The following is a 72,089-nucleotide window of genomic DNA, read 5'->3' as shown; positions in this document are numbered from 1 at the left end:
TATGTGGCTTAAATCAAAATTAAGATATGAGTTGAGAAAAAGAGCAAGAATAAGAGTTAAATGTGCAAAGTCATGACAATCATGAAGAGATTAAGACTTTATTACATCCTACTGTACTAGAATTGAAGGGCAAACTTGGAACTTGAAATAGGCTTTAACTGGGGTAGTGGGTGGGAATGATGATCTGATAAGGTTTTAATGACTAAATACAGTGCCAGGCAGTTGGAGGCTAGAACTAGGCCAAGGGAGATTTGCCACACTGGTCTGACAGACTGGTTGGGTTCACAGTCACGAATTTGAAAGTAGATGGAAAAGTGGAGCTGGGGTATGGCAGGAGCATCTGCCCTAATGAAATCAGCACTGTCATCAGAGCCCAAAGTGTCTAAGTAAAGTCTAAGCAAAGGGCTGGGAGTGAAAGGCACTGAAAGGAGGTAGCAAATGCTATTTGTGGAGTAGGAATTATCCTCAGAGCTAGTGTTATGAGCATTGTGTTTCTACCTGCCCCAAATCCATTCCCCCTACTTTTGATACTCATCTAGTTTCTCTTTAGAGAGCTCCCTTTTCCTACTCAGTCCACTGCTATGTGTGAAGTGTAGGACCTAGACCTCCCAAATCATGTCACATCACATCACATCACATCACATCACATCACTGCATTTCTCTGGGATAGTGAGTGACCCAGAGATAAATATATAATCTATTCAGAATCAAGGACTCTATGGGACTCTGAGAGAAAAACAGCCACTATTTGCCAGCCACTAGTCTTGAACTTGGGAGGATATGAAAAAATGCCTATTGTGGCCATCAGAGAGATTCTGTCCAAAGACAATGATAAGAAGCTGATGGACATAGACAGAGAAACCAGGTCCTGAGACTTTACTTGCAGAGTTGAGTCCAGCTGTGCCTGGAGCCAATGCTACCTTTAGAATTTTGTTATTGTCAGGGTGCCAGAGTGGCTCAGTTGGTTAAGCATTTGACTTTGGCTCAGGTCATGATCTTGTGGTTTGTGAGTTTGAGCCCCATGTGGGGCTCTGTGCTGACAGCTCTAAGCCTGGTGCCTGCTTAAGATTCTGTGTCTCCTTTCTCTCTGCCCCTCCCCCACTTGTGCTCTGTCTCACAAAAATAAATAAATGTAAAATAAAAAGAATTTTGTTATTTTCTGTCACAAGCTGATACATATTATTTTTGTTAAAGTCATAATAGATAAGGTTTTCTCTCACTTTCAACAGAAAAATAGTTAATACTGTTTGACACTAAATATATTATATCATTTAATTTCACAACACTTGCAGCTCATTAGTATTATTATTATCATTTTGAGTGAGGCAACTAAAACTTAGAAAAATTTAGTAGCTTGTACAAGACGTACAGCTCATTGAACCACATTTCAAATTCATAACTAGTTCCAAGCTACCACAATACAGTAGAAGCCCTCTTACTCATGTACTCTGCATGTAATTTATTAATTAACCCAGAGTCAAGATGGAGAATTACTTAAAAATAATACACACATCGTTCAAATTTTTTTTTTAATTTTTTTTTAATGCTTATTTATTTTTGAGAAAAAGACAGAGTGTGAGTGGGGGAAGGGGCAGAGAGGGAGACACAGAATCTGAAGCAGTCTCCAGGCTCTGAGCTATGAGCACAGAGCCCTATGTGGGGCTCAAACTCACAAACCGTGAGATCATGACCTGAGCCAAAGTCGGACACTTAACCGACTGAGCCACCCAGGTGCCCCACATTTCTCAAATATTTTAACTTAAAACACATAAATGTGTATTTGTTTGTCAATCTTTTTTGTAGGTTCAAGGCATTTGTTTGGATTAGCATTTTTCTTGCACGAATGACACCAAGCATCATGAAAGAGGTCCAGTTTTTATTTCTTTAAAGGAGAAATACTTTCAAAGTAATCTGAGTGCTGAACCTCACATAGGCTCACTTCTTGGTTTTTTGTTTTTGTTTTTTTAAAATTAAATAGTCTCCACACCCAAAGTGGAACTTAAACGCACGTCTCCAAGATCAAGAGTTGCATGCTTTACCTTACCAACTGAGCCAGCCAGGTGCCCCTCACATTGACTCACTCCTATCCAGTCTTTCCAAAGCATTCAACTTAAATCTTAGAAACAATAGCTTCTTTTTACATTAATTCTTTGATATATATTTCAAATATATATTTGGACATATATATTTGAAATATATATAAATATAAATATATATATTTCAAATATATTTGAATTATATCAAATATATATTTGAATTCAAATATATATATTTACTTAAATAACATATGTTTATATATATTTACTTAAATATATTTATATATATTTACTTAAGTAACATTATTATGATAATTAATATAACTGGAATTGACATACACAGACTGCATTAGCTTTGTATGGCTGAGATAACAAACTACCACAAACCGGGATCACTTAGTACAAAGTTACTGTCTCACAACTCTTAAGGCTAGAAGTCTGAATTCAAGGTATCAGTAGGCCATGTTTTCTATGAAGCCTGTAGAAGGTATATTTTTTTCTTGTCTCTTCCTAGCTTTACATAGTTTGCTGGAAATCTTTGGTATTCCTTGGCTTGTAGAGGCATCACTCCAATTCTTTGTCTTTACATGTCTTCTCTCTGTGTATGTCTATCTCTGTATCCAAATTCCTCTGTTTCATAAGAACACCAGGGATAATGGATTAGAGCCTGCCCTAATGACCTCATTTTAACTTGAATAGCTCTGAAGACTTTACCTCCAAATAAGGTCTCATTCTGAGGTCCTGGGAGTTAGGACTTGAACGGATCTTTTTTTATTTTTATGGGATGTCATTCAACCTATAACAGTCCATTTACTACTTGGTGAGTATTGCCCCGGGGGTTGGTATAAAAGTGGGTACCACACTAGAACTGTGAGTATTTAGCATTAGTTAGTATATTTTGCAGAGAGAAAAGAAAATATGGGGCCAATACAAGGAGCCAATAAAGACAGCCCAATGTCAATTGTGGAAGAACCTTAAGGGAAAGAAAGGGGTAGTAGAGAGGTAAATGATGAGGCAGGTAGTTGAGAGCCATTTCTCTGGGTAGACAATTTAAATAGCATAAAATGGAGACAGTTTTCTTAAGCAGTATTTCCAGGAAAGGAGGAATCCCTCCAAATCTTAAAGGGGATTCAGATGTAACTCTTTTAAGAGCACAAGTTTTTGTTTTTGTTTTTGTTTTTGTTTTTTCTCAGGAAGGAGGTGGAGCTTGGGGCTAATGTGTTTTGATCTGCTCTAAAATGAAGTTATCAAAGGCAGGGCTAAGTCTACAGGAAGTTTTATATTGGGAAAGTCAAAGGCAGATGTACTGTGACTCCTTCCTCAGCCTCTACAAATCTGACATTCACATTATAATGGATAATATGGTAATCCCTTCCCAACTATGTGTTGCCAACATTCAAAATTTAAAAAAAAAATTTTTTTTTTAATTTTTTTTTTCAACGTTTATTTATTTTTGGGACAGAGAGAGACAGAGCATGAACGGGGGAGGGGCAGAGAGAGAGGGAGACACAGAATCAGAAACAGGCTCCAGGCTCCGAGCCATCAGCCCAGAGCCTGACGCGGGGCTCGAACTCACGGACCGCGAAATCGTGACCTGGCTGAAGTCGGACGCTTAACCGACTGCGCCACCCAGGCGCCCCCCAAATTTTTTTTTTTTAACATTTATTTATTTTTGAGACAGAGAGAGACAGAGCATGAAGGGGGGAGGGGCAGAGAGAGAAGGAGACACAGAAACGGAAGCAGGCTCCAGGCTCTGAGCCATCAGCCCAGAGCCTGACGCGGGGCTCACACTAACCGACCGCGAGATCGTGACCTGAGCTGAAGTCGGACGCTTAACCCACTGCGCCACCCAGGCGCCCCGCCAAAGTTCAAAATTTTAGAATATGTAGATATATTTCCAATGTCCTCAAATTTCCCCCACCTGTTTCTATAAATAAGGTCACATTTGCATTTATTTTCCTTTTTTTTTCATGATCATTCTTACCTACATATGCAGGACCTTATGCAACACCCCCTCCTCAGGCAGTATCTTAGAAGTGTTCATAAACAGGCCATAAACAGTATCCAGTACACTGGATACTGCACTCTCCTGACTTTGCCTGACATACTTCCAAAGCTACAACACCCTCAAAACTCTGTTGTATAGAACTATTTCTTTAACATGTTTTCCCAGTGCCTTGTACCAGTTCTCATAGTATATGCCCAATAAATATTTGTAGAATGCTGGATGACATTATGGCCTTAGATAGCAGAGAGAGTATGACCTACTAAATATTCCATTGGTCCCCTATATTCTCCAGTCTGTCTAGCAGTTAGATGAAGCCGTGGGCTAGTTCTAACCAATGGGCTGCAGAGGCTTAAAATTGCATTCAGAGGTCTTTGGAGGAGGGAGCTGGAGCTTGTAGCTAATGTGTTTTGATCTACTCTAAAATGAAGTTATCAAAGGTGGGCTAAGTCTACAGGAAGTTTTGTATTGGGAAAGTCAAAGGCAGATGTACTGTGACTCCTTCCCTGGCCTCTACAAATCTGACATTCACCTCCAGCTTCTTGCTGAGGGGATCTTTTTCTCCTTTCAGCCAGCTTTACTGGACTGGACCCAAGAGGACTCTCCCTCCTGCATCACCCATACCAACAGGAAACTCAAATTTGTCCTATGAACTGACCCTCTGTGTATGCTGACCAACTCCACAGCAGCACACAGCTGGCTTGCCCACCTCAGTGTCTGCATCCTGTCTCTCCCAGATGGGAGACAGATGACAGTCCAGAAAGTTCCCCAAGTGCACTGACATACTTACCAAGTTCCCCAGCTGAACTCTGGTAGCCTGTAGGTGTGATAGTAGGGAAATAGCCTGGCTGCAGCTTCCCTCAAACGGGAAGAAGGGAAAGTCACAGCACAACAAGAACTCATTGGAGATTTCTTGGCCAAATCATCTCTTCACTTTGATTCCTTCTATCTTGGAGATCTGATCCTAGAATTTTACATGTAGTGTATCCTTTTGTTTTAACCAAAACCGATACAAAATCTGTTACTCATATGGGGGGGGGTATGCAAAGAGAATGTTAGAGAAATGGAACTGGAGCCCTAAAAAAGGTTCTTATATGTTTAATGCTGTTTGAGTAGGGTTTTCTGTTACTTGTGGCCTAAGGAAGTCTGTTACTGTCCCCAAAACCTACCACCTCCAGACTCTTTAGGCTGGAGAATTCTTCAGGCTGTACTACCTTGTACCTTGAGAAGTTCCTATTCAAAAATGGCATAGAAACTGAAAGTAAAATCAGACTTCATAAGGATTAAAATAAGTAAGCCAACACATTTGTAACACATCATTACCAGAAAGTTAGGATGTTAGTGGTTCCATCTTTCACTTTATATGTGAGGACACATATGGCCCCTCTTGCAGGCTTTTTCAAAATTCGTCTGGGTATGCTAGTCTGACTCAGCAAATGAACATCTGTGAGTTTTGCTTAGCCAGCATCTCTCATCCTAGTAACAGAATTCAGCATTCCATTTTTGGGGAACCACTTCTCCATACAGATTATTTAAAGTGACCTTGCATTCAGATCCCAGAGTTTAGTGACCTAAGCTTTGCCAGTGAAAATATGGCATCCTTTTGTGCAGTTATTTATTTTTAAGAAAAGTTATATATCATGGCACAAGAGGAAAGAATTAAGGTGGATAGAAGAGACAGGCAGTAAATAATAAACATAATAAATAAATAATAGAATACATTAGAAGGTGAAAGTGCTATGGGAAGAGATATAGTAAACTAAGGAAGTCAGGAGCAGAGCAGGTAATTAATTTGAATGGAGCTGTCAGAGTAGTTCTCACTGAGGTGCAATTTGAGCAAAGATCAGGAAGAGTGGGAATCAGTCAAGCATTACAGAGGGATCAGCAAGTGCAAAGACGCTACAGCAGAATCCTGTCTGTCTTGCTCAAGGAGGAGCATGAAGTTCAGAATGACTGGATCAGAGCAATCCAAGGGGAAGGTCATAGTAGATGAGGTTGCAGGAGTAACAGAGAAGTAGATCATATAGGGCTTTGTAGGGTCTTTTAAGTGTTTGGCTTCTACTCTGATTTAAATGGGAGACCACTGGAGGGTTTGAACAGAGAAGGGACATGATATTTCATTTTTTTTAAGGTCCCTCTTGTGCTGCAGGAGGGATAAACTGCAGGAAGAACAGAGAGGAGACTTCAGTGATTCAGGTGGGTGATGATGTAATGTAATGTAAGAAGTAATCAGATTCTAGATATGCTAGGAAGATCCGGCCAACTGAATTTCCTGACCCATAGATGTGGGATAGAAAAGAAAGGTGAGGGGCACCTGGGTGGCTCAGTTGGCTGAGTGGCAGACTTCGGCTCAGGTCATGATCTCAGGGTTTATGGGTTTGAGCCCTGCATCGGGCTCTGTGCTGACAGCTTGTAGCCTGGAGCCTGCTTCGGATTCTGTCTCCCCTCTCTCTCTCTGCCCGCCCCTCACTCATGCTCTCTGTCTCTCAAAACTGAATAAAAATTTTTTAAAAAATCAAAAAGAAAAGAAAGATGAGTCAGGATAAGACGGAAAGGTTTTGGCCTGAACAACTGGAAGGATGGAGTTGCCAATGATATGGTGATAATACGGGAAGGATAAATTTTGGAGAAAAGTTCAGGGGCACGGATTAGAACATGTTAAGATTGACATATATTTGATATACCCAAGAGTTGATACTAAATAGAGAGCTGGGGGCGCCTGGGTGGCGCAGTCGGTTAAGCGTCCGACTTCAGCCAGGTCACGATCTCGCGGTCCGTGAGTTCGAGCCCCGCGTCAGGCTCTGGGCTGATGGCTCGGAGCCTGGAGCCTGTTTCTGATTCTGTGTCTCCCTCTCTCTCTGCCCCTCCCCCGTTCATGCTCTGTCTCTCTCTGTCCCAAAAATAAATAAAAACGTTGAAAAAAAAGAAAAAAAATTTTTAAATAGAGAGCTGGATAGAGGAATATGGAGTTCAGGAGACAGGTATGGGCTGGGGATAAAAATTTAAAACCAAGATAAAAACGGTTTGCCTTCTCTCTCCACACACAATGAAAACCTCATTTAGTTAAGCAAGATTGTTAGGTCATAGGATAAAGGATAAGAACTCTTTGTTGAGGGAAAAAAAACTAGTCAGCTTAAAGGCCAGAGTCCTGATTCTGGGAAGATGGTAGATTCAGAAGCATCAGAAATCAGTCTCCCCAATTTAGACAATAATTGCACTGGCAGAATCTGTCTAAGGTAACTATTTTGGAATTTTTGAGTCCTAAGAAGGCTTGCAACTTAGAAGGAAAGATGTGGATGGTAAATTGTGGTGAATTTCAGTTAATTTCAGCTCTTAGCACAGTAGTAGCTGTGCATCTCCTATCCCCAGCCATGTGGCAGACAGGTGGGCATGTGTTCTTGTAGCAGCTTATTTGGAGCTTGCAGAAGCCAGAAGCTTGTCCTCAAAATATCTGTACTCTGGTCACTGATTGCCAATTATAATCACAGAAGTTCTGGCAAAGAGGTGGGTAGCCGTTATTGTTGCAATTCCTTTCACTGTTACAAATCTCAACTGAAGTGACTTCTGGCAGATTTAAAGGGCCACTGCCATTTCCCCCCATTCTTTTTTCGTTTCATCCCCTTTGGGGAGCCAGATATTAAAGACTAGGACATAAAAAAAGCAACTGCGTATATGGGGAAAATTCGAAAGTGATTGTACATGCCCACAGAAAGGCTCTAAAAACACCTGAGGAGACCTTAAATTTACACCTCAGGCTGATCTTCACCATAGAGGCAACCTATTAAAATTTTAAAAATAATAAACAAAAACAATAAAAATAACAAAAATCAGCCTGCCCTCGGGAAGGGGGAGGCTCTAATTTCCAGTATTACCACACTATTACGTTCAAATGATCAGTGTTCCACAAAAAAATCAAATGATTTACAAAGAAATCGGAAAATATGGCCCATTCAACCGAAAAAAGTTAATAGAAATTGTCCTTGAAAAAGGTAGCCTCGGTGGCTCAGTTGGTTAAGCATCTAAGTACTCATTTTGGCTCAGGTCGTGATCTCACAGTCATGAGATCAAGTCCCATGTCCAGCTCTGCACTGACAATGTGGATTCTCCTTGGGATTCTCTTTCTCCCTCTCTCTGCCACCCCATCAAAATAAATAAATAAACATTTTTTTAAAAAGATAGATATACTGGAAATATCTTCAAAACAATTGTCTTAAATACGTCCAGAGAACTTGTGGTAGGGTCCTCCTAAGGAAAAAAAAAAAAAAAAACCTCAAGGCAACCTGGCTATCCCAGTAGGTGACAACATCCCTCACGACCTTGTAACATGAGACCACTTAATCAGACTGCATGTTTGTGTGTTATGGGAGACAAAGAAGTAAAAAATATATTAAAAACTCGCCACGTGGCGTTTGGGGCTCAGTTCTCTGGGTATAAACCCAACTGAGTGGTGCCTGCAAGAATAAAATTGCTTCCTGAAAAGAAAAGCCTTAGTGTCACGACTCTCTGTGTGAGAATCCTCCTACAAACTAAAGGAAGATGTAAAGTAAATAAAATGATACATGAACAAAAGGGAAACACCAACAAAGAGATAGAAACTTAAAAAGAAAACAAGAAAAGATTCTAGAACTGAAAACTGCAATAACTGAAATTGAAAATTCACTAGAGGGCTTCAGAGAGAGACTTCAGTAAACAGAATAAAGAATTAGCAAATTTGAAGATGGGACAATGAAAATTATGGGTATGAGGACGAGAAAAAAAAATAACTGAAGAAATGTGAGCAAAACCTAAAGGACCTGCAGGATATTATCACACAGAAAAATATATGCATTGTGGTAGTCCTAGAAGGAGAATAGAGAAAGGGGCAATGGGAATATTTGAATAAATGCTGGCTGTAAACTTCCCAAATTTGATGAAAAACATAAATATAAATGTCCCAAAAGCTCAATGAATTCTAAGTATAAGCTCAAAGAAACCCACACCAACCCACATGGTAGTCAAACTTTCAGAAGGCAAAGACAATAAAAGAATCTTGAAAGAAGCAAGATAGAAGTGAATCTTCATATATAAGGGATCCCCAATAAAATTATCAGCAGATTTCTCATCAAAAACTTTGGAAGCCAAAAGGCAGTGGGTGGATATGTTTAAAATGCTAAATGAAAAAAAAAATCCACCAAGAATACTATATCTGAAACAATTGTCCTTCAGAAGTGAGAAAGAAAAGAAAAAGGGAGACAGAAATTAATACATTTCCATATAAACAAAAGCTGAGGGAATTTGTGACCACCAGACATACTTGTCAAGAAATGGTTAACAGAGTCCTGCAGAGTGAAATGAAAGGACAGTAGACAGTAACTCAAAGCCATACAGAAAAATAAAGATCTCAACAAAGGTAAACACATGCAAGATTATAAAAGTTACTATTATTATAACAATGGTTTGTAATTGCACTTTTTGTTTTCCATATGATTTAAGAAACCAATATATTTAAAGAAAATTTGTTATTAATGTAAAAGTTAGTATTACTTTAACATTGGTTTGTAAGTCTAAATCATATTGTCTATATCATTTAAAAGACTAATATATTTTGGGGCACCTGGGTGGCTCAGCTGGTCAAGCACGTGACTTGGGCTCAGCTCATGATCTCCCAGTTCATGGGTTCAAGCCCTGCATCAGGCTCTGTGCTGACAGCTTAGAGCCTGGAGCCTGCTTCAGATTCTGTGTGTCCCTCTCTCTCTGCCCTTCCCCCACTCGCACTCTGTGTGTGTCTCTCTCTCAAAAATAGATAAACATTAAACACGTTTAAAAAAACGATTTTTAAAAATCATTAGTTTATGTTTTAGGGCACACAAAGTATAAAGAAATAATTTTGTGACATCAACAACCAAAAGGAAGAGGGAACAGAACTGCAAAGGAGAATAGTTTTTGTATGTTATTGAAGTTAAGCTGATATAAATTCAAATTATAGTGTTATAATTTTTGGATGTTAAATGTAATCTCCAGCGTACCCACAGTGAAAATAGTTATAGAATATACACAAAAGAAATGAGGAAGGAATGTAAACATTTCACTACAAAAAGTCAACTAAAAAAAGAAAACAGTTATGTAGGAAATGAGGAACGAAAATAAGCTACTGGGTATGTAGAAATCAAATAGCAAGTGACAGAAGTATGTCCCTCCTCATCAGTAATTACTTTAAATGTAAATGGATAAACTCTCCAATCGAAAGACAGAGATTGGCAGAATGGATAAAAACACATGCAAGAGACTCATATGAGGTCCAAAGACACAAAGAGGTTGAAAGTGCAGGGATGGAAAAAGATATTCCATGCAAATAGTAATCAAAAGAGAGCAAAAGTAGCTTTAATAATATCAGACAAAACAGACTTTAATCAAAAAAGTTTATAAGAGACAAAGGAGGACAATATATATTAATTAAACTTTCAATACAGCAAGAATATATAATTATAAACATTCATGTACCTAGTGACAGACCATTAAAATATATGAAGCAAAAATAGACAGAATGGGAGGGCAAAATAGACAGTTCCACAATAATAGTTGCAGACATCAATACCCCACTCACAATGTGGATAAAGCAATCAGAATACAGGTAATGAAATAGAGGATTTAAAGAACACAATAAGCCAACTAGATCTAATAGACATACACAGAATGGTTAACTTAACAATAACAGAATACACATTCTTCACAAGTACACATTGGACGTTTTCCAGATGATGCTAGGCCACAAATGGAGTCTCAATAGATTTAAAAGATGATGATATTCTGTAGCATTAAAAAGAATAAAATACTTAGAAATTAACCAAAGAGGTGAAAAACTTGCACAATGAAAAGTATAAAACCTTACTGAAAGAAATTAAAGAAGACATAAATAAATGGAAATTAAAGTGTCAATACTACCCAAAGTAATCTACAGATTCAATTCAGTCCCAAAAAATTCCAATGATTTCTTTTTCATACATAGCAAAGCTCATCAAAACAGTGTAGTACTGGCATTAAGACAGATATATTGACTAAACAGAATAAAATAGGGACTGCAGAAATAAACCCTCACATATATGTTCAAATAATTTTTGACAAGAATGCCAAGTCCATTCAATGGGGAAGGGACAGTCTGTTCAATAAATGGTGCTGGGAAAACTGAATATCCACATTAATTCAAAAATGGGTCAAGGACCAAAATAAGACCTAAAACAATAAAATTTCTAGAAGAAAATAGGACAAAAGTTTCATGACATCGGATTTGGCAATGATTTCTGATATGATATCAAAGGCACAGTGACAAAAGGAAAATTGAAGAAATTGGACTTCATGAAAATTTAAAAATATTCTGTATCAAAAGACACTATCGTCAGAGTAAGAAGGTAACTCATAGGGGCACCTGGGTGGATTAGTTGGTTAAGCATCTGACTATGGCTCAGGTCATGATCTTGAGGTTCATGAGTTTGAGACCTGCTTTGGGCTCTGCTCTGGTGGTGCAGAGCCTGCTTGGGACTCTCTCCCCACCCCTCCACCCCCTGCCCATCCCCCACTTTCACTCTCTTGTCTCAAAATAAATAAACTTAAAAAAAACCCTCAATGACTTTCCATCTCTTAAAAAAAAAAGGAACTCACAGAATGGGAGAAAATATTTGCTAATCGTATCTCTGATAAAGGATTAATATCCAGAATATATAGAGAACTCCTAAAACCAACAACAACAAAAAAACCTGATTCAAAATGACTTGAATAGGTATTTCTCCAAAGAAGAGATAAAATATGCTCACAAAAAGGGGTTCAACATCACCAGTTATTAGGGAAGTGCAAATCAAATCCACAGTGAGACACAACTTCATACCCGTTAGGATGGTTACCATCAAGAAAACAGAAAAATGTGTGTTTGCAAGGATGTGGAGAAATTGGAACCCTTGTGCGTTATTGGTGGGAATGTAAAAATGTTTAGTCATTATGGAAACCGGTATGGTGGTTCCTCAAATAATTTAAAATAGGATTACCATATGATCTGATAGTTCCACTTCTGGGTATGTACTTTATATAAAAGAACCGAAAGCAGGGTCTCAGGTATTTGTACACCACTTTCCATAGCAAGATTATTCACAACAACTAAACTGTAGAAGCAGCTCAAGTGGCCATCAATGGATGAATGGATAAGACTTAAATGTTTAGTGGTAAAAGGGGAAGACATTCTGCAGTATGCTACAGTACGGATGAACTTTGAGGACATTATGCTAAATCAAATTAGCCAGTTACTGAAAGACATATACTGCACGATTCCACTTATTGGAGGAACATAAGAGTAGTCAAATAATAAAGACAAAAAGTATAATATACTTTTGTTCTTTTGGCAGGGGGTAAGGGAGAGTTACTGTTTAATGGGTATAGAGTTTGCGTTTCACAAGATCAACACAGGGGATGGATGGTGGTGATCATCGCACAATGTTACCGTACTTGACACCGCTTAACTGTGCACTTAAAATCATTAAGATGGTAATGGAAGAAACACCAAAAGAAAAAAGAAAAAAAAAGTTTTGCTGCCTCTTTGGTCTGGGCCCAAAAAGAACCGAGCAGGTTTCACGTGGTTGCGGTGCGGCCAAGGAGAGGGACAGAGCACTCGGTGAGGCCCCCACCCTTTTCCCCCTCAGGCCTCGCAGGTCCCGAGCACGGCCTAAGGTCATCTCCTCCTGTTCGCAAGCTCCCAATGGCCCCGCAGCGGAGCAAGGCAGAAGTCCGAGGGGGCAGGCTAGAGGTCGCTCAGGTTCACAGCCAGCCCTGCGGCCCTCTGGCGGAGTGGAACGCTAGAGCCGGGCTCTCCCAGAAGCGGGCGGGAGACAGGGCCCCTCCCCTCCCAGCCCCATTTGCTCTCCCCCCACCCCCTCGCCCCCGCGCGCCCTCGCGTCCTCCGGCGCCGCGGCCAATCCGAGCCCGGCTCCCGCCTCCTACAGCAGGGCGGTCAGGTGGCAGCAAGGCGGCTGCGCGCAGAATCCGAGCTTTGTGCCCCGCGGCAGGTAAGGCTCCCGTCGCGGAGTGGGGGTCGCGGGCAGCTTTGATAATGCCTTCGGGTTAGGAGCTTGGAGAGCGCGGCCCCCCGGAGGCCGGCGCCGGCCCTGCGGTCTCGGGCCCAAGCCCCAAACCGCAGGCGCAGCCTCAGCGCCTCCTATCTCGCTCCGCTGGGCCCAGAGGGAAGCTAGCAGTCCGGAGGCTTGGTGATCGCGACGAGCTCCATCGGGAAGGGGCTTCCTCCAAAATGCAAGAGTGTTTAAAAAATCTGTATTTTATCTAAGAAGAGTTTATGGTTTCGGTTTTTACGTAGACTGGTGCTGCGTACATCTACGGTGTAGCCTAGGGGACTGAGGCTGAGCCAGTGGTTCTGTCGAGGCAGCTCCAACGTGGGGGAGACAGCTCGGCCCACAGGAGATGTGCGGGGCCGGGTTCTGCTCCTCGGGTACGAATCCTGCGCAAGCCCCGTAGCTTCTCCTCGCCACACTTTCCTCTTGGGAAACTGGGAAGTATTAGGTATTTCACAGACCCCTGTGAGGGTTACGTGAATTAAGTGCGCTCTAAAAAACTAAGGCTGAGCTCTCAGCAGCAACAGGGTTAAATATATACACAGATATTTCGAAGTACTGATACCCTGAATTGTTTGACAAATAAATTAACGTAGTTTACGACAACATCACGTAGAATAGTAACACATAAATATAAAAAATAAATGACTAAGATACTGGGGACAGAGACGATGTAAGAACAAAGTAAGTCTGGGTGAAAAAGAAAGTAGGTCAGTGCTGTCCAATAGAACTTTCTGTGGTAATGGAAATGGCCTATTTTTAACATTTACATAGCTGTACGTGTCAAGTGGCTACCTTATAGAACAGGCAGGTCTATATTGTTTTGCGGGCTGAGTATCCTAGGACGGTTAACTTCAGTTACACAGTTCTAGTTATTTGGTAGTTAAGCATGCTAGAGACTTCTTCCCACCTTCCCTCTGGCAACCACCGCTTTGTTTTGTGTATGTAAGGACTTTTTAAAATGTTAAAAACAAAAAGTTACTCCTACACGTTTTGCCTGTGTGGAAGCTCTGTGTTCCTTTGCCCACCCCCACTCCTCAGTTGTGCTGTGGTCAGCTCTTCAGTAGTTCATGGTTTCCTCCTACAGAAAGAACTAGTCTTTCAGTAAGAGGGAGTCAAGGTTCAGATCTTGCTGGGGGATCAGTGCCTAACAACATGTATCGGCCCAGAATGTCCTGATCTCAACCCGATTTTGAAACTGAGTTGCACATTGCTTGTAATTTGAATTAATAAGTCACTTAAAAAAAAAAAACCAACATGGATGTATCCTTACAAGTTTCAATACAGTAGACGTTTATTCCTTAAAAGTATTTTGACTTCTGCTATCTCCTTTCTCTCTTATTATATCAAGATCACTTTAAAGAAAAGGTAGAAAGTTTTGAAATGGTGATGAGGAATAGGAGGAACATTGAGCAGGAGGGGGAAGAAGGTGGGATGGGAAAGAGAGTGGCTTAGGTGTAGAGGGAGTGTTCAAGAAAGCTTCCCTGGTTCTGATAACCCAAGCCTTGTCCCAGTTTACTTGTGTACAGTTCTGCCCATGAGAGAACCAGGAGAGAAGCTAATAACCTCCAGTTAACCAAGACAAACACTGAGGAAGCTAAGGCCAGAGGAGAAGAAAAAATAGAAGTGAAGTGGGTTAGAATTATAGCATGTCAGCACTGAAAGAGAGCGTAGAGATCATCTAAGTTTGTGTAAAGTTCATCTGCCCCCTTTCCTTTCTTGTGGTGCAGAAACCAAGGCAGTAAGAGGCCATGTACGTTGGCCTTGGTCAGAGTGGTAGTGGGTGCCCATGCCAGGTGTAGAATTCTGGGCTCTTGAGTCACAGGCAGGCTCTTATCCCTGTGTGTACCTCAGTGCCTCATATTTTGGGGTCAAAGCTCAAACTCCACCTCTGTTTAGTTAGTAGACCTGCCACAGTAGGGGAAAGGAGAAACCTACTTTAAATTGGTTTAAGAAGGTCTTTTATGCAAAAGTGTTGCCTTTTTTCTTTATCTTTCTAGTGAACCACTGCAGCCTGAACTATCATTTGTTATTATGTGGTAATTCAGGAACTAACTCAAGATTCTTCTGTTTTGTAATTTTTCTTAAAGTGCCTGCTCCTAGACAGGCATACCATATATTTCTCGATGAGAAAACCTATTAATTCACATTAATTTAATTTATACGTTTGATGCAATGATAGGCACAATCCCAGTGAAATTGTTTTTTGTTTTTTTGTTTTTTTAACTTGACAAAGATATTCTAAAATTAATCTGGAAGTCCAAACAGGCAAGACTAGATAGGAATACTCTACAAGTTAATGAGAGAACTTGAACTGCCAGATAGCAAAACATTGTTAAGCCACAGTTATGTAAACAATATATTATAGGCATGGGAATAAAGGTCAGTGACACAGTAGAGGAAGTGAAAAAAAGAATAACTGTGTTCATAAAAAGTTATGTATGAGTCATTGGGGGAAAGGATGAAATATTCAATTAATGATTTGGGAACAACTCAACTATTTGGGGGAAAAGTATAGTTAGAGTCTTATGCCATCACCACAATACTATTTAGATTGATTAAAATATAAAAGTATAAAAGAATTAAAAATCAAGGAAATAAGAATGTCTATAAGTATTTCTAAATATAATACTAAAAGTCAAAAACTTAAGTTTTTTTGGCCCAACTTAAGTTGGACCATTTAAATATTAAACCCTTGAAATAAACTAGCAAACAAACCTAAATCTTCTTGTTATAGGATTAGGTCTTAGATATTTAAGAATATATTAAAATATAGAATAAAATTCTCCCTGGGTTCTTTTCAAACCTTAACTAGTCTTGGCAAGACAGTGGGGAGGAAGAGAGAGCTGTGTGATGAGCAGGGAAGATGTGGAAAGGCAGAGCCAGATCTCAACCTGGCCAGGGTTCTGCCTCCTGATAGTGCCATCTTAAGGGGAGTTGAAAGATGGATGGAAAAGAGCATGGGAAGGATCCCTCAGTTGAATGTGCTTTATACATGACAGTGCTATTCATCCTAGGTGGTAGATTGCTAATGCCTAATGCAGTAGATTTGTAAGTGGGATTGTTTCACACATGTGCATTTCTCCAAATCATTTTTTGTTTGTTTGTTTTCTTTTGTTTTGCTTTCCCAGATTCTTTGGGAAAGCAGTCAAGTTTATTAACAATGTTTTGTAGACATTTTTTATAGGAAAACTTTCCTGGAAGTTCTCATGTGAGGAGCAAGTAGTAGCAATGTTTCTATGAAGACAAAGGACTTAGGGCAGTTTAATTTCTCTTGAATATGATTTGGGGATTGGACACAAATTGGAAGCAGTGGAATGGCTATGTCAGAGGTTGCCTGAATTTAGATTTGTAATAGACATTGCTAAGCTGCCCACTATGGAGATGATACCCATCTGTAGTCCCCCTGATATTGTCAGAGAGTCTATTCCCCACACTTTGACCACTGCACTGTGGCAAACATTTTGATCTCTGACAGTCTGATAGAGCATCAGAAATAATTGTGAAATAATAATTTGTATTCTGTGATCATGGCTGACTGAGGTTGAGCATTGTTCCACCTATTTTAAGGGTTATCTGAATTTCCTTTTGTGGAAATCAGAACATTTTAGAGCTGGAACAGACCTTAGAGATGAAGTCCAGCCACACAGCCTACGATGAATCTGTTTGGACATGGCTGCTTGGCTAGCCCATGACTGAAGCAGGGCAAACACTCATTCTCCTGTTTGTCATAATAGCTGTCTGACAGGATCTGTAAAGTTCTCCGGAGCACTCTGGAATTTGGCTCTAGAACCAGAAAGTCTGAAAATTACAGTGCAGTGCTACAGTGCCTTGACTGTGAAAGACCAAACGCTTTTACCCACCCTGCACTTCAGGTATCTCATCTGTAAAATGGAGTTAGTGTTGGCCTTTTTGTCAAGGGTTTTATGGGTTAGTGTGAATATAAAGTAATTGACACAAGTAAGCTCACAACTGTTATTATCCTCATATTTTTGCATTTTGTTATCTGACTTTTCCACTCACATGTAAGCTCTAAGCAGGCTTAGACTAAAGTTGTTAAGAACATAAGTAAAGCACAATAGAGTTTAGGATAGGGCATCTATGCAGGGGAGGGCAACCAAGTGTGTTCTCTGGGGAGTCCCTGTGGTCAAGACTGTTGCTTAACACACATCCTTGCCTTAGTTTTGGCTTTTTTCCCTGACTTTGCTATCAGTGTGTTAGTCATACCTCTGAGATATTTTATGCACAAGATATCACACCTATACTGACTCCTCGAGATCTGAGAAGAAAGCTTACCCACTTTGTCACTTCCTGCTTTTTAGGTTTTGTCTTCTAGCAGTTCCCTTTTTCATATTTTTTCAGGAAACATGAAACCTCCAGATTATTAAAGGAAAGATTGCATGTGTGCAGGCTAGGTTGGGTCATGAGACCCGATCTCAAAACAGGAGGAATGAGAAGAGAGAAGGGAGGGGAATTACTGAAAATGGGTTATTTTCAACACACAGCCTAGGTGACCTCCCAGGTGTTCATAGGATTGTCAGGAGTCAAGTGTTTTTGTTTTTGTTTTTTTAATTTTTTTAATGTTTATTTTTGAGAGAGAACGTGCTCGAGCTAGTGGGGGGAGGGCAGAGAGAGAGGGAGACATAGAATTGAAGCAGGCTCCAGGCTCCAAGCTGTCAGCACAGAGCCCGATGCGGGGCTTGAACTCCAACCGAGAGATCATGACCTGAGCAGAAGTCAGACACTTAACCAACTGAGCCACCTGTTTTTGTTTTTTTCAAATAATTGATGTTATTATTTCATTGTTCTTATTCATGGTTATCATCACTGTGCTCAACTCTTTCTATATTTTGAAAGAGGACAAGATCAAATTCAGGGATGGGTCCAAGGATTGAGGCTACCATGGCCTTTTCTTCCCAGAGGACTTGGAGAGCCCTCCTTCTCCTCCAGCTCTGAGCAGTTATCTGCATTGGCGTCCTGGACATCCCACGCAGGTAGAGGGGCTAGAGAGGCTTTAGCTCTTTGTCATTTCTGGTTACCCAGTCACCCTGCCATTGCCTGCCCAAGTCTTAGTTGAAATAAAGTGGCAATTCTAACAGCTCTGAAAAACAAATGAAAAAGTTAAGTTTTATAGGCCTCTCTGTTCTAGTGTTTCTCCAAGTGTGGCTGTCTGACCATGTGTGCATGATCTCTTGGATGACTGTTGAAAATACCCGATTTTTAGCCTCCCTTCCCCTGTAGACTTCCTGAGTCAGACACTGGGGGTAGAACCCAGAAATAGCATTTTCAACAAGCAGTCCTTGGAGTACATTAAAGTTTGGAGCCACTATTATTCTGTACTAGTTTTTTATTTCTTTTCCTTCTCTCTCCTGTTTCTCCTTCCCTTCCCTTTTTCCTTCCCCATTTCTTCTGACTCCTGATGACTTGTTTGTTCCTTCCTTCCTCCTCCTTAATGCTGCAGGTTCAGATTAGCCTATCAAACTGTTCGTAATAAATTTAATCCTTTAGAAAGTCAGCTGGGAGGAAAAAAAAAGAAGTGTGTATTTCCTGCTGCCCTGCTTGTCTCCATAAAAGAAAGGCAGACCTGAAGCTATCCTCTCCAAGCACTAGCTTTGGGACAAGCATTATTCTTTTAAGTACACATGGCATTGTGTTTACAGTCCCTCATCTAGTATAGGAGGTGTGCCTGGGGGTTGGAAATGTCCTTCTTCAGAGAAACATCACGGGCATGACATCCCAGGGGAGTCCACCACCAGCAGCCTCAGAATCAGACACTGGCCTGGGTTCCCTTACTGGAGGGCTCAAGGTGGTGGAGGCATTTGGGGAAGATAGGGCCAGTGGACAGTAAGTAGTGTGGGAGAGAGTGGGGTAGCAGCGGGGAGTGTCTGCCTGGAGTGTGGGGCAGGTATCATCTGAGTCCTGACCTCTGCTTTTGTCTTCACAGCCACTGAAGGAAGGGACCAAGATGAATGCAGAGGTAAGTTCTTTAAAAGGACCAGTTTAAGGAATGCTTTTCTTGCGGTATTCCTCATTTCTCTTTCACAGAGTGTCTTGTCTCCCTAGAGAGCTTTCAGAAACATCTGCACAAACTTGAAAACATTTCTCCTCCAACCTGCCCACGTGCACATGGCTCTGGGTGATATAGGAGGAATTAGGCTCTTCTGAGTTCTTATCTGTGTCTGTCCAGCCTCAGTTAGATTAGAATTTATCTATTGCAGTTAATCCTGAAACAACAGTCAAGAGCTAGGCATGGAGTGGACAGCGGGGCGGCGTTGGGGTGCTGGGCCTAGAGCCCTGCTTTGTGTTATTCTGGGGACACTTACTCTCTGCATTGTCTCCTGGGGGTTCTCCATTCCGCTGTCCCTGTTCTTTGATCTGGTGAGATGTCTAGTCACTTGGCTGTTTTGTTCTTTTTCCTGACTAACCAGCTTCTTCCTGTCTTTACTCCTTTCCAAGCCACTGAATTGTGGGGTCCATCTCTTCAACCACTCTTGGTCTGATGTCCCTAACTTTTCTTTTCCTCTTGTCCTGTTGATCCACCAATCCAAACCCAGGACAGTGGTCTGAGGTGAGTGGTATAGCTTCATGCTGTTTACAGCTTGCAGCTATCTCTAAACCCTCAAGTGGGTACTCAGCACTGCCAGCCTGGCCCCCATGTAGCTGCAGGAGGCCCCCTTTCCCATTGCCCTGGATGGCCAGGTCCAGTCTTCTCACCCTTCCCTGCTCTCTCCTTACTGTTAGCATCTGGACCACCTTTTACCTTACAGAGAAAAATTAGAACCATCAGACATCATCTCTCTCAATTCCTACCTTCCCATTTGTCTTACTGCTCTTCTCACAGTGGAAGGGATGTCTGTCAGTGAGAGAGCTCCAGGCTGTGAGCATAGGAAAATCCAACTTCACGTGTTTTTTTTATCTTGGAAGTCCAAATGGAGGGCAGGCTTCAGGGCTGGTTGATCTGGTGACTCGGCAATCTTGAGGATCCAGGATCATTTCACCGCTCTGCTTTTTATCCAAGTGTTAGCTTTATCCTAGAGATGGTTCCCCTTATGGTTATGGGATGGCTGCCAGTTAACCCGTTGGGGCTACATGCTTCCTCATTCACTTTGAGCAGGAGAAAGAGATAACTTCCTGTGGCTCTCCCAGAAAAGTAGGAACTTCTTTTTTTTTTTTTTTTTTTTTTGAAGTCCTACCAAATGCCTCCTTAGGTTTTATTAAGAATTATGTCACATGCCCACTCCTGGACTAATTATTGGGTTAGAGGAGCCAAGATTTTGCCAATTAGCTTAGACTAGTCAGGCCTGCCCTCAAGCAGTTCCCCACCCCATGCTTTGGCTGGATATAGAAAGAAAAAAGGGAACCTGTAGCATCTAGTCCAAGACATTTCTATTGTCCCATGAGACCCCTGTCCATACTCTGAATTGCAAATTCTGCTGCCTCTTCAGACCTCTATGGCTTCCCTAGTTATCTCCCTTACCACCTGCATTATTAACCTCATTTCTACTAATTCGTTCTCATTAATATTTCAAAATGCCTTAGTTTTTACTTTCTTCAGAATAAAATAACACATGACATCTTGTCAAGCTACTGTAATCTTACTGTTCTCAATCTCTTTCAAAGGGAGGCTTGAAAGAGATGTCCATGGGTAATTTCTCCATTTTATTCCTCTCTCCCAAGTCATTCTCAACCTGCTGCAGTCGGGCTTCTTTCTTACCATTATACAGAAATTCATCGTAAATAATAATTTTTAAAAATTATTTTTGTAGTAACGTCAATACAAACACCTAGTACAAAACTCAAAAGCTACAAAATGATAAAAGTCAAAAGTAAGTCTCCCACTGCCTGATCCCCTGGCCTTCCTCACTTCAGGGCTGACTTCTCTTAACCACTTTCTGGTGCCTCTGACCCTTTATTGTGAAATCCCCTGTGACCCACTTAAATTCTTATGGTCTTAGGAGTCCTGAAGAAAAAGTAGGAACTTTGCATTAATATTAAGCCTAAAATGCCTGGCCCAGCAACAGTGGCCTTTTCCTGTCAACCTTTGAAAACATTCCTAGACCTTTTTGGATTCCCTTTAACTATCTTCCCTTCTCTTCTGCCTTAAACACTCATGGTTCAGCGTCTGTGACCACTTCCTCGCTTTCCTTTTATGTCAGTCTCATTGCAGTCTGACATGGTTCTCACTGTTCCACCAGAACTTTACAGCTGAAAGTCACCAGTAGCTCATATTGCCAAATTTTGTGGAAACTTTCTTCTTGAGGCATTTGACACTATCGGCCATGTTCTTGCAATGTTCCCATGATATCTCAGGATTTCTTCCCATCTCTCTGCTCACTTCTTCTCATACTTTTTCTTAGGCTTCTCTTCTGCCTGCTTCTTAAAACTTTGCGTTTCCCAGGATACTTCTCACCCTACCATTGTTCTGGGCTGCTCATCCAGTCCCACAGATTTTATTGATCAGATTTAGGAATGCCCCAGATGGATCTGTTCAACCAGATCCTACTCCTCAACATCAAATCCATCTATCTGGAAGCCTGGATTGCTCATCTTCATTGAGAGGTGCCACAGGCACTCCCAGCTCAGTATCACCCAAGCTGGACCTGCTGTTTTTCACCTGACCCACGTAAGCTTCTCTTAATGGGGCCCTGTACGGAAGGGCACTAGTGCTGTCCATTTCCATGGCCTAGAAGCCTGACATCCTCCTAACTCCTTTCCCACACTCCATCCTGTAAAGCCTGCTCTTTTCTTTATTTTGATCTAAAATTTATGAAACAGTACATTGTACCAGACTCTACACTTGGCTTTTTATGCCTATAATGGTAAAAAATACAGATGTGGTACTTGTACTCATGGAATTTGCTGAGAAGTGAGACCATAATATCTTTCACATCTGCCCTTTTCTTGCTTGACTTTCTGCCTCCTTATCACTTCCTCACTTCTGTGCTTATTCTCCTTTCCATTTTTTTAAATGTTTACTTATTTTTGAAAGAGAGTGAGCACATGCACACAGGTGGGGGAGGGTCAGAGAGAAGGGGACAGATGATCCGAAGTGGGCTCTATGTTAACAGCAGAGAGCTCAAGGCGGGGCTCAAACTCACAAACCCTGAGGTCATGACCTGAGCTGAGGTTGGACACTTGACTGACTGAGCCACCCAGGTGCCCCACTGTCCCCTCCTTTTCTTACCCTCTTCTAGGTCTTTTGAGGGGCAGAGGAGGAGACCTTAGGCATAGAACAGACTTCTCAGCCTCTGTTTGTGACATGTTGTCTTTGTTGGTCTGTGCAAGGCTCCTCTCTTGTATGTATCTTCTCATTCCTTTTGGTCTTCATCCCCATTCTCACCCTCAAAGATAGCTGTTCTAATGTATTCAATGATTGTCTTCTTGTTTTCATGTATTTAGGAAACTATATGTCACTGTCTTTGTATAAATACCCTTCACATTTACATTTGGTGAGATTAGCTTTTTAATTTTTTTTGGTGTACAGTTCTGTGAATTACCACAATCAAGATTTAGACCCTTACTCCAAAATATTCCTTTCTGTTGTTTCTCCTTTGTTTGTCACAGCCTTCCCACCCCTAACCCCTGGCAACCACTGTGTAATACACTTTTAATTTTAGTAATTGTATTATGTTACAGTTTATATCTAGTTCTCTTTCTTTTTTTTCTACTCAGCACTACATTTTCTTTTTTTTTTTTTTTTTAAATTTTTTTTTTTTCGACGTTTATTTATTTTTGGGACAGAGAGAGACAGAGCATGAACGGGGGAGGGGCAGAGAGAGAGGGAGACACAGAATCGGAAACAGGCTCCAGGCTCCGAGCCATCAGCCCAGAGCCTGACGCGGGGCTCGAACTCCCGGACCGCGAGATCGTGACCTGGCTGAAGTCGGACGCTTAACCGACTGCGCCACCCAGGCGCCCCGTCAGCACTACATTTTCAAGATAAAACATATAGTTAATCTGTTGCACAGTATCCCATGATGTGCATCTGTTTAATCCTAACAAGACACCTAGGAGCAAGATGCTATTATTGTCTCAGTTTTGTAGATGAGGAAAATGAGGGTTAAGTAAATTGCTCAAGTCACAGGGTATTGGGGGCCGAATGGTGATGCAAGCCCAGATGTCTCTGACTCCATGAATGTCTTTCTTCTTGTGTATATTCAGCTAATCCTGTCCATCCAGTTCAAATGTTGTTACTGTTGCATGAAAAGTTTCTCAGGGCTTTCTCTCTAGAAGTGGTATCTCCCTTTCCTTGATTCTCATTGATCTTTACTTTTTGGTTACTTTCCATTCTCTGACCTCAAATATAGCTGTCTGTGTATCTTGTTCACCTTAGTATACCCACAGCATCTGGCATGATGCCTCATGCTTAGTTTGTCCTCACCAAGTGTCAGTCATCATTTAGTCAAATGATCAGATGGTTCAGAAACTGTTCAGTAATCCTGTAATGCAATCCAGAACTTGGGTGGGTTAGAGAAAATGTAGAGGAAGGAAATCATATGACAGAAAATTTCAAGGAAAATTTGCTGTGATTCAGAGTCTGGCTGGAGTAGAAGGGCGGAGAAAGATTGTCAGCCTCAGCGAGCCCTTGGATCTCAGAGGAACTTTGCTGAGTACATGAATGACTCCCAGGATTTTGAGCATTTCAAGCTGGGTGCCTGATAGAATTCGTAGAGCCATTGGCATTTGCCCAGAATTTCAGAGCATAGCCAGTCAGGTAGAGTGGATGGCTGGCATCTAGCACAGAGCGGGATGATCCAGGTCAGAATGAGATGGTCAGGTGGAAATTGGAAATGCCCAGTTGGCATTTCTTCTTATGATTGGAACTTGGAGGAAAGCATGGCTCACAGCTCAGGATGTTGGAGTCTTCAGCATAAAAGTGGTTATGGTGAAGGGACTCCCCCCTCCCCCAACCTCTGGGAATATGGGGAAGAGAGGAAAACAGAGGGACAAGGATTGAGTGCTGGGAATTATGCACTTCCAGGGGGCAGGGTGAAGAAGGAAAGTGAAGTATGAAAAGAAAACCTCAGTATGAGGTGAGAAAAACCAAGAAAGGAGGGAAGGTCCATTTGAATTTTAAATAGGTCTGAGGTCTAGGGGAATTCAGTAGAGAAAAAGCCCTTGAATTTAGCAATGAGAAGGTCTCAGATCTGTGATGAAGCAGAGAAGCATTGAAAACCAGATTACAACTGGGCCAGAAAGTATGGGTGGAAACAGATGAGGAGTCAGATGATTGGGGACATTGGACAGGACACCGTCAGGGGCAGAAAGTCCCCAACATGGGACAGCAGAAGATTCTGGGCCTTATAGAGGGAACTCCAGGAAGGGAGATGGGAGTAAGCCAAAGAGTCCATAAGCTGTCAAGTTCTTATCTACTTGGAGCATCCCTTAGATATTTGTATGTATTTTAAGTGTTTTTATTTTAGGTAACTAATATATTCAGTTGATTCAAAATTTTAAAGGCTGTAGAAAAAAATTCTCTTCCCTCCCAGCTGTTCTGTTTCTCATGCTCCCAGGTAACTTTGTGTTCCTGGAATCTTTCTTTCAGAGAGATTCTAAACATATACAACAAATATTTTTTTTCTCTCCATATGGCTCCTTCTTTTTTGTACAAACTATAGCACACAACTTAACACTGATCTGTTTTTTGCTATTTTCACCTAGCAATCTATCTTGGAGATCAATCCCTTTAAATACAAAAAGAACTTCCTTGTTCTTTTCTATAGCAGTGTAATATTTCATTAAGTTTTTTTTAATGTATGTTTATTTTTGAGAGCAAGAGAGACAGAGCATGAGTGGGAGAGGGGCAGAGAGACAGGAAGACACAGAATCCGAAGCAGGTTCCAGGCTCTGAGCTGTCAGCAAAGGCCCGATGCGGGGCTCGAACTCATGGACTGCGAAGTCATGACCTGAGCCAAAGTTGGCTGCTTAACCAACTGAGTCACCCAGATGCCCCTGTAATATTCCATTTTAAGAGCATACCAAATGTACATAACCAGCCTGCTATTATAATATATAATATAATATATAATGCAGTACACATGTTATTTTCGATCTTTTGCTATTACAAATAAGGCTGCAATAAACCTAAATCATCTCATTGTGTATCTCTATAGGATGCATTTTTAGAAATGGATTTATTGGAGCACAGAGAATTTGCATAAGTATTTCCAAGTTGCTCTCCACAAATTTGCCCATTTTTCTCTCCCACTTGCAGTGTATGACTATTACCTCTTTTTCCACACCCACCAATGTGCTGTCAAACTTTTTGATCCTTGTGAACAGTGGATGAAAAACATTAGATTGTTGTTCCTGATTATTTGGAATCTCCTTCCCCCCCTCCCAGAGTGGTAGTTCAGCACGTGTCCCCATGTCTCACCTCTCAAGGTTCCTCTAAAATTATTTTACATTTTCTCTTACCTTTTTCATCTGAAAACAAGTTTTTTCTAAGTTAGCAGAGCATGTTCTCTTAATCCTAACTTCCTTCAAATGCTGTGATCAGATCTGGAGCTCCAGACCCCAGTCTGACTCCAAAAGAGGGAGCAAGTTCATTCCATGACTATGATTTGGCTCTGAATTTTTGAGTCACTTTGCTGTCCTGTATGTGTGTCCTTTTTCTGCTGTCTTGAATCTGCTCCTTTTCCTCTACTGTAGTGGCATTTACCCAAAGGTTCAAGATAAAGTAAAGCAAACAACTGAAAATGGAATTTTAGATATCCTGGTTGCTAGAAATCCATTGCCCACCCTTACTGGCTCCTTTCTGTTACCTTCAACCTCCTCATAACCTGTGTGCATCTTCTCTTTCTGCTCCTCTCTATTGCCCTTTCCTCTGTCTTCTGCTAGTTCCCACCCTCTAATTTCTTACAACTTTATGCTAAGAACACTTAGAATGATTTCTTTTTTTTAAGATCTGTTCCTAACTGATACCTTGTGGAGTTTAATCAAAAGTTGGGGCGCCTGGGTGGCGCAGTCGGTTAAGCGTCCGACTTCAGCCAGGTCACGATCTCGCGGCCCGTGAGTTCGAGCCCCGCGTCAGGCTCTGGGCTGATGGCTCAGAGCCTGGAGCCTGTTTCCGATTCTGTGTCTCCCTCTCTCTCTGCCCCTCCCCCGTTCATGCTCTGTCTCTCTCTGTCCCAAAAATAAATAAACGTTGAAAAAAAAAAAAAAAAGTAGAAGTACATTGGGGCACTCACTCTGTGTCTCTTTCTCTCAAAAATAAAAACATTAAGAAAATAAAAAATTAGAAGTACTATGTATAATATAAAAGCCTTTAAATAACCACTAAAGAGAAGTTGCAGCTATAGCCAATAAATGAGGTAAAATGGAATCATAAGAAATACCGTATTAATCTAAAAGAAGGCAGAAAAAGAGGGACAGAATAGATTGGACAAATAGAAGACAAACAATAAAGTGTTGGTTTAAACCTAACCATCTCAATGATTATAATGTAAATTGTCTAAACACTTCACTGAAAGGCAGAAACTGTTAGATTGAACAAGACCTGACTATATGCTGCTTAAAGAAACTCACTTTAGATATAAAAACACACAAAGGTTAAAGATAAAAGATTGGGGGAAAAAAGTACTATGCTAACACTAATCAGTGGAAACCAGAAGTGGATTGTTAGTATCAGACAAAATAAATTTAAGGGCAGAAGTATTAACTGGAAAAAAATGGTCATTTCAGAATGATGAAGGAGTCCATTAATCAAAAAGACATAACCAACCTAAACATTTATATATCTAATAACAGAAGGTATTATGGAAAAGTCCACCCAACAACTGTAGAATATACATTCTTTTCAAATGTGCCTAAAACATTTACCAGGATAGGCCGTATTCTAGATCATAAAGCGTGTTTCAAAATTTTTTTGATGATTCAGATCATTTAAATAATTTTTTTCTTTTTTCTTTCTTTCTTTCTTTCTTTCTTTTCTTTTCTTTTCTTTTCTTTTCTTTTCTTTTCTTTTCTTTTCTTTTCTTTCTTTCTTTCTTTCTTTCTTTCTTTCTTTCTTTCTTTCTTTCTCACTTGAAGGATGTTTTGTGACTGCAATGCAACCGAATGAGAGATCCATAATAGAAAAATATCTGGAAAATCTGTAAACATTTGTAATCCAAATAACACATTTCCAAATAATCCATGGCCAAAGAATTAATCAAAAAGGAGATTAAACAATAAACTGAATAAAAATGAAAGTGTGGCATTTTACAATTTGTGGGATGCAGCTAAAGCATTGTCATCCCAGAGAAATTTATAGGACTAAATGCTTATTTTTGGGGGGAAAAAAAAGAAAAAAAGGGGTTTCAAATCAGGGGCCTAAACTCTTATCCTCAAACTAAAAAGAAGAAAGCATGTTAAATTCAAAATAAGCAGAAAATTTGAAGTAACAAAAATAACAAGAGAATCTATGTAATAGGAAACAAACAAACAAAAACAATTGGGAAAATCAGGGAAAGCAAAAACTTTTTGAGGTGATTAGAATTTATAAACCTTTAACGTGGCTTTGGAAAAAGAAAAGCCAGAAGTTAACAAATATCAGAAGTGAGATTCACCCTGTCTGTTTCCAAGCTGTCCACCTGCCAGGTGGTGCCTCCCTCCAGTTTTATCTCAGTTGCCACTGTGTTTCAAAAACCCCACACTGCGGAGACACCTGTGGCTCATGTCCACGTTGATCCTCTGGGGGAGGTTCTTGCCATGCTCTGGCCAGCACTTGCTTGTTCCAGAAAATGTTAATGTGACCGTGCAGTGGCAACAGCTCAGAGTTTATGGTAAAATCACAACACACAGCCTGTACCAGGGTTTGCTGCCTTCAGCCTGTGTCTTTGTTCCTATACCAGTGAACAGGCAGTTCTATGACACCCACCGGGTCTTTTGCTCATGGAGAGGCTGTATCACCTCTACTGAATGCACTCCTAGCAGTGGAGCCACTTCTCCCTATGAAACCTAGGGGATCCTCAGACTGTGCTGCCTGCTCCCGGGGCTCTGCCCTGCTTCCTTATTGGAGCATGAGTTCCAAAATTTCAGCCTGAGCTCCACTGTTTGCAAATAATTGGCAGTATTGAAACCCTCTCTTTTTTCCCCATCAATGGTTTTGGGAAACAGTTTTCTTGTGTAGTCCCCTGCTCGTGTTTTCATTTTTTCTGTCTTTCTTTCTCTCTACCTACTTGCAGGGGGAGTACTTTTCTTGCATGATCCCAATGCAGTGCCTTATCTCCCCCTCTCTCTTTCTCTTCTCCATAAAATAGCTCCATGAAAACAGCTCCTGCCCCTCCACGACAGCATGGCTCTTCTCTCCCCCAGTTCACCTCTCCACACCACATACCTGCCACATTCTTTCCCTCAAATTATGCAGAATGTTCTGTTAATCCTTAGATCCGTTTCCTAGGTGTTCCAGATGTTTCGATGTTGTAGCTGTGTTTGAGGGACAAGACATGCCCAGTGTCTACTACTCCACTGTCTTCTGGAAAAAGTTTTTTTTTTTTTTTTTAAGTTTATTTATTTTGAGAGAGAGCTGATAGGGAAGGGCAGTGAGAGAGGGGGAGGGAGAATCTCAAGCAGGCTCTGCACTGTTAGTACAGAGCCTGACATGGGGCTCGATCTCACAAACCATGAGATGATGACCTGAGCTGAGATCAAAAGTCAGATGCTTAACCAAGTGAGCCACCCAGACACTCTTGGAAAAAGTCTTAATAGTAATAATAATAATAATTAATAATCAATAATTGAGCGTGTTTTCCAAAATGAAGATTCATAATAAACTGAGTTTATCAAGTGTCTTAATCTAAAAGAAAAACAATGGGCAACTTTAATGTATGTATATTCCAACTATACCTATTAAATAAGTTGAATCGTTTTTAACTAAAAAATGTTTCTACTGAGAGAAATTCTGCTGGATTGAAGACACAGGTTGCTATGATGGGCACGCCTATGGAGAGGGACATTTGTCAGGGAACTGACGGTGGCTTCTAGGACTTAAGGGACTCTGTCCTACAACTGTACGGAACTGAATTCTCTTGGCAGTCATAGGAGCTTGGAAGAGAACCCTGAGCTGTTATGGATGAGAACATAACGTGGTCAACTCCTAACTGCAGCCTTGAGACTCTGAGCAGAGGACCTACCCCATGGTAATTGTGAGATAATAAATTTGACAAAGGGTCAGAGATTGGTGTGCTTGGGCAGACTCCTTTCTGGTCATTTGCAGCTGAAAGACATCTGAAAACAAAATGAGTGTCATATAGTTTATCATTTGTGTACTTAGTGAACTCCTGTCAGTTTCCAAAACACAGTACCAATAGAGAAAATCATGAAGTGTTGGCATCAGCAACAATTCCAGTTCAAACAACTCAAGATCAACCTCTCCATCATCCAGTTAGAAACCTATGTTTAGAGCTGCCTATTTTTCCTCAGATGGATTAAGACAGTGTAGGCAAGCTATGGTCAACCTGACCATGGTCGAACTTGCTTAGATGAGTTCAACTCTGTACCATTCCAAAAAGTAATTTTCAACTATTTATTTATTCTAGAGTAAGTGACATATGTATTTATTTGAAACCACTTATCTAGGGTTGCCTAGGTGGCTCAGTTGAGCATCTTACTCTTTATTTCGGCTCAGGTCATGATCTCATGGTTTGTGAAATCTGTGCTGGCTTGCTTCAGATTCTCTCTCTTACTATCTCTCTGCCCCTCCTCTGCTGGTGCTCTCTCTCTCTCCATCTCTCTCAAAATAAAAATAAAACCACCTACCTATAAAGCATCATAAAATTACAAATAGTTCATCATGAAAAGGCAAACTCAAGTAATCAGAATCATGTGTTGCATGTTCAATAAATACTCAAGAGACCATAGCAGATAGATGAGTCTATAGGCCTGGAAGATTTGTTCAGGGCATTGCAATGCAGATTTTCTCCACCTTTCTCAAAAGCCATGGGACTATATAATAAAACCTGAAGTTCGTAATTATCCTAAGGCATTGTCTAATCCAGTGGAAAGTAAACCAAAAAAAAACAAAAAACAAAAACAAGGTTTTCTGGAATATCTAGAATATTCAGTTCAGAAACAAAAATGCCCCCTTCCTGGATAAATGAAAAGTCTAATGTATTTTTTCCTTTCAAATTGATTAAATGACAAATATTTTGAATTCTTAAGTGTTACTTCCTTAAAAGAGGAAAGTGGTATCTAATACTGGCAAACGTTTTATTGCCCCAGTTTTGCAATAATTATAAGTGAAAAAAAAGAGGAGTAAGAGAAGATAAACAGTACAGAAAAACAATAAAAGCATTCAGACTTTTCAATTGTGCAAAAAAATTTGTATACTTCTGTTAGTTGTAAGCAATTGCCACAAAGAAAACAGAGTACATCTTCTTGTGGTATCTATGTAACCTGAAAATTTGTGGAGGGAAATGTTATAGAATTTAACTTGTAATTAATATTAAACATTATGTTTATACTAATGAAACACATAATTTATGGACTATGAAGTAACATGTATACAATATTTTTTAAAGTTTATTTTGAAATTTTTTTTTTCAACGTTTATTTTTTTTGGAACAGAGAGAGACAGAGCATGAACGGGGGAGGGGCAGAGAGAGAGGGAGACACAGAATCGGAAACAGGCTCCAGGCTCTGAGCCATCAGCCCAGAGCCCGACGTGGGGCTCGAACTCACGGGCCGCGAGATCGTGACCTGGCTGAAGTCGGACGCTTAACCGACTGCGCCACCCAGGCGCCCCTAAAGTTTATTTATTTTGAGAGGGAGGACCAGAGGGAGAGGGGGAGAGAGAATTCCAAGCAGGCTCTGCATTGTCAGCTCAGAGCCTGATGCAGTGCTTGAACTCATGAACCATGAAAACATGACCTGAGCCAAAATCAAGAGTCAGATGCTTAACTGACTGAGCCCCAATATACGTACAGATTTTTAAGATATAGCTTGAGACTTAAAGAAGCTTAGTTTTTGTAGCTGTGGGTTATATTCCCAGACCCCTAAGCTTTTATTCCTTTTATTGTATAGAATAAAACTTTGGTGGGAAACTTTGAGAAGCATGTCTTAAGATATTAGATAATCCTTTTATTTTTTTATTTTTTTTTTCGACGTTTATTTATTTTTGGGACAGAGAGAGACAGAGCATGAACGGGGGAGGGGCAGAGAGAGAGGGAGACACAGAATCGGAAACAGGCTCCAGGCTCCGAGCCATCAGCCCAGAGCCCGACGCGGGGCTCGAACTCACGGGCCGCGAGATCGTGACCTGGCTGAAGTCGGACGCTTAACCGACTGCGCCACCCAGGCGCCCCTAGATAATCCTTTTAAAAAACACCTTTATTGAGGTATACTTGATATATAATACACTGCACATATTCACCATGCAGTTTGATAAGTTTTGATGTATGTATACATCTGTGAATACATCCTAGCAATCTAGGTAATGAGGTTATGCATCACCTGCAGAAGCTTCTTCATTTTCCTTTGTAATTTCTCTCTTCATCCCTCCTCACCATCTGTCAACTAGGCAAGTGATCTCTAATCTGCCTTCTGTCAGTATAGATTACTTTGCACTGCCCAGACTTTTGTATAAATGGAATAATACAGTATGTGTTTTTTGAGGGAGTGTGTTAAAAAAAAGGAAAGAAAGAAAAGAAAAGAAAAGAAAAGAAAGAAGGAAAGAAACCTTGTTTAGAGCTTCCAGTACTTCAGAAGGATTGAGACAGTGCACGCTTCTACAAGCACAAATGGACCCTATACAGAGTTACCAGTTCCCACGTGTAATGTAAAGAAATGGAGATAGCTAGTTTCTCGGGCAAACTATTCCACCTAGATTCCCAGTGTATCCTGCTTTTAGCCCCCCTGCAAGTGTTATGATGACAAATACGTATGCTCATTAGTATTATGTGCAATATCGAACAGTAGTTTCAGCTCAGGCCACATCAAATGCCAACCCAGCTCAACCTACTGCTTCACAGCCTCTACATTTGGCACATGTTCCTGGGGAGTAATCTCACCAGCTCCAAATCTAGTGGTTAAAGAAAATGGATCCAAAGGAGGATGTTCAAATGAATGCACAGGGAGGGTCAGTGCTAAATGAAAATGTCAGTTGACACTGGCTAGATTGGAGGTACATGTTTTCATAAGCTGCAGTTCCCTTCAGCACAGTATATTTCTTTTCTTCCTTTTTTCAGTTTATCATGGCAACGGAAGTCATGTTACTAGTTTATGTACAGCAAGTTGGATGATTTCCTGTTAGGCAAGAAAGAGGTCAGCAACAGGCTCCCTGTAACATTGTCACAGTTAACAGTGATGGGAAACAAACATGAAAAAGTAGATCATTGTATGGATGATGGGCTTAATGGTGAGGGCTGTGAAGGTGCAGATGAAGATGACCATCAATTTAAAGACCTCGAGGGCTGCCTGGGTGGCTCAGTTGGTTAACTGACCGACATGGGCTCAGGTCATGCTCTCGAAGTTTGTGAGTTTGAGCCCCACGTCGGGCTCTGTGCTGGCAGCTCAGAGCCTGGAGCCTACTTTGGATTCTGTGTCTCCCCCTCTCTTCCCCTCCCTTGCTCACGCTCTGTGTCTCTCTGTCTCTCAATAATAAATAAATGTTAAAAAAAAAAAAAAAGACCTCGGTTAATGGCTTTTGCTTGGTCTTTTATCACTGCGTTCTGTACCTAATACCAGAGGGGCTACCAGATGTCAGCAGTTGAGCATGAGAAGTTATTGCAGCTGAAGAGGAGGGTTTGACTTTAGGAAAGTGTTTTATTTATTTATTTATTTTTTAATTTTTTTTTTTTCAACGTTTATTTATTTTCGGGACAGAGAGAGACAGAGCATGAACGGGGGAGGGGCAGAGAGGGAGGGAGACACAGAATCAGAAACAGGCTCCAGGCTCTGAGCCATCAGCCCAGAGCCCGACGCGGGCTCGAACTCACGGACCGCGAGATCATGACCTGGCTGAAGTCGGACGCTTAACCGACTGCGCCACCCAGGCACCCCTAGGAAAGTGTTTTAAATAATAGTGTAGTGTAGTGTAGTGTGTGTGTGTGTGTGTGTGTGTAAACACACATGTTATATATAATTAAATATATAACCTTTTTATTATGTACAGAGGTTTTTTTTTTAAATGTAAGCTTATATATATGAATACCATAAACACAAATGGATTGCTAATTGTGTGACTTTTAAAGATGCTAACAGAACATAGTGTAACAACATTGATCTTCCAAACTTTATTCATCTCAATTGTATATATTATACCAAGACAGACATATTTATGAATCTTATTTTTTGTTTTAAGTTTACTTATTTATTTTTGAGAGAGACAGAGACAGCACGAGGAGGGGAGGGGCAGAGAGAGAGAGAAAGAGAGTGAGAGAGAATCCCAAGCAGGCTCTGCAGTGTCAGTACAGAGCCCAATGGAGGCTTGAACTCCTGAAGCAGGAGATCATGACATGAACCGAAACCAAGAGCTGGATGCTTAACCAACTGAACGACCCAGGTGCCCCTATGAGTCTTCTTTCTTTTTTTTTTTTTTTCAACGTTTATTTATTTTTGAGACAGAGAGAGACAGAGCATGAACGGGGGAGGGTCAGAGAGAGAGGGAGACACAGAATCTGAAACAGGCTCCAGGCTCTGAGCGGTCAGCACAGAGCCCGACGCGGGGCTCGAACTCACGGACCACGAGATCATGACCTGAGCCGAAGTCGGACGCTTAACTGACTGAGCCACCCAGGCTCCCCGAGTCTTATTTCTTAAAAGAGCTGCTTTGTGTATAAATATCTATGGTTAGTAGTTCAGCGTGTGTACCATTCAGTGTGTAATTTAATATACTTTCTATCAATTATTCTGAAAGTTTTAAATGGATGATCTCACAGTTATTAATGAAGAATGTTACTGAGTTTAAATGTGCTACTAGCTTCTTGTCTAGCCATAAACCAAGAAACTTAGCAGTGATCTTAATTTTATTGGGTAAGGGACACCTATTATAAGAGCATGTATCATCTATTGGAGTTAGTACCTTAAAGAAAAGATAGCTCTTCAGTGGAATCAACAGTGGTATAAAATATTTTATAAAGGCAATATAAAAGATAACACTTTTATAAAATCAATTATCCTAGAAATCATTTTACATTACAAGAAAATTACAGACCAGTAACTCTCATGAGCATAAATGCAAACACTCTTAATAAGATTTTAGTGAATAGAATCATCAATAAATAAAAAGGATAATACATGGTGGCCAAGTGATGTTTATCCTAGGAATGAAAGGCATCATCAGATCAATAGACTTTAAGAAGAAAAAAAATTATATGATCATCTCAATAGATCAGAAAAGGAATTTGATTAAACTGTTTTTAGTTTAAAAAACCATAAAAACCATTTATAGTTTTAAAAAAACAGCAAAAATATGAATAGAAGGAAATATTCACATCATTATAAAGGGTATCTACAAAAAAATCTACAGCTAACTTAAGTTTTCATTGTAAAAGACCCAGTTTTTCCCCTTAGATTAGAAAGTAGGCAAGAATGTCTACTGTCACTAATCCTAGTCAAAATCATAGTGGAAGACCCACCCAGTGCAATAAGGCAAGAAAAGTAAATAAAGCACTGCAGATTGGGAAGGAAAAAATGAAACCATCTCTATTTATGTCTGGCTTTATGGTCTATCTAGAAAATCTGACAGAATCTACAAAAAAAGCTGCTAGAAGTAATGAGTTCAGCAGGATTCCAAGATCCAAATCGGCATATAAAAATCAATTATATCTTTGCAATAAACAATGAGAAGTGGAAACTAAAAAAACATACTATTTACTAGCACTAAAAATCATAAATACTTAGGTATAAATTTAACAAAGCATGGCAAGATTCATACACTGAAAATGATAGAATGAAAGAAGTCAAAGAAGACCTAAATAAATGGGGATATATACCATGTTCATGGATTTGAAGATTCATTATTCCAGGATATTTGTTCCCCCCCCCCCAACTATATTCAATGTAATCCCATTCAAAATCCTGGCAGTTTTTTTCTTTTTGGTAGAAATTGACAAGCTCATCCTAAAATTTATATGTAAAGCCAGGAAAACTAGAATTTTTGAAAAGAAAAAAAAGTTGGAAGGTTGACAGTAACTGATAGTTAGGTTTATATTAAGTTTATAGTTAACTTTGTAGTAAGGTTAAAACTTACTATAAAACTACAATAATTGAGACAATATCCACCCCCAAAAATGCAAAGGCATTTAAATGGAAAAAGAATAGTTTTTCCCAATAAATTTTTGTTGGAACAATTGGATATCATATGCAAAGAGGAAAAAAAAAAAGAACCTTGCTGGCCTCCAGAGGAGATGGCACATGAGCTGGGTGTGAAGTCTGGGTATATTTACATACAAGCCTGGCATACTTCTGCCTCATTGTAGGCAGTTGGTATAGAGCCTGTGGAATACACATTCTAGAGGCTGCATCTCTACCTATCAAGAGCCCTTATATCTACCTTAACACCATATATAAAAATTCAAATCAGAATATAAACTATAACATAACTAAAACTAAATCTTAACTATGAAACTGCTAAAAGAAAGCATAGGAGAAAACCTTTGTACCCTTGGGTTAGCCAGAGGAATGATATATTAAAATTTTTGTGATAAGTTGGACTTCATCAAAATTAAGAACTTTAACTTTAGCCTCTCAAGAGCCATTCTTAAGAAAATGAAAAGACAAGCTACAGACTGGAAGCTGTTTGCAAATTACAAATTTTATAAATGAACAAAATGAATATATTAAAAACACATAAAGAACTCTAAAAACTGAATAACAATCCAGCAGAAGGTGGCAAAAGATTTTAACAGATGCTTTAACAAAGAAGATACAGACATCTATAGGCAGATGGCAAATAAGCACACAAAACAATGCTCAACATCACTAGTCATTCTGGAAATATATGTAGAAATCAGAGATACCACAACATACCAATTATACTGGCTAAAGTGAAGAAGAGGAGAAAAACCTGATAGTACCAGGTGTTGGTAAGAATGTAGAACTCAGACATTGGTGGTGAGAATGCAGAACAGTACATATAGCTTTGCCAAGGTTCACTTCAGTAAATAGTTTCACAATTTCTCATAAAATTAAACCCATACTTAACATGTGACCCAGCAGACATAACATATGTATGACTTAACATAATTCACAAACATATGACTTAACATATGACCCAGCACTCTTATACCTAGGTATTTACCCAAGTTAAATAAGAACTGTGTTTATACAAAAACTAGTCCATGATTGACTATAGTGGTTTTATTCATAAAAGAATGAATTATGAATTCATTCGGGCTTGGAGCATCAGAAATGTTCTTCCTTTGCTAAATGGATAAACAAACCAGGATATGTATACAATGGACTACTACTACTTAGTAATAAAAAGAAAGAAATTACTGCAACATGTAACAACACAGATGAAAAATGCATTGTTCTAAGTTGAAGCCAGACTCAAAAGACTATATATTGTATGACTTCATTTATATGACTTTCTGGAAAAGGCAAAACTGTTGACACAGTAAGCCAATCAATGGTTGCCTGGAGTGGGAGTTGGATTTGCCTTTTACAAAGGACGTAGGTAATTATGGAGGAGGCTGATAGAATTATTCTATATCTTTACTTGTGGTAGTAATATGTATGTTGGTCAAAACTCATGGAAATGTACACTAAAATGGGTGAATTTTATTAGATACAAAAAATCTAACTGATAGCATCAAAAAGGGCTTTGTAAGATCCTTGGGTCTTGAAAGTTTTGAAGGTGTCCTGGTGGGGAGTAGGGAGGAGCTCAAGGGACAAAGGATTTGCAAAGACTTAAAGGTAGCAAACAGTGGTGCCTGGGTGGCTCAGTTGGTTAAGCATCCAACTCTTGATTTCGGCTCTAGAGACTTGAGATTTGAGATTTTTGTGAGATTGAGCCCTGCATTAGGCCCCACACTGTCAGCATGGAAACTACCTGGGATTCTCTCTCCCTCTCTGTCTCTGCCCCTCCCTCGCTCATGCATTCTCTCTCTATTTCTGTCTCTCAAATAAGCATTAAAAAAATTTTTTTAATATTTATTTATGGGAGAGAAAGAAAGAGCACAAGCAGGGAAGGGGCAGAGAGAGAGAGGGAGACACAGAATCTGAAGCAGGCTCAGGCTCTGAGCTGTCAGCACAGAGCCCGACAAGGGGCTTAAACTCACGGACTGCAAGATCATGACCTGAGCTGAAGTCAGACACTTAACCAGTTGAGCCTCCCAGGTACCCAGTAAATAAGCATTTTTTAAAAAGATACCAAACATACAAAGTTTTACATACTTTCACTTGTTTGGGAAGTCAGAAGTCTAAAAATACACAGTGGGAGAGGTGACCAGGAGAAGTAGACCGGATCCAGGTTTGGAACACCTCAATTGTTTGGTAAAGAAGTCTTTGTAAGACTTTCATATTTAATTACAAGACTTATATTGTTTCATGTTTTATGATTATATCCATTATTTCCAAGCCCTGCAGGCATCTGCCCCCCTTGAAGCCTTTGAAAGAATACCTTCCTCTGTCCCATATACCCCCAGATAACAGTGTGGCTCACCTCAGTTCATTCAGGTCTTTGTTCAAAGCTGCCTCCTCAGAGAGGCCTTCCCTTACCACCCTATCAAAACTGAGACACCCCCTCCCTGCATCCCCACCCCATCTTCTCCTTTCTATTCCTTTTACCCTACTTCATCTATCCTGGTAATGCTCACTATCTCTTGACATTTATTCATGTGTTGATCTATTTGCTCTCTTCCTTCTTTGAAATTTCTTTAAGAGCAGGGTTTGTCTAAGATATATCCCCAGAGCCTCACACTTTTTGGAGTAAACCATATATGCAAAGGCCCTGAGGTGCAGATGACCATCACATGTTAAAAGAGCAGGAAGTGGGGCGCCTGGGTGGCTCAGTCGGTTAAGCGGCTGACTTCGGCTCAGGTCATGATCTCGCGGTCCGTGAGTTCGAGCCCCGCGTCAGGCTCTGTGCTGACAGCTCAGAGCCTGGAGCCTGTTTCAGATTCTGTGTCTCCCTCTCTCTGACCCTCCCCCGTTCATGCTTTGTCTCTCTCTGTCTCAAAAATAAATAAACGTTAAAAAAAAAAAGTTTTTAAAAAAAAAGAGCAGGAAGAAAGCCAGTATGACAAGAGGGAGGGTGCTAGGTGATGAGCTGAGAGAGGCAGGGGACAGGTCTTGAAGGCTTTTGTAGACCACAGCAAATGGTTTGGGTTTTATTCTGCATATAATAGCCTCTGGAGAATTGTAAGCTGGGGGACAAGGAGGGGATAACATCATCTGATTATATTTAGTCTAAAGATTCTTGCTGCTATATGAAGAATAGAACAGGGGCGCCTGGGTGGCTCAGTCGGTTAAGCGTCCGACTTCAGCTCGGGTCACGATCTCGCGGTCCGTGAGTTCGAGCCCCGAGTCAGGCTCTGTGCTGACAGCTCAGAGCCTGGAGCCTGTTTCAGATTCTGTGTCTCCCTCTCTCTGCCCCTCCCCCGTTCATGCTCTGTCTCTCTCTGCCTCAAAAATAAATAAACATTAAAAAAAAATTTAAAAAAAGAATAGAACAGGGCAAGAAGTAAAGCAGTTATAAAAGCTATGGGAACAGTCCAAAGGATGAGATGGTAGCTTGGATTAGGGGGTAGCAATGAAGATGGACAGAAGTAGATAGAAGGCTTATGGATGGATCTTGGCCATTTATGGGTGAATTGGGTATGGAATGTGGGGCAGAGAAAAAAGGCCAGGATAACTCCCAAGTTTAAGGACCTGAGCAACCTAGTAGATGGTGGTGGCATTACTGAGATGGAGAGTGAGGGAAATATACCTTGGGTGAGGGGTTGGAGTAGAGAATGAAAAACTTTTCATGTTTTTGTTCCATGAACAACAAGGGGCAGAGGGTTTTTTTTTTATGTTAAAGTATTTTTTTTGTTGAGATATAATTGACACATAATAATACATTAGTATCAGATGTACAGCATAATGATTCAGGATTCTTTTCTTTTTTAAAGAACTTGGGCTTTGGTGTTTTTCTCTCTTTAGCTGGTGTCTCAGTTTAGGCTGCTATGATAAAGCAGAGAAAGTACCACAGACCAGATGGCTTATAAACAACAGAAATCTATTTCTTACAGTTCGGGGGCTAGAAGTCCAAGATCAGGCTGTGTGGTGGGGTTCTGGAAGGGTGCTCTTCTGGATTGCAGATTGCTGACACCTGGGCAGAGAGCAGGGCGAGGAAGCAAGGTGTTTTGTGACTCATAAGGGCACTAATCCCATTCATGAGGGCTCCTACCTTATGCACTCATCTAATCCTAATTACCTCCCAAAGGCCCTACTTCCTAATACTGTTATATTGGGGGTTAGGATTTCAACATATGAATTTTAGGAGGACACAGTCAGTCAGTAACAGTTAGGAAAATGGAGGCTTTAATCAGGGGAGGGACTTAGTTTTTATCTTAAGCAACTGCTGTGGCAGGCCTGTCGATGAGACATGGAAAGGGTGACATTAGGAGTGAGAGCATTTGGTGATTTAGTGTGGCATCAGGTGGAGACAAAGAAATCCTGGGTCAACACTAGAGCAGTTTACACAGGAAGGGGCAGAATTAGTGGGAAATGGTGATACCAGATATCTCAGGTGACAGGTGAGTCCTAGGTGATGTTCCCATTTCTATGCTCAGAGACATCCAAGAAGAACTGAGTGTAAGGGATGTGTAGATAATTTTTTATCAGTTTGGATTATATTAAGTGGCTCTATACCTTTAAAGAACTGACTTGATTTTTTCATTCTGATACTATTTGCATACAGCACCCAGCAGTATACCTGAGTAATAGGTAAGCTACCACAGTACCGTGGGAGTGAAGTTGGTTGGAATGCAGACAGCCAATGTGGAATCTGAACAAGGTGACTGCTCATGGTTTTCCCTGTGTTCTGTGTGCCAGCATCTCACTAAGCACCTGTGGCCTCGGAATGAGTCCCAGCTGTATCAGATTTGTATGTCCACTGGAGGAAGGATTCAGGGAGTACAGAGGTACAGCTTAACGAGGAAAACCTCTTATCTTTGGAAAGGTGGCAAAGTGGAGAACCAGATGTGAGGAGCCTTCTCCATGGATGATACACTTGAGCTCCTGTAGAAATATATCTTGGGTGGAGCTGACTTCTCTCCGAGCTCTCATTTCAGGGAGTGTCCTATTTGCCCCTTGTATGCTGCAACTTTTGGTTCTGGGTTGTCTCCTTTCCTTCCTTGTCTGGACTCTGACTGGTCCTGGTCACAGGTCTTTGTTTTGCTGTTCTCTGCTAGATGCATGGACTGTTTTTATATCCTACCGTGGTTCCGTGTTTTTCAGCCTGAGAGAAAGTTTGGAGTGGTGGTGGTTGGCGTTGGCAGAGCTGGCTCAGTGCGGATCAGGGACTTGCGGAATCCACATGCTTCCTCGGCGTTCCTGAACCTGATTGGCTTCGTGTCCAGGTGGCTGGCATTTGTCTTGTGCCTTGTAATTCATGGGAAGACCAGTGAGAATGGATTAGGGCTTGGGACATAGAGACTCTCCAGACCCAGGAGAGAGAAAGCCAGCTCTGGGGTCATTCCAGAGAACTGTGCTCAGGGTCAGCCCCACAGGATCTCAAGTTTGGATGGCTTTGGGGTCTGGAGTGCTGGGCCTGCAGCTGGGGTGTAAGGCGAGTCAGCCTTGATGGGACTGTGAAGACAAAGGCAGAGAAGATGAGAGCAGTGCCTAATAGTTACAGAAGGGTCACAGTGAACACATGTGGATTGGCTAAAAGAAGGCATTAGGTGTGTACCAGTTAATCATTATGTCAGTTATGATGGCCATCTATGTAGTGGCCCTGGGTTTTATAAGCCTTTTCAGCTATTTGACATAAATACCATTATCAACCCTACTTTACAGATACAGAAACTGAGCCACAGAGGGGTTAAATAATTTGACTATGGACACACAGCTGGAAAGTCTAAGACCTGGATTTGCATGCATGTCTATTTGATTCCAAAACCCTTCATCTAAGCAACATGTGTTCTTTTCCTTTTGATAATTTTGAGCCTTACTTTTCTTTAAGGTTTCATTTATCTCCTATAACTCAATCAAAACCAGACTTCCCACCATGTTTCTTCTTCCCTGACCCATAGGGAAGTTGCTCAGCACCTTCCTTCACCACTTACCACTTCCTCATACACACCATTCACTGAACTAACACCATATAACATCATTTAGGAGTGTTAATTTATGAGTGGACAAGATGTAGGCACTTTCTTGGCTAAGGAGAGGGGGTGGCATGCAACTTAGACACCTCTCTGCTTTCTAGCGCTTTAGAGAAATCAAATAAATAGTGGCCCAAAGCATGTTTTAACTCCTGTGATGGTCCCTGCAGATGTTTTTTCCATATCTTAATTCATGGGACCTACTTTCCTCCAGTTTACCTGTCTCAAACCTGGCTTTTCCCTTAAGGATATAAAGTGGGTTTGGGGACAGTAGAGAGACCCAGAAGTGCTAGGAGTCTGCCCTTGGGCAGTCTTCTCCTCTCAGTAAGATTCTAAGGGAGTTGCACACAAATGAGAGATCAAAATTATTATTAGCACTGTAACTCCCATTGCACCCCTGCCTGAAGCCAGGTTGAACACAACACTTGGGCTCAAGGCTGAAGCAGGGCCTCTCTTTGTCCCATAAGCCCCAGTCCCCTGCTAGCTGGCTGCTGTGACTGATACAGTCGAAACTCCTAAGCTACCCAAGTCAGGAGGGAAGATGGCCTGCTTTACAGCCCTGCCATTCTCACACTGTTCCCCATTCTTCATGACCTACCCGCTGTGTTGTAGCATCTCCCCTGGAAGCCTACTCTGAAACCTTAAAGTGGATGTTCCCTGCCTTCCTTGAATTACCCACCTATACCCCCAACACAACATTTCTCGTATTAATGTTGTGATGTTGCTACATTTATGCATGTGTGCCTTCCTTCCTCTTTTAGACTGTGAATGAAGTCTGGTATAGTCAGTGTTTGGCCAAATGCTTGGAGCTGGCTGTGATCATAGAGACCACTTCTCATGAGATAAAAGGAGATCAGTTGTTTTTATTTTAGAGATGGAATAATTCAAAGACCGCCATGTCATATAGGCTGTTAGCAGTAGTGTTGGCACTCAGTGCCAGATCTCTTGACTTAAACCCCGAGGCTGTTTTTCTCACTCCATGTTGGAAACTGTCCTGGAAATGGGACAGAGGAAATTAATTTCTTTATATCCAAAAGCTAATTATCAGGACATTGTTGGGAGGAGAAGAGAAGGATAAATATAAATATAAATATAAATATAAATACAACATATATATATATGTATGTATACATGTGCTCATTTATTTATTTGATATTCTGTGTACTTTTGAGTTGCATTTCTGTTATTCTTAACTAGACGAGAGCTCGGGAACATTGATGAAGTCCAGCAGATTTCTTTGGAAAATGCTCTTTCCAGCCCAGAGGTAGAGGTTGCTTATATCTGCAGTGAGAGCTCCAGCCATGAGGACTATATCAGGTGGGTTTTCAATGTAGGTATTCCTTGCCTTGGACAGTAGTGCAGGAGTATAAAAATGACTGGGAAAGCTGAAATCTTGCAAAGAAGTTTTAATAATCAAAGGGAAAAGGGGCACCTGGGTGGCTCAGTTGGTTAAGCGTCCAACTTCAGCTCAGGTCATGATCTCATGGTTGGTGGGCTCGATCCCCACGTCAGGCTCTGCGCTGACAGCTCAGAGCCTGGAGCCTGCTTCGGATTCTGTGTTTCCCTCTCTCTCTGCCCCTTCCCTACTCGCACTCTGTCTCTGTCTCTTGAAGATGAATAAATGTTAAAAAAAAAAAAAGAAAAATTTTAAAAAGGGAAAAATTACAGTGGGGCCATTACCTTTAAAAATTGTCAAAATCCTAAAAACTCTAAAAACTTACTATTGGTTATAAAAATATAAGAAAATGAAAATTATGTAAAACTAAAATTTAGTACACTGTAATTTAAAACAATAGAAACAAAGAATTAAAGAGTTTTCTTTGTAAAAAACTGACAGTAGTTTGAATAGTGTTGGTTTCTTCTCATGGTAGGATGTGGAGCCAGCATCTATTCTGTGCCTTGGCAGATTGTTGTAATCCTTTCTTGTGCTTTTAATATTGATAAATATCTCCAAGAGTTCCTTTAATATGAAATATTTTTCCAAGAGGTGAGGAAAGAAGTAGTGGTGGCATCGGTATCATAGAGCAAGGGAGGTGACACGTTCCTCTGCCCCAGCTTCAAATGCGAAGCTTAGCGCCCTTCAAGCATTGGGTGGTACTGACCCTGGAAGGAGGAGCCCCACAGGATCTGGCGGCTAACAAGGCAGTACCAGTCGCCTCCCTGAATCTCACTGCCCTCTTAGGTCCTTACATTAAATTGAAGCTGCCACTGTGCTATTCCCCAGGAGTAAGCTGCTCCCTCCTTGTCACTCCAACTCTAGTGTGGAAAGAAACACCTTTCCTTGGTTCCCTTTAACCCACTTTGGCACCAGAATGTATTTCCTTAAAAAGGTAATTGTGGGGGCGCCTGGGTGGCGCAGTCGGTTAAGCGTCCGACTTCAGCCAGGTCACGATCTCGCAGTCCGGGAGTTCGAGCCCCGCGTCAGGCTCTGGGCTGATGGCTCAGAGCCTGGAGCCTGTTTCCAATTCTGTGTCTCCCTCTCTCTCTGCCCCTCCCCCGTTCATGCTCTGTCTCTCTCTGTCCCAAAAATAAATAAACGTTGAAAAAAAAAAAATTTTTAAAAAAAAGGTAATTGTGTAATTTTCATCTTATAAATGTTTGTACCTTAAGAGTATCTAAAAAATAAAATCCAAACTTCTGAGCGTAGCATTCTGGGTTCTTCACAGTCAGACTCTCAGCTGCTTTCATGATTTTGTTTCCCTCTCGTCCCTGAGTCCACTTCCCTGCCATATGCCGAAATTCATACTATTATCCAGATGGACAAATTTCCCATAAATATCCACGCCTCTGCATATGCTGCCCAAAGTGAAATTCCCTCATCTTGCATGTTGCACCTGGAAAATGCCTCCTATTTCAAGACCCAATTCAGATGTAGTTACTGAAATCTTCTCAAACTGCCTCAGGCAGAGCTGCTGTCATGGGTTCATGGGTTTGGTAGTCTTTATTTATAGCTGTCATGTGGTAATAGACAATTTTCATATTAATGTCTTTTATTTCTCCTCCAGAGTAGCTGATAAATAGTGCCTAGTTGAATACATGAGTAGTTGAATGGATGCATGTTCAAATTAACACATAACTGGAAAGTCATTCTCCTCTAGCACATTAGAAAATAATAGGAAGTACAATTCATCCTCCTTATCCTCTGGCCCCATTTCTCACTGATTCTCATCTGTAGTCCTACATAACTTGGAGATTTATGTGTATTTATAACATTCCATTCTCTGTTATGCAGGGCATTTTAATGAAGCTTACTTGAATATATTTTCTCTCTCTTTTTTCCAAAGGCAGTTCCTTAATGCTGGTAAGCATGTCCTTGTGGAATATCCAATGACACTGTCTTGGGAAGCAGCTCAGGACCTGTGGAAGCTGGCTGAGCAGAAAGGTGACGTATGTTCTGTCTGGAGCACAGACTCTCATTTAGAGTTTCTGCCTGTAAGATGTCTTTGGTGCCATCTTTATGCCTTTAAAACTTAACCCTATGTCAGATATGTTACTGGTCCTGTGGGCTCCCAACCCCCTACTCATCCCCACAATTGTAGGCACGCATAAGGAGCACGTGTGGAGGGCCAGCAGGGCAGAGGGATGCGTGGGAATTTGCACATTTTTGTTAGAGACTTAACAGAGTCTTTTACTCTAATGAAAAGCATGAATTAGCTTTGCCCTGTGCCAGTGCCATGATATTATTTTGGTGTTATTCATATGAAACATTGCTAGTAGAAAAATGCCCAAGTCAGAGTAATGCATGCCCAAGTCTTATATGCATACTTTTTTAAATTTTTTATTCAAAAAAAAATTTTTTAATGCTTATTTATTTTTGAGAGAGAGAGAGAAAGAGACAGAGTGTGATTTTGGGAGAGGCAGAGAGAGAGGGGGACATAGAATTCGAAGCAGGCTCCAGGCTCCAAGCTGTCATCACAGAGCCTGAGGTGGGGCTTGAACCCGTGAGCAGTGAGATCATGATCTGAGCCGAAGTCAGATGCTTAACCAACTGAGCTACCCAGGTGTCCCTATTTTTTCCGTTTTTTAATTAATTTATTGTTTAATTTACATCTAAGTTAGCATATAGTGCAACAGTGATTTCAGGAGTAGACTCCTTAATGCCCCTTACCCATTTAGCCCATCCCCCCTCCCACAACCCCTCCAGCAACCCTCTGTTTATTCTCTATATTTAAGAGTCTCTTATGTTTTGTCCCCCTCCCTGTTTTTATATTCTTTTTGCTTCCCTTTCCTTATGTTCATCTGTTTTGTATCATAAAGTCCTCATATGAGTGAAGTCATATGATATTTGTCTTTCTCTGACTAATTTCGTTTAGCATAATACCTTCCAGTTCCATCTGTGTACTTGCAAATGGCAAGATTTCATTCTTTTTGCTAGTGCTGCTATAAACATTGGGGTGCATGTGTCCCTTCGAAATAGTACACCTGTATCCCTGGGATAAATACCTAGTAGTGCAATTGCTGAGTGTAGGGTACTTCTATTTTTAATTTTTTGAGGAACCTCCATACTGTTTTCCAGAGTGGCTGCACCAGTTTGCATTCCCACCAGCAGTACAAAAGAGATCCTCTTTTCTCTGCATCCTTGCCAACTCTGTTGTTGCCTGAGTTGTTAATTTTAGCCATTCTGACAGGCGTGAGGTGGTATCTCATTGTGGTTTTGATTTGTATTTCCCTGATGATGAGTGATGTTGAGCATCTTTTCATGTGTCTCTTAGCCATCTGGATGTCTTCTTTGGAGAAGTGTCTATTCATGTCTTTTGCCCATTTCTTCACTGGATTATTCACTTTTTGGGTGTTGAGTTTGATAAGTTCTTACAGATTTTGGATACTAACCCTTTATCTGATATGTCATTTGCAATTATGTGCATAATTTTGTAGTTTGTGTTGTTTCTCAAGAGGATTATTTATCAAATATCTCCTACATGTTAGGAACTTGGGAACTCTACTATGTGCTTCATATATTATTTTGTTTAATTCTAGAAACCCTTGGAGGTAGGTATTTTCTCTTATGTATAGGAGCTTATGTATAGGAATCCATGGCTCAGAGAAGTTAAGTAATTTGTGCCAGATCACAAAGCTAGTAACAGGACTATATTGGAAGACAGAGATTTGAATTCAGTCCTTTCCAGCTCTGAAGTCTACATTCATTCCTCTAAGCCATACTGCCTTCCAGAGATTTTTGTTTTTACATTACCTGCACAAGTCCCTCTATGGAGGCAACAAGAATTAACTATAATGTTTAATGATTAAGGGACCTAGTTACATGAAGTTTAAATTAAAAACTCTTTGTTTCAACATTTGCTATTGAAAAGCTTTAATATATGAGCAAAGTATCATGAACAATTGCATGAAAATCACCAAAGAAAGCACCTTGTGCTTATCACCAGTGTAGACTGGTCAGACTTTATTGAAACTCTTGTAGCACTCTGTAGCACTGGGATGTGCTGCTGAAGGACAGAGCCCATCGCCACAGCAGCTAAGCAGTGCCTAGAACTAAGTAGACCTTCAGGAGGTGTTTGAATGAGGAGATAGAGAATTACTGCTGTGAGTAAGAGGAGCTTTGAGGCCATCACCTTTGTATATTATTTTCTTATAGCACAGATATCCATGGACAAAGAACAAGACACCAAAGCATACACCATAGATTTCTTGCTAACTGCAAAGGAAAGAAAAAAAAAATGTGCCTTTGCAATGAAGAGCTCTGTTGTTTTCATCCTAACCGAATGATTGCTGATATGGGTCAGTCTGATGATACATACCATCTGATGTGATGTACACAGTGTCAATCATATAATTGAGACTTACAGGACATGCAAGGATAAAGGAGCAAATTAAATGGCACTGTAAAAAATCAAGCAAACTAGAATGTGGTACATGCTACAAAATAACAGGCTAAATTTTCTCAGAAAGGTAATATCCTGCACATAGTGACTTCCTTCCAAAGTGTAAATATAGAAAGGAGGGGAAAAGAGTACACTTTACACTAGAGAAACCAAACACTACCTTAGCTAGTTGATCAAAAGTAACATCAACAGTGGTAAGTTATGATAATAGGACGTATTCTTGATATGATATGATGAGAATGGTTCATTACCTCTGTTGTTTTCCTCCCCTAACCATAACCCCAGTGTGATCATGAGAATAACATCAGAAAAATCCCAGTTGAGGGGCATTCTACAAAATTCCTGGCCAATACTCTTCAGAACTGTCAAAGTCATTAAAAAACAAAGGAAGTTTAAGAAACTTTCTAACCCAAGAGGAGCCTAAGGAGATATGATAACTAAATGTGATGTGGTATCTGGAAACAGAAAAAGCACATTAGGTGTAAACTAAGGAAATCTGAACAAAATATGGACTTTAGTTAATTAAAAATAATAAGCTTAGTTTTTTAAAAACTAAGGATAAGTGTTATATTAGAGCCTTGGTATTATCTCCATTAGCAAGCACAATCTGGGTGGATATGTTTAGATCATTAATGGCTTTTAAAAAGAAAAAGGTTCTTAGCAATGAAACTGACATTTTTTTCTCTAGGCAAGTATTTATAACTCAGAGCGTTCATTAAGCAGTTTTTACACAATAGTTATTATGTATGAGATACCGTACTTATTAACAATAGAGATAATAAAAAGATGACCCTTGCTTTTGAGGACCCCACATTGCCATATGTTCACAACTAGGTAACATTAATCTGCTGAAAATGAGTTGAAAATGTAACTATAACATTTACATTGTAGCCCAGGGAAGTAATAATTTTATTCACCTTGGAATACCTAAATGCAATATCATTTTGTATGGCAAAAGTTAAGGATAATTTGGGAGTAATGTCAGCAAGATGGTGGAATAGGAAGCACTAGGACCTCATTCTGCCGTGGAGACACTGACTTAAGAGCAATATATAGACCATATTGCCTTTGTGAGAATTCCAGAAACAATTTAAGTGGTTGTAGTCACCCAGGCATACACAAAGCCAAGAAGAGCTGCATTGAAGCCGGTAAGAAGGTTCATTGCATTTGCTCGGCTTCACCCTGGCACAACAGGGTGTGATCAGGACAAAACTCCCAAGTCTTAGCTTCTCCCTTGGGGGAAAAAAGAAGAGTGGAACCTGCATCTAGTGTTCTGGTTTTGCAAGGGCTGCTTGAGAGACTGGTTTCTATCTCTCTTGACTTGGGGTGCTGAAGGAAGCAGTAGTGTACTTTAGATGCGAGATTAGAGGCTGCCAAGAACAAGGCAAACTCTATGATTTGTTATAGCAACAGAGAGACTGCAGTACTGCATAAAGAAACCAGGGTGAGCAAGATATTAGGTTTTTGACAACAGGGGCAAACCCCTTTCACTTGGAAATTATACACATAATCCCAGAGAAGATACATCCCCAGGAAAGATTTGAGAATTGCTAGCCTGTCTGGAGAAGGTCTTTCCTTATAAAAAGTCAGTCTGTAAAGACTGGGAGAAGTGGCTGTTTTTCCAAATATTCAGATCTCAACAAATGATCACAAGGCGTAAAAAGAAACAAGGAGGGCGCCTGGGTGGCGCAGTCGGTTAAGCATCCGACTTCAGCCAGGTCACGATCTTGCGGTCCGTGAGTTCGAGTCCCGCGTCAGGCTCTGGGCTGATGGCTCAGAGCCTGGAGCCTGTTTCCGATTCTGTGTCTCCCTCTCTCTCTGCCCCTCCCCCGTTCATGCTCTGTCTCTCTCTGTCCCAAAAAATAAATAAACGTTGAAAAAAAAAATTAAAAAAAAAAAACAAGGAAAAATTGGCCTCTTAAAGGAACAAAATTAATCTCCAAAAACTAATCCTAAAGAAATAGAGACCTATGAATTATCTGATAAAGAATTCAAAGTAACTCTAAAAGATAGCTAAAAGAGGACACAGACAAGTGAATAAAATCAGGAAAACAGTGCATGAACAAAATGAATATATCAACAAAGAGCTGTAAACTATAAAAAACAAAAAAATTCTAGAGATGAAGAATAAAATGACTGAATAGAAAAATGTGCAAGGGTTCAACAGCAAACTTGATCAAGTGAAAGAATTGGTACATTTGAAGATGGGTCATTTGAAATTTGAGTCAAAGGGGCAAAAAGAAAAAGAATGAAGTAAAGTGAAGAAAGCTTAAGGGATTTATGGTACACCATCAAACAGATCAATATATGTATTATACAAGTCCCAGAAGGGAGCAGTGAGCTTATTTGGAATAATCATGGCTGAACACTTCCCAAATTTGAGGAAGGAAATGGAATACAAATTGAAGACACTTAATGAACTCCAACTAGAGTAATTCCAGAGATCCACACCAAGACACATAATCACACTGTAAAGACCATAAAGGCAGAATCTTGAAAAAGGCAAGAGAAAAGTGACTTCTCAAGGAGCTCTTAATAAGCTTATCAGCAGAATTCTCAGCAACCTTGTAGGCCAGAGGGAGTTGGATGATATATTCAATTTGTTGAAAGAAATACAACTGCCAACCAAGAATACTATATTCATCAAGACTGTTCTTCAGAAATGAAGGTGAAATTAAGACTTTCCTGGAAAAACAGCAACTGAGGGAATTAATCACTACTAGACTTATTCTACAAAAAATGCTAAAGGGAGTCATTTAAACTTAAGCAAAAGGATTTTAAACAGCAATTAATCATATGAAAATAAAAAGTACTCTGGTAAAGGGAAACATAAAAAGAAATATAGAATCCTGTAGTATTTTGTTGGTTCATAAATCATCAAACAATTTTTTTAATGTTTATTTTTGAGAGAGAGAGCAAGAGCATGAGCAGGGGAGGGGCAGAGAGAGAGGGAGACACAGAATCCGAAGCAGGTTCCAGACTGTGAGCAGTCAGCACAGAGCCTGTGTGCGGCTCAAACTCCTGGACCATGAGATTATGACCTGGGCCGAAGTTGGACATTTAACTGACTCAGCTACCCAGGCACCCCAATCATTTTTAATTCTAGTATGAAATTGGAAAGACAGAGCATAAGAAATAACTATAAATCTATGTTAATGGATATACAATATAAATAGATATAATTTGTGATATGAGTAAAATAAAGTGGGAGGTTGGAAATGTAAAGGAATAAAGTTTTTGTATGCAGTTGAAGTTTTTATTAGTTTAAGTTAGATTACTATAATTAGAAGCTTTATTTAATTCCCACAGTAACCACATGAGATGTGCAAAAGGAAATGAGAAAGGAATCAAAACATGTCACCAAAAAAAAAAAAAAAAAAAAGATCAACAAAACACAAAAGAAGGCAGTAAGAGAGGAAAAGAAGGACAAAATACTGCAAGAATTTATAGACAACAGTTAACAAAATGGCAGCAGAAGTTTTTTTTTTCTGTCAATGATTACTTCAAATGTAAATGGTTAAACTCCTTAATCAAAAGACTTAGATTGGCTCAGTGGATTAAAACAAAACAAAAACAACGTCCAACTGTATACTGTCTACAAGAGACTTCAGATCTAAAGACACATATGCACTAAAAGGATGGAAAAAGATATTCCATGTAAATAGTAAGCAAAAGAGCAAGAAGACATAAATTTATCAAACAAAATAGGCTTTAAATCAAAAAGTGTCATAAGAGATGAAGAAGGACATTATATAATGATAAAAGGGTCAGTTCACCTAACATTAGAGCTCCCAAATGTATGAAGCAAACATTGTTGAAGGGACACAATAATAGTAGGAGACTTCAGTACTCCACTTTGAGTAATGGATAGGAAAACCAGCCAGAAGGTCAATATATGAAACAGAGGACTTGGACAACACCAATTGAACAGACATATAGAGAATACTTCATCCAATAATAGCAGAATACACATTCTTCTCAAGCACACATAGATTGTTCTCCAGGATAGACTATATGTAGGCCACAATAAGTCTTAACAAATTTAAAAAGATTGAAATCATGCTAAGCATCTTTTCAGAACACAATGGAATGAAACTAGAAATCAACAGCAGAAGAAAAACTGGAAAATCCACAAATACATGAAAATTAAACAGTATACTGTTAGTTAGCCAATGGGTGAAGGGAAAAATCACAAGAGTGATTAGAAATATCTTGAGAAAATGAAAGTGAAAATGCAGCATACCAAAATATATGGGATATAGTAAAAACAGTACAAAGAAGGACATTTATGGTGGTAAACACATTAAACAAGAAGGAAGATCTCAAGTCAACAACCTAACTTTACACCTCAAGGAACTAGAAGACTGCACTAAATCAAAAGTTAGCAGAAAAAAAGGAAAACAATAAAGATTAGAATAGTAATAAATAAATAAATAAATAAATAAATAAATAAATAAATAATTTCAAAGAAACTAAAATCTTTTGAAAAGATTTAAAAAATTGACAAACTCTTAGCTAGATTAACTAGGAAAAAAAGATTCAAATAAACAAACTCAGAAGTGTAAAGGAGACATTATGACATGCTACAGAAATAAATGTATTACAGGAGACTACTATGAACAAGTATACTCCAACAACTGGATAACATAGAGTAAGTGGATAAGTTCCTAAAAACAGACAAAATACCAACTGAATCATAAATTCTGTACATACCTATAACTAGTAAGAAGACTGAAACAGTAACTTCCTAACTAGAAAAGCCCAGGATCAGATGGCTTCACTGGAAAATACTACCAAACATTTATAGAAGTAACAACAATTCTACTCAAAACTTTCCAAAAAATTAAAGAGGAAAGAACACTTCCAGACTTATATGAGGCCAGCATTGCCTGATACCAAAGCCAGACAAAGTTAACTACAAGAAAAGTAAAGACCATGTATCTGGTTTCTGCAGATGCAGAAATTCTCATCAGAATGTTAGCAGCCTAGATTCAGCAGGACCAAGTGGGATTTATTCCTGGGATGCAAGAATTGGGTCAACATATGAAAACAAAGAATGTGATACACCACATTAAAAGAATGAAGGACAAAACCCACATGATCATCTCAATTGTTGCAGAAAAATGCATTTGACCAAATTCAACACCCTTTAATGATAAAAGCATTCAACAAACTAACAATAAATAGAAGGAAACTACCTCATGATAATAAAAACTATATATGACAAACCGCAAAACATTGCTGAAAGATATTGAGGTGACTGCTTCAAATACACAGACATCAATGCAAAAGCCATCAGAAATAGGAAAAAAAACAAGCATGACATTATCAGGAACACAATAATTTTCTAATAACTGACACAAAAGAAGTGGAAATCCACAAGTTACCTGAAAATTCTAAATAATTATTTGAAGGAAGCTCAGCATGATTCAAGAGAACAATAAACAAACTCAGGAAAACAATGTATGAACAAAATGAGAAATCATAAGACGAATACATTTTGGAGCTTAAGCATATAAGTGAATGAAATGAAAAATTCAGTAGAGAGCTTCAACAACAGGCCCAATCAGGTAGAAGAAAGAATCTATGAATGTGAAGACAGGTCTCTTGATATTATCCAATCAGTGGGAAAAAAGAAATTAAATTGAAAAAGAGCAAAGAAAGTGTATGTGAATTATGGGACAACGTCAATTGAAACAATATTCACATTATGGGAGTCCCAGAAGGAGAAAGGAGAGCAAAAGACAGGGAAAACTTATTTGAAGAAATAATGGCTAAAAACTTTCCAAAACTAGGGAGAGATGCAGTCATCCAGGAACATGAAGCTCAAGTGTCCCCAAAATGATTTAATCCAAAGAGATCACATTGTAGTCAAGCTCTCAAAAAAATCAAAGAATTCTAAAAGCAGCAAGAGAAAAAAGACTCACCACATACAAGGGAATCCTGATACAGCTGTCAGCAGACTTCTCAGCAGAAGGCCCGACAGGCCTTCCATGTGCTCAAAGAAAAACACAATCAACCAAAAATACTTCAGAACTGTCAATCACAAACTTTAGAAATGAAGGAGAGATAACGTCTTTCCCAAGCAAATAAAAGCTGGGGTAATTTATCATCATTAGATCTGCCTTATAAGAAATGCTAAAGGGAGTTCTTCAAGCTGAAAGGATGTGAATTAGTAACATGAAAATATATGGAAGTATAAAATTCACTGTTAAAGATAAATATATAGTTAATTTTCTGAATATTGCAATAGTGAACTCTAGCACATAGGTTAAAAGACAAAAGTGTTACCTATCAATGATGTAAATGACTTACATTCTCCACTAAAAGACATAGGGTGGCTCAATGAGTTACAAAAAAAAAAAAAAAAAAATCCAAGTATATGGTGCCTTTAAGAACACTCATAGACCAAAACTAAAAGGATGGAAAAATATTCTATGCAAATAGAAACCAAAAGAAGCTGGAGTAGCTATACTGATATTAGACAAAATAGACTTTAAGTGAAAAGCTGCAGCAAGAGATAAAGAAGATAAAGGGATCAATTCACTGAGAGGTTGTAACAATAGTAAATTTTTAGGCATCCAATAGGGGCACCTGGGTGGCTCAGTTGGTTGAGCTTCAGACATCGGGTCAGGTCATGATCTTGCACTTGACGAGTTTGACCCCTGTGTCAGGCTCTGTGCTCACAGCTCAGAGCCTGGAGCCTGCTTTGTACTCTGTGTCTCCCTCTCTCTCTGCCCCTCCCCAGCTCATGCTGTGTCTTTCTCTGTCTCAAAAATAAACATAAACATTAAGAAATATAGATATAGATAGATAGATAGATAGATAGATAGATAGATAGATAGATATCCAGTATTGGAACACCTAGATACATTAAATAGTTTATAGATCTGAAGACAAAAGTAGATAGCAATGCAATAATAGAGGATTTCAATACCCTGCTTTCAACAATGGATAAATCATCCACATAGAAATATAATATGGAAATAATGGATTTGAATTACACTTAGACCAAATGGACCCAATAGACATGTACAGAATACAGAGCATTTCAACCACCACCAACAGAATATACATTCTTCTCAAGAATGGAACGTGGAACATTCTTCAGGATAGATCATATGTTAGGCCACAAACAACTCTTAACAAATTTAATAAGAGTGAAATCTTATCAAGTATTTGACCACATGATATGGTATAAAAGTGAATAATAGGAAAGCTGGAAAATTCATAAATATGTAAACCGCACACTTCTGAAAAAAACAGTGGGTCAAAAGAAGAAATCGAAAGGGAAATTTAAAAAAAAATCTTGAGATGAATGAAAATGGAAACAAACATACCAAAAATTATTGCATCTAGCAAAAACATTTCTAAGAGGAAGATTTATAGCAGTAAATACTTATATTAAGAAAAGAGAAAGATCTCAAACAACCTAATTTTACATTTCAAGGAAGTAGAAAATGAACAAAGCAGAACAAAATAATAAAGATTAGAGCAGAAATAAATGAAATAGAGACTAGAAAGATGATGGAAAAGATAAATGAAACTGAGTTGGTTTTTTGAATAGAAATACAAAATTGACAAACCTTTAGCTGCACTTACCAGGAAAAAAAAAAAAGATGACTGGAATAAGTGAGGGAGTAATATAACTGATACCGCAAAAATACAAAGGATCATAAGAGACTACTATGAACAATTTTATGCCAAAAAATTAGATAACTTAGAAGAAATGGATAGATGCATAGAAATGTAATTTACCAAGATTTAATCATGAAGTAATAGAAAAATGGAACAGACCAACAATGAGGAAGGGATTAGATGATGATGATGACAATAATAAATAATAATAAATCCCAACATATAAATGTCCAGGATGAGATGGCTTCACAGGTGAATTCTACCAAACATGTAAAGAATTGTTACCAATCCTTCTCAAACTCTTACAGAAAATTGAAGAGGAAAGAACACTTTCAAACTCATTTTACAAGGCCAGCATTACCAAAATACCATGATCCAAGACAAGAACATTAAGAGAAAAGAAAATTACAGGTCAATATCCATAATGGACATAGATGCAGAATCTTCACCAAAATACTAGTGCCAAATTCTAGAACACATTAACAGGATCATACACGAGGATTTAATGATGTTCCTCCCTGGGATGCAAGCATCATTCAGGGTATGTAAATCATTAACATAATGAAGGATAAATATATCATCATCTCCATAGGTGCAGAAAAAGTATTTGGCAATTCTTTTATGATAAAAAAAAATCTGAACAAATTAGGTTTAGATGGGATGTTTCTCAGTATAATAAAATATTGAAAAGCCCACAGCTAACCTCATACTTCGTGGTGAAACACTGAAAGCTTTTCCTCCAAGATCAGGAACAAGACAAGGATGCCCACTCTTACCACTGTGTTCTGTTTAATGTAGTACTGGAAGTCATAGAGCAAGTAGGCAAGAAAGAGAAATAAAAGGCATCCAAATCAGAAAGAAAAAGTAAAATTGTCTCTGCAGATGATATGCTCTTATATGCAGAATACCCTAAAGACTCCACCAAAAAACTGTTCGAACTAATAAGCAAGTAAAGTTGCAGATACAAAATTAGCGTGCAGAAATCATTTGTGTTTCTATATACTAACAAATTATCTGAAAGAGAAATAAGAAAGCAATCCCATTTGTAGTACCATTAAAAACAATAAAATACTTAGGAATAAATTTAACCAAGGAGGTGAAAGACATGTACACTGAAAACTGTAAGACATTGATGAAAGGGATTAATGAAGATCCAGCAATTGCAGTAATAGATATTTACCCCAAGAATACAAAAATACGAATTCAAAGGGATACATGTACCCCGAATGTTTATAGCAGCAGCATCTACAATACCCAAATTATGGAAATGACCCAAAGGTTCTTTGACTGATGAATGGATAAAGAAATGTGGTATATTTATATACAATGGAATATTACTCAGCCATAAAAAAGAAAAATCTTGCAAAAAAGGACGTGGATGGAGCTAGAGAGGTTTATGCTAAGTGAAATAAGTCAGTCAGAAAAAGACAAATACCATATAATTCCATTCATATGTGGAATTTAAGAAACAAAACGAATGATCGTAGGGGAAAAAAAGAGAAAGAGAGGTAAACCAAACACACACTTTTAGCTATAGAGAACAAACACATGGTTACCAGAGGAGAAGTGGGGGGGGGGTGGGAATGGGTTAAATAGGTATTGAGGATTAAGGAGTGTACTTGTAATTGAGCACCATGTGTTATATGTTAAGTGTTGAATTACTAAATTGTACACCTGAAACATACAGTATAATGAAACTAACAATACACTGTATGTTAACTAACTGAAATTTAAATAAAAAAAATTTTTAAAAACAGATTGAAGAATACACAACTAATTGGAAAGGTACCTCATGTTCTTGGATTGGAAGGATAGATATTTTTAAAGTTCATACTTTGTAAAGCAATCTATAGATCCAGTGCAATCCCTAGCAAAATTCCAATGGCATTATTTTTACAGAAATAGTAAAACATTTTCAAATTTGTGTGGAACCATAAGAGACCCTCAATACCAAAAACAATCTTGAGAATGAAGAATAAATCTGGAAGCATCACACTTCCTAAATTACAATTTATGATATAAAGGTATAGGAATCAAAACAGTGTGGCACTGGCATAAAATCAGGCACATAGACCAGTGGAACAGTATAGAGAGCTCAAACATAAACCCATGCATACGTGGTTAACTAATATTTGACAAGGGCACCAAGAACATACAGTGGGAAAATGGTAGTCTCTTCAATCAGTGGTGTTAGGAAAACTGGATATGCACATGTAAAAGAATGAAACTGGACTCCTGTCTTACATCAGTCACAGAAATTGTCTTGAAATGTATCAGAGACATATGAAATCATAAGAAAAAGAGACTTATACTGTAAAACTCCTAAAAGAAAACATAGGGGGAAAATCCTTGACTTTGTTTTTAGCAGTGTTAGCTTGGATAAGACACCAACTTCACAGGCAAAGAAAGCTAAAATAAACATAAACACATCAAACTAAAGAGCTTCTACACAGTAAAGGAAATATTCAGTAAACTGAAATGGCAACCTATAGAATGGGAAAAAATATTTGCAAACTATATATGTCATAAGGGGTTAATATCTAAAATATAAAGAACTCACACAGCTAATAGGGGAAAAGCAAACAATCCAATTAGAAAATTGGCAGAGGAATTTAAGAGACACATTTCCAAAGAAGATATACAAACAGGTATGTCAACAGATGTATGAAGAGGAGTTCACGGTCACTAATCATCAGGCATACCAAAACCACAATGAGATATCACCTCACACCTATTATGGTAGCTATTTTCAAACAATGAGGTAACAAATGTTGATAAGGATGTGGGGAAAAAGGAACTCTGATGTACTCTTGGTTGGAATGTAAACTGGCATATCCAAAATGGAAAACAGTATGATGGGTCTTCAAAAAATTAAAAACAGAACTGTCAGATGATCGATGATCCAGAAACCTACTCCTGGGTATATATCTGAAGGAATTGAAATCAGTGCATTGAAGGGATAACTGCACACCTATGTTCATTGTAGCATTATTCACAATAACCAAGACATGGAAGCAACCCAAATACCCATCAACAGATGAATGTTAAAAAAAAAAAAAAAAAGGTGTGATACATGTATAAACTGGAATATTATTCAGCAGTGGGAAAGGAGGTTATTCTGCCATTTGCAACAACACAGATAAACCTTGAGCACATTATGCTAAGTGCGATAAGTCAGAGAAAGACAAGTACTATATGATTATCACTATTTGTGGAATCTATAAAGTCAAACCTATAAAAAAAAAAATAGCCAGTGAAATGGTAATTACCACCAGGGAATAGGATGTGTGAGGGGTAAGATTCATAATGTTTAAGGGCACAAACTTGTAACAAGTAGTAAATAAGCCAGAGAGATATAAAAATAAATAAATAAAAGGGAAATACTGAACAAAACATATTTGAACAAAAGAGCTTTCTTGTACTTTAAGTTTTTCCTGAGTTTTGTTTTGTTTTGTGTACCTAGAGAGGTTGGTAATATGGAAGGAATATATATTAAAAAAAAAAAAAGTCATGTGGGATTAGTTGAAAATAAAGAACTATTGAAGAAGGGGAACCAGTTCTCAAATTTTATGAATCTTCTAACCTAGATAAGAAAAAGCCACCAGAGCAAAAAATTTTAACAGCTTTCTTTTATAATCCAAAATTTTAGTTACGAATATTATCTATCCACCCTCCAACCTGGGTAATTTGAAAAAGTCACTTGGTTCTTCCAGTTTTTGAAATAAAGAGTCTAATTTTAGCTTCTCTTTAGTCCTCAAAATTCCTTTTCTTCTCCTTGTTTCTTAGATTTTTATGCTGCACTGCCCCATTCTGGCTAGAAGAGAAGTTAGCACTCAGCTCAGATACTTCCCAGATCTCATCTTGCCTTTGGGGCAGGTAGATATCATGTTGCTTTCTTAGACTTTCATTTCTGTTGTAAGTTGAGAACTGACATCACCTCCAGGTGGGGTGTGTAAGGGTATAGTGGTACCCCAGGTGGTTCTGCAGTCGCTGTGTCCTTCTGTGCTGGTAGAAGACAGACCTAGACTCTGGGATGCACATCTATACATGACTGATGATGACTGCCTTTTTTACTCCCATTTTTGTCATGACAGGAAAGGTCTTGCATGAGGAGCATGTTGAACTCTTGATGGAGGAGTTTGCATTCCTGAAAAAAGAAGTGGTGGGAAAAGACCTGCTAAAAGGGTCTCTCCTCTTTACAGGTCAGTTTGAGGTGGGATCACAGGTCATGTGTAACTGGTGAGGCCAGAAAGCTAACTAGGTTCTTTCCTAGTTCTCTAGGATGTTAATTTGGATTCATTTTTTCTAAAGACTATCTGACTGAAGGCCAATTTAATATAATCTTCCCATGCTTCCACAAACAATAAAAATAGCCATTTTTTTTCTTTCCTCAAATGAGATTTAAGTGCTTGGTGGACCTTAGGTAAAAGTATGTTAGAAATCTTAAGCTTACAAATGCTTCTGTCCCAACCTTTTAGATAGAATTTTCCTCATTAAATCTTAACAAATTGGAGACTATTTTTCCACAGGAGGTTGAACATGGACTCAGGTTCTTGGAGAGGAGAATATTTTTGTTCTCTTTGCAGAGTAAACAATATCTATAGCCCCTTTCTTCCTCCAACACGTTACAAGGACATGGGCAGCCCCCAGAATATTTGGTCTACACTATATTTGATTATTTGCTCTATGTTGGTCATTATTTGAGGAGCTCCATTAGCAATAGGATATGAGCATCCTGGAGCCTCCTGCTCTTTGGATGGCCTTCTTATCTGGCTATATCCTAGAGTATTTGGAACCTTTCCTGAGGGCTTTCCTTATAGAAGCAAAACCCTGAGATGGTCAGGCATTGCTCAGTGGTAAAACCATTTATCTCCTCATGAATTTTCAGAAAATAACAGTGAAACCTCTTTTTAAAATCCACCTTCATCTTTTAAAATAATGATAGAGTTGTAACAATAATAACCATGAACTTGTACAAGGAACTGTGCCACGTATGTGACATGTATTAATTAGTTCATGTTAATTCATATATGATAATCCTATAAAGTGAGTATTTATACCCCCATTATACACACAGAGAAAAGGAAGCTCAGAGAGGTGAATAGCTTCACAAAGTTGTCAAAAACAGCTTTGTGGCAGAGCCAGATTGGAGCTCAGGCCTCTGACTTCATGGCTCAAACATTTGATGGCTGCTCTGTCCTCTCCAAAAAGCCCAAGAGCAGACAGTAACCAGCTGAGAGGGAGAAACCTTTCTTTTGTAACTTTGATATTTAGGTCCTAGTGACTTCAAACCATGTTGTCTATGAAACTTATAAATTTTTTTGCTTTTATTTATAGCTTGTTCTCTTTTTTATTTTTTTTTTTTAATTTTTTTATAACATTTATTTATTTTTGAGACAGAGACAGAGCATGAATGGGGGAGGGGCAGAGAGAGGGAGACACAGAATCGGAAGCAGGCTCCAGGCTCTGAGCTGTCAGCCCAGAGCCCGACGCGGGGCTCGAACTCACGGACCGTGAGATCGTGACCTGAGCTGAAGTCGGACGCTCAACCGACTGAGCCACCCAGGCGCCCCTGTTCTCTTTTTTAAAACATAGTCATAATATGAATTCTTTTCAAGTCAGTATCAAATTTGTAAGGAATTAGTTTATAAACAACGTAACAGGTTACGTAGCCTTTTAAGTTTGGGTTATGTTTAAAATTGGGGCTGGAGAGAGTCGGGAGCAATATCTTAACCACACATATTTCTCACACAGATATTTTTTTTAATGTACTTTTGTGTAGGAGATTATGAAGACTAAGGAAACACTTAACACTGTATCAGTTTTTTTTTATATTGACATAGTTTATAGGTATTGCTGTTTTCTTCATAGCTATCATGGTGCCTTCACCCTATTGTCATTTACCCTATTGTTAGTTATATGGTATTTATAGGAATATAGGCTTGGGGGCCTAAAATACCTTGATTCTTTTTCTTTTATAAGACTTCTTTAAATCACTAACTGAAGAGGGTATGTATGTATGTGTGTGTATGTTTACTATATGTAAACCACATGTGCATAGTAGAAGCCTGAAATATTTTTATTATCCTATGGGCTAGATGGACTGCTGTTTCCAATAAAATGTTTTATTTTCCTAAGAAAATTGAATCAAGTAAACAAGAAAAAAGAGAAGTGCTTTTATGAAATTTTCATTCAGGCACCTAAATATCAGTAGTCATCTTGCATATCATGCTGTAAGGCAAGGTTGCTTTGTCTTGAGGACCTAGCCACACACCTGCCCACTTGCTCCCTCAGCTCTCCAGCTATCAGTCCTTACTTCCCACTTCCCATGGTATTTGTGATTCCCCACAGCTGGCCCATTGGAAGAAGAGCGGTTTGGCTTCCCTGCGTTCAGTGGCATTTCTCGCCTGACCTGGCTGGTCTCCCTCTTTGGGGAACTTTCTCTTATATCCGCCACTTTGGAAGAGCGAAAGGAAGATCAACATATGAAAATGACTGTGTGCTTAGAGACAGAGAACAAACGGTAGGTTGTGAGAAACTGTGAGGGGGAAACTTGAGGACATTGTCATATGTTCACAAAGGTGAATCTAGACAGAGCCCAGAGGGCCTAGACCCCCAACCCCAACTCCAGAAGGACTGTCTGCTTTTGTAGACACAGTAGGTGCTGGGATTTCACTTATGTTGGCCTTTTTCATCCTCACAGCAGCCTTGGAAGGTAAATAAGACGAACATGATCCCCTTTGCCAAGTACATAGAGGCTTAACGGAATTTGAGCAGGTTGCCTAAGCCACACAAGTGAGCAAGATCAGATGAAGTAACAGAAATCCAGTTTACCCCTGAGACCTGAATTTTTTCCAACATTTTATTATGAATGTTTCAGACATATGGTAAAGTTGGAAGAATTTTGCAGTGAACACCCATACAACTACTACCTAGATCTTGCCATTGACATTTTATCCTGCTTGCTTATCACGTGTCCAAATATCCATCCCTCATTGTGACTACAATTTAAGGTTCTGTTTCTCAGCTTTATCTTATTCTGTCATACTATTCCCAAAGTGTTCTGATTCTTTATTTTTTATACCAAGTCTTTTAAAACAAAAGCATATTCATAATTCTCCTTGAAAAGCACTTGAGCTCTATAAAATATTTAAAATAACAAGTGTTTTGGAGTGTTTCTAAATGTGCTTCCAGCTGGTGGGGCTCTTGGTAGTAAAAGAAACAGACCATTGGGTATTTACAAAAAGAGAAAAGTATTTGGGTTCCTGAATGAAGCCTGATCTTTGTCCATTTTGAGGAGTTTCCTCTTTGCTGGGGAAAGGCAGAGGTCACAGATGAAGGAAGATAAAGAATGCGGAACCTGCAAGGGCTGCATTTGGAGTAATAGCACTAGCGGACCCTGACCTTGTAAGTGTAAGAATTGCAGCTATGGTCTGACCATCCCCACAGACAGGTGCTGTCCCCAGTAGCCAGAGCTAAACATAGCTCAGGGTGCTTCTGGAGCACAGAAAAGGGGAATGTCGAGAGGTCAGGTCATGCTTCTCAGAGGAAAATGTGCTCTTCTCAGTCCTTGACAGGAAATAAGATGTGAGGGAAGCAGAGACTAACTCATTATTGCAAAGGCGGGGCAGGCATCAGATGAGAGGTTGGGACAGATGGCAAACAACATATTACATATAACATATAACATATAACATAAGTTGTTAATTACATATAATACTTTCTACTTCACAGATTGTACTTTTACTGTCACACCACCACAATAGCATAGGTGAAGCTGTATATTTATTAGTCATGTCCACTGATTAGGAAATTGAAACAGAGGAAACATCCTTGATGTTTGGCATTTCCTCAGACTTTTAAGACTCCATGTTCTATGGAAGGATATGAGAAATTTTCTTAGGTAGATCAGAACCTTTGGAATATCTCAAATTTCTTTTTATTCCCTTTTTAAAAAAAATATTATTTATTTTATTATTTATTTTATTTGAGAGAGAGGGATAGAGAGCGCGAGCAGGGTAGAGGGGCAGAGGGAGAGAGAAGATCCCAAGCAGGCTCCATACTCTGCCTGGAGCCTGATGTGGGGTTCAATCCCACAACTTTGGGATCATGACCTGAGCTGAAATCAAGAGTCAGATGCTCAACTGATAGAGCCACCCAGGTGCCCCTGTCTCAAATTTATTTGTATCCAACGTTAAAGCAGTGAATAAACAGCATTAAAGTTCATCTTTGTTATCAAATTCTGGAATGTTTTAAAGCGTGTACCATGTGCTTTTAAAACTAGCCATGAGCTGAAACTAATACAGTGTTAATGTCACCTACCTCAGTTTAGTAAAACAAAACTACCCATGGAGATTAATGTTTTAGAAGTGAGACCAACTTTTTGATGATAGAGTTTGTAATAATTTATTTTTAAAAATTGGAGTCATAATCAAAAATTTTTAGGGGCGCCTGGGTGGCGCAGTCGGTTAAGTGTCCGACTTCAGCCAGGTCACGATCTCGCGGTCCGTGAGTTCGAGCCCCGCGTCAGGCTCTGGGCTGATGGCTCGGAGCCTGGAGCCTGTTTCTGATTCTGTGTCTCCCTCTCTCTCTGCCCCTCCCCCGTTCATGCTCTGTCTCTCTCTGTCCCAAAAATAAATAAACGTTGAAAAAAAAAAAAATTAAAAAAAAAAAATTTTAAGTGATAGATTGAACACCTTAGTTTTACTAGTTTACTAATCTAACTACTATCTTTTAGACTCTGTCTGACCTGAATATGAATTTTTTATGTATGGGCTATCATTGATTTATACATGAATCATCTTATCATTTAAAAATTTTTTTTTCAACGTTTATTTATTTTTTTTGGGACAGAGAGAGACAGAGCATGAACGGGGGAGGGGCAGAGAGAGAGGGAGACACAGAATCAGAAACAGGCTCCAGGCTCCAAGCCATCAGCCCAGAGCCTGATGCAGGGCTCGAACTCACGGACTGCGAGATCGTGACCTAGCTGAAGTCGGACGCTTAACCGACTGCGCCACCCAGGCGCCCCTCATCTTATCATTTTAATGACTTCCAGAATAGACGACTTGGTGAAATGTAGCTCTTCAAAGCAAATAAGTCCCTGCTTGGTTTACGTGCTGCTTAGTATAGTGTCCTCTGCGACAGAGAAAGGCCATCTTATCCTGTAAATGCAGTTATGGCTTCTGACTGTGCTTGGGAAGAATGCTTGGGATCTGTGGGCTTCTTTCTCTCTCTCCCCCAAAACTTGACTCAGTCTGCAGGCCTGAGTTTCAGCTTTCAACTATAAGTAGATGTCTTTCTAGGGTTGTTAACTGCACATTAGGAGCCTGTGCCAGTTGTTTCCAGACACAATTTTTTAAGTTATAGCTACCTTCAAACAATAGAGTAGAATTGAGCAGAACCATAACTGGGAATGGGGAAGAGGCTGGCGGGGGGGGGGGGGGGGGGGGGGGGGAAGCATGATTTTGAGAGGTCACAATAAAAGGACTAGCCAGACAGGGATTATTACTTGAATTCCTGTTGTGGAAGTGCTGGTGTTAGAGACTGTTTACTGAGTGCTTACTGTGTGCCAGGCACGGGCCTAGCCCTTTAACAAGGATTTTCTCATAGAATCTTTATGCGAACTCTCTAAGTGGGAATTATTATGATCACCTGGGAAACTGAGGTTCAGCACTGTTAAGAAACTTGCTAAAGGCACAGAACTAAGTGTTGTGTGAGAATCACACTTAGGCAGCCTGTCTCCTGTCCCCAGATTGTGACACCTTCTCCCCAAAACTTCATGGGAAGGGCACAAGAAAGGAAGGTCTTAGAAACCACATCAGGTCTCGTCTTTCCCTTGTTGCAGTCTTCACCTGCCAATGACGTAGGTGTCATTGTCTTAGAGCCCAAGGTCATCCATATAACCCTAGTGCAGCTTCATTCTCAAGCCCGTGTTCTTTCCATCTTACCAACAGTTTTCACACTTTGTAAAAATAAACAATACTTTTTTAATCGAAATGTCATGTGGATAGTCAATGTATAGAAGAGTTACACGTTTCAGCTCTCCTGTCAAAGACAGCTGGTAGGAGTGTGGTCCCTGCCTGCTCATCCTTAAGAGCCTGGGGAGAGCAGTTAGAAGTCACCACCTCCACCGGGTTTGCAGATGCAGGCTGAAACTTGGGATATGAATGTGGTTAAACACCTCCCTGTGGAAGGGGAGACCTAAGAAGCTTTTTGTTGGTAGTCTATGCCCAAGTTGACAAATGCAAATATTTGCAAATGAAAGTTCTCGCAGAGAGAAAGAGTGGAGGAGGGGTCTGTGAATTTAAAACTTGTGTTTTGGGTTGGGATGTCTGGAGCTAAGTGTTGTCCAAGCCCAGAACGTGTGTGGACAAGGTCCCATCCTCAGCCCTACTCTATTCAGTTGACAGTAAAGTGCCAACAGTCAGTATGCACACACCGGATAATGTATGGAAGTGTTTAATCACTATATTGTATGCCTGAAACTAATATATCGTACACTGTTAAGTAACTGGAATTAAAATAAAAACTTTTTAAAAAAGTTACAGATAAGACAGTCACAAGAAAAAACAAATGATGTTCACACAAAATCATTGAGTGAATTCCCTTGCCTGATGGCAAAATTAAATGAAGGACTGTTTGGCCCTGAAGTTGGAAACAATCACCCAAGGCCTCTGGGAGGCTGGTAGAGGTCAAGATGCCACCTGAGCCACTACATTGAGCAGCAGCTTCAGGGAAGATAGGTACAATATGCAGACCTGTTACCAGGTTCTCACGGGCTAGCAAACATCCACCTGCACTCTCTTGTAATCTCTAACATTTATGATTCTTTTGTCTTTGCAGTCCGCTCACATGGATTGAAGAGAAAGGACCTGGTCTAAAACGAAACAGACATTTAAGCTTCCATTTTAAATCTGGGTCCCTGGAGAATATGCCAAATGTAGGAGTCAATAAGAATATTTTCCTGAAAGATCAAAACATATTTGTCCAGAAACTCTTGGGCCAGTTCTCTGAAAAGGAACTGGCTGCTGAAAAGAAACGCATCCTGCACTGCCTGTGGCTTGCAGAAGAAATCCAGAAATACTGCTACTCAAAGAAGTAAGAGAAAGAAACATGCGGCACATCTAAGATGGGACCATAGTTTGCTTTTTATGAAGAGTTGACCTCTATCTCTATTCTTACAATTAAACATATCTTGGGCAAACAGGATTTGCTTACTGTCCCGAGCTGTGTTGGGAGTGATATTTGGGAGTTGGGACACATGTAATAGGGATGAGAGAACTAACCTTGGTAGAGCTGAGCCAAGTGCTTCGTATGCCTGATTTAATTTACTCTTCCCAACAGCCCTATCAGATGGGTATTACCAGGTTTGTTTTCATTAGTGTATTGGAAAATTTTATTTGAAGTCACCCAGATAGTAAATACGAGAACCAGCCTTTAAATCTTTCTCATGCACTGAACCACTGCAAAATAGCCTCTTCCCTGCTTTAAGGAGTTATGTTTCACCCAACAAACTGTCACTGGGCGAGTATGCTAGGTGCTAAGGATTCTAAAAATGAATAAGACGTAGCCGCTTTCCTCGCTAACCTTGTCGAAAGCAAACCAGTCATACAAACTGGTCACTGTAATGTAATAGGTCCAGTAAAAGAGATATGCCCCTGGTCATCTGGAGGAAGGTTTGGGGAAAACCTACAAACCAAATCTTCATAACTAGGTTAGTTGTGTACAGGTGAGAGGAGGGCTTTTCTTGGCAGAGTGCTGACATGACCAAAGAGAAGGAAGTGAGAAACAAGCTGGTGAGTACCCTGGGAACAGTGTTGCTAGAGCATTGTGTCTGGAGGAGGGAGTCCCAGAGATTAAATCTGTGGGGTCCCTATAAGCCAGATCAAGGAGCTAGGGTCTTATTTCTTAGGCACTGAAGGCTCTTATTTAACAGGGGAGTGGCATGGTCAGTTTTCTAGTTTAGAAATGAAAACTTCCAGGAGGAAATGAGACTTGAGACCAAGGAGGAGGCATCCCGTTAAGAGCCAACAAATGTGTTCATACTTGCAGCCCTTGGCTTATCTAGACTCACTGCTTCTGTTGAGACACAGCTGACTTGAGGCAGAGCTGATTCCCAGGAATCTTCCCTTTCATTTCATTGGTTGTCCTGTTGCATTTTCTTTGAAGCTTGTGTTAGATTTCTTGCCTTTGTGAATGTCTCCCTCTTGCTTTTTGCCTACTACCTTCCCATTGTGAGGTTTAGGAGCTGGGAAGTCATTGGTGTCAGCACTCTATTTTCTACCTCGATTTCCATGATTCTGTCACCATATACCTCAAGGTAGAAACCAAAACTCCTTAAGGTTGTTCCTTTATTTGCCATGTAAAACAGTTTAATAAATATTGGTCAGTTAGTTCTCTTGTTTTATTATTCACATCAAATATCCTTTGTGGCCAGGAAATATTGTATCTATTTTTGTGTGTTGTACAGCATCTAGCATGAGGCAAATATGTGATTAGAATGTAGTGCAATGGCGTCTCCCGGTTAGGCCTGATAACTCTGCTATTTCAAAAATATTGGCCATATTTGGTATTAGAGGTGGGGGTGGGTGTCAAAACCAGAGCTGGATAGTAAAGTGGTATAAACTGGTTTTATTTAATTAAGACTTGTGATAGATGAAAACAGATCTCAGTGTAGAACCAGGCTCAATTCCAAATTGTATTTTCAGTGGATGGAAAATTACTAAGAGGAAACATGGGGAGGGAATTCTGTCTAAACCAACTTGATAAGGTTCTTGCTGAAGGCAGGCCAGTGTACTCAAATACCAGGGGTGGGGGACAAGGGATTTGATCAGATATTGAGGGTAGGGATTCTCATGGAACTGACTTAAGAGTTTTGCTAAATTGGGTGATGCAAAGACAGACGTGGAAATCCAAAGTTTGAGGCCTAGTTTGAGAAGAGGGTTCAGAGGAGCCTGACTAAAAGTTTGGTCAAAGTCTTTGTCATGGGTTATGTGATTACTAATTGATGACTACTCATCTTAAGCTTGTTTTGTGTGTGGTCAAGAGATTAAAATGAAAACATCCATTAGTTTTACTAATTGGTAAGAATTGCAGAAGGAGAAGGAAAAGATGGGAGAAAATAGAATCTGGAGAGCTGGAGCAGGAGTCCTTCTTCCTCTGCTATTTACAACTGCCCTCATCATCCTTTGGGGCTACTGGAGCCATTCTGGCCCCAGCCTACTGCAGCATTTCCCAAATACTCCTTCCTCTGAAACCCCACCCCCACCCCCACCCCCAATCTATCACTGTCTTCCAGAGCTTCACTGAAGTTAAGCCACAAGTATCCCCTGCCATTTGTTTACCCAAAATATGGTGACCTTTGTTTTTTCCCTTGACTTTCATGGAAGGCTTAGTGAGAAAAGAGGGATTTGAGGTCTGAGATTTCAGAACAAATTAGGCTTTTAGTCCAACTAGAAGAAAAAAGCCCTTTATCCCACTGTACTAATGCTTTGATCCCTCTCTGCTCCTCACCCACTTCTGTGGTAGGAGCAACCTGCCTTTAGTGATAAAGCTGAAAAAGAAACTAAGCAGCAAAGCCCAACCTCCCTCTAGGTGCACCTGAATTCTCCATTTGTCCATGTGGTAGGTGACAGGGGTAGGCTCTTCCTCTGTAGTGGGGTGGCTTGAAGCTTTGAAAGAAAGTTACTCTAAGAGCAGAGTAGCAAACCTATTTGGCTTTGGATCCCAGCTACATTTCCCAATCTTTGTCATAATAAAACTGGTACTTTTTAAAAAAACTTAGTCTCTCTCCTATGTTTATAGCTGAATTGGTCCCCAGAATTGGGAAGGAGAAAAAGGAATGCACCTTGCTGGCACCTTAAAGCCCAACAATAGATTCTCTCCTTAGGGTTTACTGCCTGAAGGAATCAAGTGGAAAAAAAAAGAGGGTGGGGAGGAAACATTTTAGTCAATGGCTCTATCGTTCCTCAAGAGAGGGCTTCTGTTGGGGAAATTCCTTGCTAAGCCAGTCCATAAGTAGTGGTGGTGTTGGAGATGGAGGGGGATTGACTGTAATAAAAGGAGAAGCTTTGGGAACCTAGGTTGATGGGTTGAAGGGGAAAAAAATAGACACTTCTCTCTGCAAAAGTAATTAATAGGATTTAACGGGAAAGAAGGTAATTAAGAGGTCTAGGATAATGAAGCCTTTGATACTCAAAATGTGTGCTGACCAGTAGCCTTGGCTTTGGCATGGCCTAAAAACTTGTTAGAAATGCAAATTCTGAGGCCCACCTTAGACCTACTGAACCAGAATCTGCATTTTAGATTGCATGGTGATTCCTGTGCATATCAAAGTTTCTTGGAGCTTGTGGACTAGTAAGGAAGAAAAGTGTTACCCATAATGTTAAAGCACAGCTATGAAGAATGCTAAAGGAGGATTTTATTTTTTTTTCTTCTTTCTTTTCAACGTTTTTATTTATTTTTGGGACAGAGAGAGACAGAGCATGAATGGGGGAGGGGCAGAGAGAGAGGGAGACACAGAATCGGAAACAGGCTCCAGGCTCTGAGCCATCAGCCCAGAGCCCGACGCGGGCTCGAACTCACAGACCTCGAGATCGTGACCTGGCTGAAGTCGGACGCTTAACCGACTGCGCCACCCAGGCGCCCCAAAAGGAGGATTTTAAAATCTTGTTCTAGGGAGAGTTTTTCTAGTCAAGAATTTAGGAAAACCTTCCCTAAAGAATTCATTGAAATCTGAACGTTGAGAAAGACTTTTGGCAGGTGTAGGCAGACAAGGATGTGGAGAACATTTCAGGTGGAAGGAATAGCACATGCAAAACCCTTATGTCCAGCTATGCCTGAGGCCAGCAATACCCCTGGATGTTACAGGTGTGGGCACCTTAAATTCCCTCTTGTTAATTCCATTTGGCTTTTCTAAACCTACCTTTTTTTTTTTTTTTTTTTTAAGTTGTGAAATGAGAATGGGCTACTAACATTGGAGAGTCTCTTTTACTGACTTCAAAAAAGTATATTACTATTTATTAAACAAGCAATATCCGGGCCTGATGCTAAGAGGCTTACATACCTTATTCCATTTACTTTTTATAATTCCTATAAAAGGCCATATGCAGTAAGCACTTTTCCTTCATCTTTTTTTTTTAACACATGAGGCTCAGAATTTAAGCTGCATGGCTGAGTTCCTTTACCTAAGTCAATGCAAAGTGCAGCCTACATGTTAGGTCCTGTGGCCCAGTCCCTATTTGTGTAGTTTTATGGGTAACACAGCATGCTCATTTATTTATGTATTGTGTATTAATGCTATCATGCTACAAAGGCAGAGTTGAGTAGTTGTGACAGAGACCGTATGGCCCACAAAGCCTAAAATATTTATAGTCTGGCCCCTTAGAGAAAACATTTGCCAGTCCCTGTTCTAGGTGGGAGCTCAGGTCTCTCTGAGGAAAGGACTAGGGTACAGTAGTCCAATTCTGTGGGAACCTGGAATTATGAATAATTCCCCTTTGCTTAGACAACAGCTACAGAAGAAGAGGCTTCAATGTTTTTCCATAGAGAGTTATGTTACCAGTGGGTTTCTCCAGAGTTGCATACAATCATAAATGCTCAATTGGCCTTGGCTCTCTATCAGTGACTCACTGTGTTCTGAGATACTGTAGAAATGCTCTACATTTGTTGGAAGTCTTTGAGAGCCTAAGGCTTCGGGAATTGGTTTGCTGAGGACTTGGGATAGGGAAGGACATGTCAGAGCACTGTACACTGAGTCTAGAGTCCAAGCACAATATCAGTCCTTGTTGGACACCCAGAGTCTTCATTTGGAATCAAAGGAGTCATTGTCCTGGCAACCTGAGGATGCCCATGAGCAAAGACTATATACTGGGGATGGACAGAGTAAGGGGAATGGCTGAAGTCTGAGTTCCCTTGCACAGTCCTGGAGTCTGTAGGTCCTGAGCTTTATCCTGGGACCTTAAAGGGCCACTACCTTCCTCTCAGTCACATAAAAGTGCTGATTTTGTTTGGGGATCTTCATGCCTGTGGCTCCAGTGCTAGTGCTGGACATCAGGGAAGAGGCAGCCTCCAGTGTCAGTGGTGTCCACTGAGTTTTGCTGGAGAAACTGGACCAGGGAAAGGTCATTCAGAGGTCATTCTGGATACAACAGGAATCTCCCATTACTAGCAGCTATCTCCACAGATTAAGCTGGTCAAAATCTAGATGGAGTGTTCCACGGTCTTTCTATTTCTTCGTTCAGTAACTGTCCCAAGCACTCACCTTGTGCTTGGGGATCTGGTGGGCCTAAGTGCAAGGCTTACAATGACAAAGTGGTCCCTGCCTGCCAGGTATTCACATTTTGGAGGGGGAGATGAACAAAGGTATGAAAGACATGTGGAAAAAAAAAAAGCCAGAAATATAATTGTGAAAAGAATGAGTGTGATGTGAGGACAGGTTGGGGAGTCACTGGAGTATATGAAAGGCTGCACTGAGGTGACATTTACTGGAGCCAGAATGACAAAAGGAATCCACACTGCACATGTCTGCAGTGTGTCAGGGAGAAGATATTGCTGGTGCAGAGAATAGGAGACAAAATTGTGTTTGTCTGTTAGAAACATTAAAAAGGTGGAAAATGTGCCTGTAGGATCCTGGAAGGGGAGAGGCAGGGAGAAGGCAGATCATAGACCAGATGCTGGGACCTATTAGACCGTTAGTTATCCATTCCTCTCTGACAGCATTATTCGAATACCTTGAATCTTAAAACTACAAATATTTAATAGCTCACATTTTTCTGGGAGAAAATCCAGGCACAGCATAGCTGTGTGATACTGCCTCAAAGTCTCTATGAAGCCAGGGCTGTGGTCTCAACGGAGACTGAACAGGGTGATATTTTACTCCCAAGCTCACTGATATGGGCAATATCAGAATATCAGAATTCAGTTTGAACTGAGAGCCTATTTCAATCTTTTCACCAGGGAACGTATATCTTTCTCTCCTATATAGGGGTCTCATAGGGTAGCCCCTAAGTTAAGTATTTGATCTCCCCATTTCCAGGGTTCATGGAGAGACAGAGGGAGCAAATGAGGACAGAAAGCAGAGAGTTAGACACACACAGAGAGAGACAGAGAGAGTAGAGATACAGAAAGAAGGGAGGAGAGAGAAAGGGCAGGAGGGAGACAGCGGAGTAGAGAGGAGAGAGAGATGGAACAAACACAGGACAAAGTAAAAAGAAAGTGACAGAATTTTTGTCATGAAGTCTTGAAAC

At 39.9% G+C, this 72,089-nt stretch overlaps 1 protein-coding gene and 1 pseudogene across 7 annotated transcripts; both read left to right on the top strand.

Moving 5' to 3' along the window:
- Positions 1–12,860: 12,860 nt before the first annotated feature.
- On the top strand, positions 12,861–67,235 carry BLVRA (biliverdin reductase A). 7 transcript variants are annotated; one of them, XM_030307692.1, is made up of 8 exons: positions 12,861–13,067; positions 19,072–19,104; positions 40,494–40,615; positions 42,560–42,679; positions 44,647–44,744; positions 58,935–59,042; positions 61,192–61,363; positions 65,686–67,235. In XM_030307692.1, exons 2-8 carry the CDS (start codon positions 19,093–19,095, stop codon positions 65,942–65,944), a joined length of 891 nt encoding a protein of 296 aa, XP_030163552.1. In that variant the 5' UTR covers positions 12,861–13,067; positions 19,072–19,092; the 3' UTR covers positions 65,945–67,235. The 7 variants fall into 7 exon arrangements, with proteins under 7 accessions (XP_030163552.1, XP_030163559.1, XP_030163557.1 ...); XM_030307699.1 differs by lacking the exon at positions 12,861–13,067 and adding an exon at positions 13,411–13,504; XM_030307697.1 differs by lacking the exon at positions 12,861–13,067 and adding an exon at positions 16,869–17,002.
- Positions 31,543–32,589, top strand: LOC115527279 (annotated as a pseudogene).
- Positions 67,236–72,089: the final 4,854 nt, after the last annotated feature.

Source organism: Lynx canadensis, chromosome A2, assembly GCF_007474595.2.
Source record: "Lynx canadensis isolate LIC74 chromosome A2, mLynCan4.pri.v2, whole genome shotgun sequence".
NCBI classification, from domain to species: Eukaryota; Metazoa; Chordata; class Mammalia; order Carnivora; family Felidae; genus Lynx; species Lynx canadensis.
The sequence above is the reverse complement of the archived record's forward strand: the minus strand, read 5'-3'. Positions and strand labels throughout refer to the sequence as shown.

Coding starts and splice junctions, on each gene's coding strand:
- BLVRA (XM_030307691.1), top strand. Junction 40,616..42,559: donor CTGATTGGCTTCGTGTCCAG/GTGGCTGGCATT, acceptor ATTCTTAACTAG/ACGAGAGCTCGGGAACATTG. Junction 42,680..44,646: donor AGCCATGAGGACTATATCAG/GTGGGTTTTCAA, acceptor TTTTTTCCAAAG/GCAGTTCCTTAATGCTGGTA.